The 72,089-nt window shown below is 42.7% G+C and overlaps 2 protein-coding genes across 3 annotated transcripts; both read left to right on the top strand.

Annotated features, from left to right (window-relative positions):
* The first annotated feature begins 19,223 nt into the window (after nt 1-19,223).
* On the top strand, nt 19,224-51,702 carry CADM3 (cell adhesion molecule 3). Of its 2 annotated transcripts, XM_006861628.1 has the most exons (10): nt 19,224-19,478; nt 39,081-39,182; nt 41,362-41,502; nt 41,992-42,144; nt 42,830-42,967; nt 43,284-43,454; nt 46,667-46,757; nt 47,181-47,350; nt 50,129-50,254; nt 51,246-51,519. In XM_006861628.1, the coding sequence occupies exons 1-10, from the start codon at nt 19,397-19,399 to the stop codon at nt 51,362-51,364; spliced, it is 1,293 nt and encodes a 430-aa protein (XP_006861690.1). In that variant the 5' UTR covers nt 19,224-19,396; the 3' UTR covers nt 51,365-51,519. The 2 variants fall into 2 exon arrangements, with proteins under 2 accessions (XP_006861690.1, XP_006861691.1); XM_006861629.1 differs by lacking the exon at nt 39,081-39,182 and having other exon boundaries at nt 19,264-19,478; nt 51,246-51,702.
* A 3,553-nt stretch (nt 51,703-55,255) lies between these two features.
* DARC (Duffy blood group, atypical chemokine receptor) lies at nt 55,256-56,779 on the top strand. Its single transcript, XM_006861752.1, is given in 2 exon segments — nt 55,256-55,276; nt 55,763-56,779. Coding segments are annotated over 2 exon segments (1,038 nt in total).
* Nucleotides 56,780-72,089: the final 15,310 nt, after the last annotated feature.

The raw sequence follows: 72,089 nt of genomic DNA on the forward strand, positions 1-72,089 counted from the left end.
TAAGCAAAGTACAGCCCAAACCTGTTATATCTGTGAAAGAAACTACATGAAATGAGGTGATGCTGAAGTCCAAAGGCTTAGGCAGGGAGTGATAAATGATGTGGCTAGAAAGCAGGGAAAGACTAGATCATGGAGATTCTCATACATCATATGAGAAGACAGGTTTTAATACTGCAGGAGATGTGGAGGCAGTGAAAAGCTTTAAGTAAGGGAAACTATGATTTGATTTGCATTTTAGATAGATCAGTCTGGATACTGTATGGTGGATAATTTCCAAGAGGCTCAGTGGTCAACATAGTTATAATGGAGATCTGAATCACAGTAGAATTGGGTAACAAATATCACTAAATTGAAAGGCGATTCGATAAAAGAAAACAGCATTGGGAGGCAAAATTGATCATCCAGTTATTTAACAGACCTAGAATCTGTCAAGATGACTCCTCCTACCCTTATCCTTCAAATGTAATCAGCTAATTAAATTCACTGAGTCAGTTCTGACTCAACAATCTTATAGGACAGAGTAGAACTGTCCCATAGGGTTTCCGACGCTGTAATTTCTACAGAAGGTGACTGCCACATTTGAATCACCGATCTTTCGGTTAGCAGTCAAGTGCTTAACCACTATGTCATCAAGAATCCTTTCTCTTCATTATGAAGATCTCTTCATTAGGTCTCAAATTATGTTCATCTTTCATCCCCATTGCTTCTCCCTTAGTTCAGAGAATCCATCCTCTTTTAAGAGAAATATTGTAATAATCTCACATATTCACCTGCAATTCACCTTGCTCCCTTGCCACCCACTTGTCACATCATGCATTTAGTAAATAAAGTTGGAAAGATGAATAGGGATCAAATCATAGATGGCCTTGAGATTCATTTTTAAGCAATGGGGAAACACTGCAGGATACGATTGTGAGTTTTTTGAAGGTATAACTCCTCCATGTTCCTCCAGTCCTAGAGAAGACTCTAAAAACCATCTATGATCTGCTATCTGCCTGTCCTTTCAACTTCATTCACAATCACTTCCCTTTTTCCCATCATATGTTCCGCAAGGCCAAAGTACTCACACAATTCCTTAGAAAGTTAAGAGAAAAAGAAAAAAAATCTGCTTCTGTTTCATAGTAACATGATTTGGCATGTGATGTTTCCTCTTTCTGGAATGCCCTTCTCTTCTCCCCACCCTCACATCTGCTTGGAAGATTGCACCTCCTCCTTGAAGATTCCCCTCAATCACCTCATTTTCTATACTCTCTTCCCTGACATCCACCACAACCTCAAACAGATTGGATTACACCCATCTTTGCACCTTTACTACACTCTGTGCATATGGCTATTGAAGCACTGAGCTCACTGTACTGCAATCAATTTTGTGCATGACTTTCTCCCACCAGACGGTGAGGAACTTGAATTCTTTCTCTCCTTGATATTCTGAGTAGTGCCTGGCACATGGGGGCTGCTCAATATATGTTTACTGAAAAACAGTGAATGAAAAAAACCAACAAAATGACAAGAAGAGGTCTCTTTCCTCCTTCTAGTCTGGGTCTACACCGATAATATCATGAAACTTTATTTTTATAGCAGAAATATTAGAAGGAAGCTCTTCAAATGAGATCTGAGAACCTCAGGTTCTTTCTACTACTCTACCTCTAAGTGGTAGAACAATTTTCTCTAAAGTTTTTATATCCAAACCAAGTTAAAACAAACCCATTGCTAGAGAGTCAATTCCAATTCACGGTGACTTCATATGTTGCAGAGAAAAACTGCTCCATAGGATTTTCTTGGAGTCCTGGTATGGCACTGTGGGTTAATGCACCAGACTGCAAAGTCATTCCAACTGCAAGGTTGGCAGTTCAAGTGCATCAGCTGCTCCTCCTAAACCCTATACAGGGTAGCTATGGTTCAGAATCCACTCGATGGCAATTATGGAGTCTGGGGAGTCCTGGTATGGTGCTGTTGGTTAATGTGCTGACTGCAATGTCGGTTTCAAAGGAAAGGTCAGCAGTTTCAGCTTGCCAGTCACTTCTTAGAAACCCTACACAGGGTTCCTATAGGTCAGAACTGATTCATCGGCACTTAACAACAATAATTGAGTCTTGGTGTGGCACTGTGGGCTAATACACTGCACTGCAAAGCTGGTTTGAACCACAAAATCTGTGATCCAAACTCATCAGCCGCTCCTCAGAAACCCTATACAAGGTTGCTATGAGTCAGAACTTAACAACAACAACAATCTTTATGAAGGACTCCTGGTGCGGCACCGTAGGATAAACACTCAACCTCTAGGTCAGTTTGAACTGCAAGGTTGGTGGTTCAATCTCACCAGCTGCTCCTTGGAAACTGTATACAGTCTCTATGAGTTGAGACTGAGCCAACAGCATTTATCAACAACAATCTTTATGAAAGAAGACTGCGAAGGCTTTCTTCCGCACTGACTCTGGGTGGACTCAAACCACCAACCTTTAGTTTAGTTGTTGTTATGTGAACTTATATAGAGTTTCCAAAGAGTGGCTGGTAGGTTTGAATTGCCAACTTTGCGGTTTGTAGTCCAGGGCTTATTATAAGGCACCACATCAGGTTAGTCGTTACATGCAAATGGTTTGCATCACCCAGGGACCCTCATATTCAAACAGTCTACAGTACTAAATATTTCCTATTAGATGATGAGTTCCCATCAGTTTAATGCAACACAGTTCACACAAAACTAATCTTCCTTCATCCCCAAAAAAGACACCTCCCTAAAATGTAGGATTTGCCAGACTGTACATCTTTACAGAAGCAGATAGCCTCATTTTTTTCCCTTGGGAACCATTGGGGACACATACACAAAACTTCTGCTGACCCCACCACTTCTTCCCACATCTCAGCATTTCCATATCGCTTACATCCCCAAACCAGGAATCATCTTTGCGTTCTCCCTGTCATTTGCTTCGCATAACCAACACCAAACATAGTGCATCCTTTCTGTGTTCCTGGATTTCAATAAACATCTTTTACCTAATCTGTCTGGCATACCATTTATTTGTTTTTAAATTTTTCTCTTGCTCACCATATAAGCAGATGATCACTTAAAATTTGAAGAATATAATATAAACAATTATAAAGGAGTCCTGGTGGCACAGTGATTAAGCGCTAAACATCTAACCTAAAAGTTTGCTGTTGGAACCTACCATTTGCTCCGTGGGAGAAAGATGTGGCAGCCAGCTTCAGTAAAAACTGTAGTTGAATCAGTTCTGACTCATAGTGACCCTGCAATAGGCCTTCTGCAGGAGGAGATACTGGTGGGTTTGAACCAGCAACTTTAGGGTTAGCAGTCCAATGCAGACAGCTTTAGAAATCCTATGGGGACATTCTAGTTTCTTCTGTACGGATGTTATGAGTAGTAACCACCACCATATCAATTTATCATACCGTGGAGCCTTGTATGTTGCTGCGATGCTGGAATTATACAAGTAGTATTTCAAGTCTGACTTGAAAGGAGTAAAGCTAAAATGGTCCTTATAAGTAAAGATGGTGCAACTTTGTTGCACACACTTTGGACATGGTATTGGAAGGAATAAATCTCTGGAATACAGCATCACACTTAGTAGAGGGCAGCAAAAAAGAGGAAGACCCTCAAGGAGTCGGACTGACAGCGTGACTGCAACAATGAACTGAAATTTAGCAATGATTGTAAGGATGGTTCGGGATCGGGCAACATTTTGTTCTGTGTTGTCCATGGGATCTGTAACTCGATGGCACCTAACATCAACAGCAACAATAACAACAACAATGAGTTGGAATTGATTCAAGGGCAATGGGTTTTTAACAATTATAGCTTCTCCCACTCCCCAAAGTCTTAAATCTCACTCTGCGTCTAATGTGTATCTTAGTAATATGAGCACTCGCTGGATGCCTATTATGTGCCAAACATTACTCAAAGCATTAAAATATATTAATTTGATAATCATCACATCAACTCATTATGTACTGTTTTTATCTCTAGCTTCTATACAAGGAAAATAAACTACTGGGTTAAGTATCTTGCCCAAAGTCACATAGCCTATAAGTAGCTATTTATTTCCTTAAGCATATATAAATGTGACAAAAACAAACATTTATTGCTTTAGGCTCCCCCCTGCCATTTTACACAAAAGGGATAATAGTACATGTATTTTCTTAACAACTATTTTCACTTAACAATACATCTTGAGTATCTTCCCATGATGGTATATATAAATGCACTTCATTCTTTTAAACTGTTCTGTGTTATTACAAAGTATGGACATAGCTTGATTTATTTAACCAATCCAATATGGATGGATATTTAGGTGTGTTCCATTTTTCTTTACTGGAAACAAGGATGTGATGCACATCCCTGTACATAAATCATAACCCTCAGGTGTAAGTAAATCTATAGCACAGTGCTGCAGAAGTGTGCTGCTGGTATTTCCATTTTTAATTTCAATACATTCTGCCAAAATATCCTCCAAAAAGACTGTGCTGATTTACATTCTCACTAACAATGTTTGAAGGTGCCTACTTCCCCCAAACTTGCCAACACTGAATACTAGCTATCATTTCTATTTTAACAATCTAATGGGTCTCATTGATGCTTTTTAAAATGACCCTGGGGTCCCTTTGGAGTGTTGGTGTGGCAAGTTAAGCACTGGACTGCTAAACCCAAGGTCAATGGTTCAAACACATCAGCGGCTCCTTGGAAGTCCTACACAAGGTCTCTGTGAGTCGGAACCGACTGGGTGGAACTTAGGAGTCCTGGTGGTGTTGTGGGATAAACATCGGATGACTAACTGCAAGGTCAGCAATTCAAGCTCCCCAGTGGTTCCCAAGGAAAACAATGAGGCTGTCTGCTTCTGTAAAGATTTATGGTCTGGCAAATCCTACATAGGATTGATATGAGCCAGAATCACCTCAAAGGCAGTGGGATTTAGGACCCCTTTAGGAGTCCTGGTAGTGCTATGGGATAAACACTGGACTGCTCATCATATAGTCAGTGGTCTGAACCCCCAAGTCCTTTCACAGGAGAGGGATGAAGTGTTCTGCTCCAGGAAAGATTTACAGTCTCAGAGACCCTTCCTAGGGTTGTTAAGTTCGAATCAACTCAATTGCAGTGTATTTTGCTTTGGGGTAGGGTACCTTTGTTGCTTTAATTTGTATTTTTCAAAATCCATATTCAGTTGATCATCTTTTCAGATCATTATTTACATTTTGTGAGGATTCCTTCTCATATCCTTTGCCTATTTTCCTATTGTAATGTGTATCCTTTTTATGTCTCTTTTCTGGATCTATTACATTTTAACAATTTTAACATGTTGGTTGTTGTTGTTAAGTGCCGTTGAATCTATTCCGACCCATAGTGACCCTGTATAGGGTTTCCGAGGAGGAGCTGGTGAGCTTGAACAGCTGACCTTGCAGTTCAAATGGCTTTGCAGTCTGGCACATTAACCCACAGCGCCAACATGTAGATATATTGTAAATAAAAATTTCCCAATCTATAACTTGCTTTTTGAATATGTCTATGGTGTCGAGAGTTAATGTCAATTTAAAAACAAACATGCAGTTAGTTCATTATTACATTAACATTCAATTATAATAATGGTAAGTGATTTCCATGTTTATTAGATTCCATATGTAGTCTGAAAGACCTGTGCATATGAAAATATAGAAATAAATCTTCCTAGCTGTTGGCAAGAGATAAAAACAACAACCAACAACAACAAAACATACAGTAAGATTCGTCAGTCTTTTCTTTTATAAAACATCTTCTTAGTTTTTTTTTTGGTTTTTAAGCATTAGCACTTCAGTCCATCTGAATGAAATTTATTTTTGCATGTGGTATGAGGGAAGGTTTGGCCCACTCCACCCCATCCCACCTGACATATAGATAACCAAACTTTCCAGTCATTCATTGTTTTAAACAGTCTGATCCTTAGTCACTAACTAGAAATGTAGTCAGTGATAGAGAAGGCACTCTTCCTCATACACTAAACTGCTATATCGGTTTACAACTACACTATCTCTCCTGTTCCATGGATCTATTTAGATATCACTGTGTCAATATTTCAATACTTTAATTGCTATAATTTTTAAGTAATTTGGAAAAGCTGGCCAATCCTTTTTCTCCCTCACTCCATGTGCTTTTGTTTGTGGTGGTGGTGGTGGTTTTATCTGTCTGGTCTTTTCAAAAGCACTATGGCTACAGCTCTGGTAGCGTAGTGGTTATGAATCGGGCTGCGAACCTTAAGGTCAGTGGTTTGAAACTACCAGCTGCTTCGCGGGAGAAAGATAAGGCTTTCTACTCCCGTAAAGATTTACACCCTCGGAAACCCTATACAGGGTCGCTATGGGTCGGAACCGACTCGACGGCACACAACAACAACAACATGGCTATTCTTAAACTTTATTTCTCAAGGTGGTATTAGAATTGACTGGTCAATTTCTATAAAATAACCCATTAAGATTTAGCAGGGATTGTACTGAATGTGCAGATTAACAAGGAGAAAGGATGAACATTTCCATCATGTGAATCTAAGGATTAATCTTTACATACCAATTCATATACATACCAACCTGCTACAACACTTTTCCAGCTGACGTTAGGATATAGATAAAACTCTTTAGTGTGTGGTCTTCAGGATTTACTGGTCCCTGTTTTGCTTAAAGCCACATTACCAAATTGGCTTCCCTTTTTTCTCATCTAAATAGTTTTCCAACAAACTAGTGTATTTACTGCATCATAAATAATCCTTCATCTTCCTTTTTAGAACTGGTATGCGATTAGGATAGAGGGTATATTCTTCATCTAAACATTCTCACTTTGAGTCTAACCAAGCTACACTACTACCCTTCAACAAGGCAAGAATGGGTATATTTTTCCTTACTAAGCTAAAGAGATCCAAGTTTGAGGGCAGAAAGATGAACTTTCTGTGATTCACTAATTTATGGCAACAACTTACATGGGACAGAGAAATGGATATTGAAAGGGCAACAGATATTGGGATTTGGAGCGTGTAGAGAACTTTGTTGTTGTTGTTGTTGTGAAGTGCCATCGTGTCAGTGTCGACCCATAGTGACTCTGTATAGGGTTTCCGAGTAGCAGCTGGTGAACTTGAGCTGCCGACCTTGCAGTTCAAATGGCTTTGCAGTCTGGCGCATTAACCCACAGTGCCACACCAGGTTGTTGTTAAGTTCCATCAAATTGGTTCTGACTCATAGCGACCATGTATATAGTGTTTCCAATGAGCAGGTGGTGGGTTTGAACTGCCGATCTTGTGGTTCATGGTCAAGTGTTGATCCTACAGCACCCCACCAGAAGTCTTATTGGTATCCAAACTCTCAACATGTATGATATGTTTTCTATAGTATCTCTGACAGATGGAATACATGAGGAAGGACTAGAAAAACTAAGGTAGTTCTAAAAGGGACGTAAAAACTGAAATCAAACTGGAAAATGTTCTATGTGTTTGAAACCACAGTTGATAGCTAGAAGCTGGAAAAAGGCTGCATTACAGCAAAGCAACCACACTGAGGGAGCAGAGGATCAGGAATGGTAGGGGGTCAGGGCGGCCACACGAGGGTAGCAGAGAGCAAGCTATGCCTGGCCAGAGTTACAGGTGAAGCAAAAGTTGTTTTTTTTTTTGTTTTTTTTTTTTAAGTAATTGGGACTGGAAAGCTAGGTCCACATAGTGCTTATATTCAGGAAATGTACAAAGATTAAGATTCTATGGAATACTGTAGTAGGACAGAGAAATGTATCTCCTCTGTTCCAAGGTTAAAAGCACAGAGAAAGATAACTAATATGTACTGAGTACTATGCTAAGAGTTTCACAGATAGTTCCTCAATTAATTTTCATAACAAGCCTACAAGATAGATACTAGGAATATCTAACTGATGTTTAACAAGTGTAAAGCATGATCTTAAATAAAGTAAGTGCTACAATTCAAGTGCAGTTGAATTCAACTCTAAAATCCATACTTTCCCACTTTCCTGTCCTGCCTCTCCTTATAATTGGACCTACAGGCTGGTTAATTTTCATAGAGCAAGACACACAGTCCATTCAGTGCCTTCACAGTCCACACCATAACTAGCTATCTGTTGTTGTTTTGTGCTGTAGAGTCAGTTCCAACCCCCGAGTGACCCTATAAGGGTTTCTGAGGAGTGGCTGGTGAATTTGAACTGCCAACCTTGTGGTTCAAACCAAACTTGCAGGTGAGTGCTTATTCCACAGTGCCACACCAAAACTCCATAACTAGCTATAACATCCCACATAATTGCAGCAGAAAATACCATAAATGTTACCAATCTCTGTTGCTGAGTTAGCCATAGGAGTAGCAGCAACAGTTGTCAGCTTTGATGGGAATGGATACATGGGCACACCAGTCCACAACACAGCCCTGGGATTAGAAACCCTGGTGACAACTTATTTTTGTTGTCGAGTGCCACCGAGCCAATTCCAACTCATAGTGACCCTGTATAGGGTTTACAAGGAGTGGCTGGTGGGTTTAAACTATAGACCTTGCAGTTAGCAGTCCAGTGCTTATCCTACAGCATCCACACCAGGTCCCTGGTGACAACCCTTACAATGTCCCAATGCATTATTATATATCTGGGGGAGGGAATACTACTATAACAGTAGTGATGTCTAGAACTTTAGAGCACAGAAAGATCTTCAGGTCAAAATGGACCACAGACTAACCATGAGTTATCCAAGGAAGATAGTTAAAACAAACACACACTCATGAATAACAAAAAATATACAAGAGGACCTGGCATAGCATCTCATGTTCAACCCATAACAAACAATCAGTCATGGCCTTTCTCACTTACTTGGACCTATTGTGAACCCAATTATCTGAGAAAAAAGTATCAGAAAGAGGTACTGAAATGGCAAAAGATGTAGCAAAAGGTTAAGAATTAGGATAGTTCACCTGATGTTGAGGAGTTTGAGGAGCAATTTAATAACAGTCTTAAAACCCCTGGAGCGACATTACTTTAAAAGCTAGTAAAGAGAAAGAGATTATTTATTTAACCTTAAATGACAGTTGGTGGTTTGCTTTGGACTTAATACAAATGTTCTTGATAGTGTAACGTCAAAGGACAATCAAAGTGTAACACTCTTCTCTAAATGTAATGAGGAAGAGTATTATTTTTCATTCATTCATTCAGTCAGTCAGTCAGTCATTTAACATTTAATATACGTTTATATGTCAGACATTGTTACTTGCTATATACTTACAGTTTCTAGCAAGATGATTTCGATCAAAATAGCCAGGGTTTCTGTTCTCATGGAGCTTATATTTATTGGGAGAAGAAGACAGATAATACAGAAGCAAAGTTAAACTACTAAGAAAACAGCAGATAATGCTGTGTGATTGAAAGGGAATGGGAAAGCCCCTCCAAGAAGGTGACATTTAAGCTGAGATATGAAAGCAAGAAGGTATCAGCTTTGCACAACACAGAGGAGGTGTATTCCAATTCAGAAGGACCAGCCAGCGCAAACATGAGCTGAGCGTACTGGGAATTCAAAAAGGAGGACACTGTGCTCTGGAACTAAGTGCAAGAGTTAATGAGGTCCAAGAGGTAGGCAAGGGCCAGATAATATCACAGGTGAGAAGGAGTCACAAAAATATTTGTTGAAAGACTGAATGATAATGTTTTGGTTTTAAAAGTGAACCCAACTGTGTTCTAAAGAGCTATTTACATAGAATTTTCCCTTAGGAGTCAATGAACTCTCTGTGAGGAAGTCAGTGGCATGTGTTGTTTCTCAGGATTGTCAGGTCCTAAAAATTAAAAGGAGCTCTGGTAGCATAGTGGTTACGAATCGGGCTGCAAACCACAAGGTCAGCAGTTTGAAACTACCAGCTGTTCCACGGGAGAAAGATGAGGCTTTCTGCTCCCGTAAAGATTTACAGGCTCGGAAACCCTGTACAGAGTCGCTATGAGTCGGAACTGACTACACGGCACACAACAACAACAAGAAATTAACTGGGAGCACTTGTTAACAGGAAGGCAAGCTATCTTTATTATATATCTGAGTCCTGTGGACTCAGGAATCTCTTGAGCATCTGTATTATTTTAACAGGGGCTCCGCTGGTAAAGCACAAGCTCAGGCACTTATGGATATAACAATTTGCTGGGATGATCAGGAACTTTAGCGACACACCTAAATTAAGATCTCAGGCCTACCAGTTAATGTGTGACTTGGAGGAAGCTACCAAGTTTCTGGATCCTCGTGTTCCTCACCTATAAAATGAAAACAAGTCATAAGGCCATTCATAAAGAGTAAATGATATAAGCGTATGTGAATTGCTGGGCACATACATAGTAGGTACTCTATGAATAGATATATGAATGTATGAAATCTATTCATAAATTAAAAGCTATATATATATATATATATTCACTCTTTGCAATTCTTGCTTTTTTAAGTCTTCAACATTCCTTAACACCAGCAGAGAGCCATGGGTATCAGAGAGTAGAGGTCAGATTCTGGACCAGAAACCAATCTCCACCCTGTGTCTCCTACTTAGTCTTCTCCTCTTTCTCCCCTTCCTCTCATTCAACTACAGCTATCTATTCTGCATCATCACCTCCTCCCCCTACCTTTTCCCACTTCAACCTCCCCTAAAACAGAAAATAACTCACTGGGCTCTCCTCCCCCTTCATTCTGCCCTGGAGCTGACCCCCAGCTGGTTGCTAGGGAGATGGTCTGGGTAGCAGGTGCTACTGAGTGCAGGCTGCTCTACCAGGAACTGCCTAGAGTGACCAAATGTCCCTGACTGTGGTGTTCCCAATTTTAGCGTTAAAAGTCCCAGGAAAGTCCTCTGTTTCAAAAGAACAGGAATGGTTGGTCACCATCCCTAAGCTCACTTGTACTCTACACAACTTCATGATCCAATTGTCCACTCGTTCTGGTGAGGCAGCCTAGCTGTACACCACTGTTGTGCCTGAGCTCTACTGCATTGTCTGCATTATGTATCAGTGTCCAGATCCTACAATTATGTTCTGGGTGTTAGCACTACGTTACCTATAGGACCTGAGACAAGACCACGGTACTAGGCTTGTGATCCCCAAATGGGTCGGGATTGTGCGTAGACTGGTGTGTGGCCTCCAACTCATCCATCCACCACTTCTAGAGTTGTATTTCTAAAATGCAAATCTGGCACTGAAATTTCTTTTCTTTAAACCCTTCAATGATTCCTTGTTTGCATAAAAAAGAGTAATCTTTACCATAAATTTCCTTCACAGTCTAGTCACAACTGACTTACATGGCTTCCTGTTTTATTGATTTGGCACATGCTGGTCCCTGTTTTCATCTCTTCTGTAGTACTTTTATGAGGAGCTCTGGTAGGGTAGTAGTTACGAGTTGGGCTGCTGACCTGAAGGTCAACAACTTGAAACTACCAGCCATTATGTGGGCGAAAGATGAGGCTTTCTGCTCCCGTAAAGATTTACAGTCTCAGAAACCCTATGCAGGGTCATTATGAGTCAGAGCCAACTCCACAGCATAAACGCACCATTGTACTTTTATCATAGTACTTTTGTAATACATCTCTTCTACAGTACTTTTCATCTCTTCTATGCCTGGTCAATTTAGACATTCCTTAAGGTTTTTCACAAATTTAATCTCTGCTTCCACTGTATATATAATCTTACTGTAGCTCTTAACACATGATATAGTAGTTACGTGTTTGCATGCCTATCTTTCCTATTGGACTAGTGTTCTTTGGAAGTAGATTTTATAACTTCCTCATCTTTGCATTCTCAAGTGTCTAGCACCAGACAGGGATATTTTATTGTAGAGTTTTAAAATATTCATTCCTATATTATGATTTAAAGACTCAAACCATTAATCTGTACGATTGCATTTAATTATCAACCATTCTGCGTCTTTGAATTAGACCCCATCTCTGACCCTTGCTATAGTCCTCACAGATAAAATGAAGCTCAGATATAGGGTAGGAACTGGGAGAGGATTTAAAATTTTTTAATATTGTAACTTAAAAGGAAAAAGAAAACTTTAGAGTTTATGTAACTTTTTATAGACTATAACAAAACCGTCAGATCAAAACACACAATTTCAATTAGCAAAGAACATGGCACACAGAACTAAATAAGCCATGAATGAATGAATGAAGGACAGATCGGTGAGTTCTGTTTGTACATATATGACTTTTTGTATGTTAAACATGTAAGACTATAACATGATTAAATTCTTATTTTGATTCTGTTTGTTTTAACAATTAGACCACAATGCTACTGTTCAGCGATTTTCTAGATCTCCTCTTTGGGAATTGTCTTAAATTCCAGCATATAATCAACTCAGAAAGCATTTTTTATAACTTTACAGACAAGTTTCATTTCTGTATTATCCAATATGAGCTCCAACTTGTCTACAAGGCTTGGATTCCAAAATCATTTGACTATTTTCAAAACCAAAGCCAAACTCAAAGAATGAAAATATTTCAACCAAAAGCATGCAAAAGGCTATAATAGACTGTAAAATCAATTTCATGAATTATAAAAAAGTTTCTCAAATGGAGTTTCTAGTATGTGTAGGCATATTTCAGTCACCTTATTTTGGAGACATTATATCTTTGCAAACACATACATACCTGTAGGAGGTATGGCAATGAAATGTAGTTATATGCATGTATGTACTGCTGGGGGAAAAATGGTTGCTAAAGCCAATGTGTTTATAAACCTATCAATTCAGCTTAATTCAGTATAATGAACTGTTATTGTTTGTTGCCACCAAGTTGGCTCTGACTCATAACAACCATATGTGTAACAGAACAAAACATTGCCCTGTCTTGCACCATCTGATCATTGGTATGTTTGAGCCCATTATTGTGTTTATTGTATGAATCCATCCCCTAGGAAGTTTCCCTTGTTCTCATGGGCTCTCTGCTTTACCAACATGATACCTTTTTCTAGCAATTTATCTTTCCTGATGACATGTCCCAAGTAAGGGAGCTGAAGTTTCACCATCATCACTTATAAGGAGCTTAACTGAGCATCCACCGTTGGTCAGTTTCTGCACTAAGCACCAGACACACTAAAATTCACAGAATAGCTTTTCTGCTCTCAAGAAGCTCCCAGTTAAAGAGAGAAGGCATATAAACCATTGCAACACAGTGAGAGAAGTGTAATAGTGGAAGTATATAACCAGTCCGATGATAGCACCTAGCAAGGAGTGATTATCTCTGCATAGACGCCTTCCTAGAGGCACCAACACCTAATCAAAATCTGAATGGATAAACACAAGCACAAGTTTCATCAGGCTTAATGAGATGGGCAATACAGGTTTAGAAAACAGTACGTATGTGCAAAGACACTGAGGCATGAAGCAACATGGTGTGTTTGGGAAATTACAAACCACTTGATACTGCTAGAAAATAGAAGACAAGGGGAGGAATGCAGGGATACTATGCCAGTGAGGCTACGGATAGCCACATAACTGAAAATGTGTATTTTTGTTTGTGTCTAGTCTTCCCTAATACTTCAATCAGCCTGTAGCTGAAACAATAGTGGCATGCATATTTAGTACATAGTTTTATTTTTGCCTGAGTTTATCACAAAAATTTCACCCCGTCTCTGTTCATCTTCGTTGTATTCCCCGATGACTCTGTCATCTTTTACTCATTTTCTTCTGTAATCTAGTTATCTTGCTCCTTTGCCCCTTAACTTTTCTCCTCCCTGTATTGATCTGAATCTATCTATAGTCTCATAGGTCATCCTTCTTTCTAAGCTCAAGTGACTTCCATTAGAACCAAGCTCAAAACGCCTTCTTCCTTCAAAAACCTTCCCTGGATGGCTGAAGAATTGTAATGGTTAAAAATTCAGGTTTTGGAGGTAGACATCTCTGTATTTGATACCTGGGTCCATCATTCACCTTCTTTGTGCTCTTGGGCCAATCATTTTGTTCTTCAGACCTCACTGTCCACATCTGTAAAATAGGATTACACAATACTGCACAGAGAGCTCATGAATATGAAGAGGTATAATAAATGTAAAGAATTTAGTATGGAACCTGTGGCACAGAGGGCCTTAATAGTTATTGCTATTAAACAAATTGTAAATTCAAGTCTTCTAGTGGTTCACATGTCTATGTCGTAGATAGATGCATGCATAGGGTGATTTAATTTGGTAGATATTTATCTTGGTTTTATCTGCTTTGCTGATAAACCTTGGGGATGCAGAGTTGGTTTTCTGCACAACTGCAACAAGAACAATGATTCTTGAAATTTTGCAATAGCCCTGGGTAAGGGGTTTTCCTTCTTTTTACTTTCTATAGTTGGAATCTTTTAACTTTAGAGTTTTTCTTTCATTTGTTTGTTTGTTTCTTTAAATGTGAATGGTGTCTCTGGGCCAAGAGATCTGAGCTCTCTCTTTTTGGTTTGGTTTCTATTTTGCCCCACTGATTACTAAAAATAAAACAAACAATAAACCTAAACTAATAATAATAAGCTTTCAAGAAATTCCATATTTTAGGAATCATTCAAGTCAGAATTAGGCTTTTAGGAGAGAGTCACTCAAAAAGTATTTGTTGGCAGAAAGAGAAATGAGCACAGGCTTTAAGACCAAAGCGATCTGGATTTGTATCTACTATTTACATGTCACATAATCTCATTAAACTTTTGTTCCCTCATATTTGTAAGGGAGCTTTAAATGTAATCATTGTAAGGTATGCACTTTCAGGGACTTAAATAAGATGTTAGATGTTAAGTAAGCAGCGCAAGATCTGACATCCAATGAGTTCCCACTAAAAGGTACCCGTGATCCATTTTATTATGTGCTGTTGTTGTTGTTGTTGTTAAATGCTGTTGAGTGACTTATGACTCACAGGAACACTTAATATGGTTTCTGAGGAGCAGTTGATGAGTTTGAATCACCGACCTTTTGGTTAGCAGTCCAGTACCTATCTGACAGCACCTCACCAGGACTAACTTGTCTTATTTGCTGGCTTAAAAGAGGTTAGAATTAAGATGCTGGTTAAAATTGGCAATTAAATTGGGGTTGGTATTAGGATTAGTAGTTAGATTCTGTAATAGATTAGGATTAGGATGATTGAAATTAAGATTCAATTAAGGTTAGAATTAAAATGCAAGCAGAGGTTATTATTAAGGATGGGGTTAATTAAAACTGGATAATAGAAGGAAGAAGTAGTATGAGGAGGACTAGTTTAGTTGGGTGGAAAATTGAAGAGGAAAGCAATGTGAAAGACTATTTAGAATTTACTGATAAAGAAAGGTCATCCAGAGGAGAAGGGTGAGAGTACAAAAGAGAATCTGAATGGGTCCAATAGGTGCTACTGTGCCCTTTCCAAGATGAATATGTAAGAGCCACTCCTACTCAGTCTGAATGTCCCCCTCCTCTCTGGAGCAGGAGCAGCGTGGGGAAAGGAATGCCCAGGGCCCACATGACTGTGTCTAGCCCAGCATCAGTGCCAGCACCACATTCCACACCCCCAGCTACCGAGACTGTTGCTGAGTGGACAGGCACATCCAAAGCCAAGACCCGCCTTCTCTGCTCCCTACAGCTTTCCTGTAGCTACCAGTTCTGTAACCCCACAACCTACTCCAGATGTTGTGTAAGTCTCTGGGAAATAAATACTGTATGTCAACACTTCAGAGTGGCAGGTAACCATAGAGATCACCATGCAACATGGATACTTTTTATTTTATGTATTTTTATGATGGAGATAATCCTTATAGGTCAGTCTGTTTAAATCTGTTCCTCATGAATGTTGTTTTTGTTAAGAGTGTTGTCAAGTCAGTTCTGAATCATAGCAACCCTGTATAGAGTTTCTCAGAAGCAAACTAGAGGGTTTGAACTCCTACAGCACCTAATAAGTAGGATGCCAGGTGCACATATAAACAGGGGATTGCAGTGAGTATCAGCTGGGTGTTATTCTAGATGGGACCATCCACATCAGTGCAGAAGAGATGACTTTTTCATTCTGAGATGTGCAACAGCTCATTGTTTTAGGATTAACCTATCTATCCTGTTGAAGAGCAAACATGTCAGTTTGAGAACTAAAGTGTACCTGACCCAAGCCAAGATATTTTCAGTAACCTCATATGCATGTAAAAGTTGGACAGCGAATAAGGAAGACAGTAGAAGAATAGATGCATTTGAGTTATGGTGTTGGAGGAGAATATTTAAAGTACCATGGACTGCCAAAAGAACAAACAGATCTGTGTTGGAAGAAGTACAGCCAGAATGTGCCTTGGAAGCCAGGATGGCCAAACTTCATCTCTCATACTTCGGATATATTGTCAGGAGGGACCAGTCACTGGAGAAGCATATCATGTTTGGTAAAGTGAACGGTCAGAGTAAAAGAGACTCTCCATCCCCCCCCCCCCCCCCCCCCCCCGGTGGCAGTGATAGACTCAGCCATAGCAAAGATTGTGAGGTTGGCCCAGGACTGGACAGTGTTTCATTCTGTTGTTCTCATAGGGTCGCTATGAGTCAGTACCAACTCGATGGCATCTAACAACAACAACAAGAAGAAATAGGAAAAGGCTATCTATCGGCCTTCACCATCCAATATTGGTATCTCCTTTGCTAGCTAGCCTTATGGCATGAAAAGTCACTTAGCCTCTCTGATTTCATTCCCCTCATCTGTTCAACAAGGAATAGTAATTAGATAATCTTGGAAGTTCCTTACAACTCTAATACTCTTTTATTCTTTAATTCTAAAAGCCAATTACTATGTCCTATTCCCAGGGTCTAAGTTGCTGCCAAACCGATGCTGATGATGCAGAAAAGGGAAAAGGAGCCAGTGGGACAAAAACATTCCCATCTCATTTGCTAGCTCTTAATACTCTCTCCAACACAGCTTTTCTCCTTCCCTCCCATCTTTGGTTCTCACCCCATGCAGTTACAGTAGAGGGTGGAGCCTGACCAGCAGTTATTAGAGAATTAATAAGGGGATAAGCAGAAGGGGATCACTTCAGAGCAACAGATGGAAAAGATGATTAATTATAGGAAACTGAGACCTAATCCCACATTTTGTCCCTCAACTCCCTTGGCCCCATCCCACCCAGGGCCAACTCAGTCCCCTTACACTAACCTGTCCTCTAGTAAGCCCCGCTTAGATGATCTCTAAGGTTTCTTCTACCTCCAAAGGTAATATTCTTGATCCATCAAGATCATATAAGTGGGATAGATCGATCCTTCCCCTCTGACACCTGATTCTCTTTTTTAAAACACACCCAATTCTTCCTGTTCTCTCTCTTTTAAAAACACACCTAATTCTTCCTCCTCTCCAAATGGCAAAACCTTCCGAACCTCTCTCTTCTATCAGACAGCCTAGAACTCCAGTCCCTACTCTCTTTTACATCCAGATCACTACATATCAGTCAGGGACCTCCACATCCTTCAACTGAACTACTTTCTCCATCTTCACCTCTCAGAGGTTTCAAGATGTCAGAACCACTGAGAAGAACTCCAGGGAGATAGAATGATGTAGAGTCACTGAGAATATGTCAAAGCAGGCAAGTCAGACAATCACAGGTGCTCAAAAATTGTCCTGCAAAAAAATCTTAATAACTACCAAGATACTAAAAGAGTTTTCAAGAGGCAAGCAAAGCTATTGTCCCCCAAATCACAGACTAACTCTAGAAACAATAAGAGAAAAACAAGACAGCATCTTGACCATCACGAAAGAGCTCCAGAGAGAATACTTCTTGGCATCTCAACAATGACTAACATTTGTATAGAGCTTTACTGATTATAAAGCACTTTTCACATCCTTGTCCTTGAGTTACTACGTGACAGAGACATTAACAACATCTCAGTAAGCTGAAAAACTCTATCTTTGAGGTAGAAAGAGTATGCAAATATTAAGCATTAGCACAATGAAGCATAAGCTTCAGCATAGAAGGTGAATTAGTTCAGGAGTTAGAAGACATGGACCCAGATTACTTATCTAGAGCCAAAATATTAGCCTCCCAGGACTAGGAGGCACTTTAAAAGTCGATTTGTTTCATGTATTAGCCAGCACTTGTGTTTTCTACAATTACTGTCAGTGTAACCTTGGATAAGTTAGTTGACCCCCTTGGACTTCAGTTGTACCTTGTATAAGGGATTGGACCAGATGTTTTCTAAGGATCCTTATATGCCTAAATTTCTTTGAGTCTAGGATTTTAAATTTTAGAAATGTATTCCCAGAAGCTAAGCTTCAGCCAAATCGATTAAGATGTATCCCTTTCTGAGATCCACAAAAACTCTTTCAGAGATACTCAATCATAAAGAACATCCAACTCCAGGGAGTTCGGGCTCACGAGCCAACAGTAAGTGCAAACACCCTGCCTCTCCAGTTCATCTTGGATCTGACCTCAGGGACAAGAACTGCATTAGTCTCATTAGTTGTTTAGAAGACAGCTTCTCAAGGGACTGCAGATCAGACCATTCACCCAAGAATCTTACTGACTACAAACTTGAGAAGGAAGGGCAAGATCCTTTGAAAAATTAAGAAAGAAGAAAAAAATTGATAGTGGGTAGAGTTAAGGGTAAAGGGGTGAAATGACTAGGATTAAAGGGGGACACTAATGAGGACCAGTGAGTTGTTAGGTTGGGCAAGAGTCTGAGGTAACCCCACTGTTTTCAGAGGGTGAGTAATTCCTCTGACAAGGCATTGAGAGAAAAATTGACTGCCTTGGCCTTTGGGTTGGCTGAAAGATACCTTTCAATGGAGATTGCCTGGGGCCACACATTGTTTTGTACAGTCTAGGGTAAGACGAACTGGGGATGTTCTGTTCAGGAGAAAGGTCAGGGTAACTAGGGTAACTAGGAGAGATGTTCCTGGGAACACTGTTGATAGGGGGACCCCGGGGTTAAGGGGATCCCCAGTTACTAAAGGATGGAGTGCGTGGCTGGAGGATCTCGGGCTAGTGGGCACGCCCTTGCCCAGGCCTGCAGTGGCCGCTCTCGCCAGCTGGCCCACTTCCCTGCCAGACTCCCCTCCCTCCACCCCAAGTCTAAGAGGGGTGCGCCCAGGGTCCCACTGCTGAGCCAGCTCCCTCCCACTGCTCCACACCCGTGCCCGGCTGGCGGAGCTCCCGGGGGAGAGGATGGAAGGCACCACATTGGCGCGGAGGGGGTGTGGGAAGCGGGGGGAATAGGGAATGCGGCAGCTAGGCCCCCCTCAACCAGCCCAGCCCCCCGTCACCTCCCCTCCACCTCCAACCGAATGGTTTGCTCCGAGCGCCCTATTTAATCCCGGCGACTGCAGCAGCGCCGGCTCCCTCCCGGTCCCCGCCTCGGCCCCGGGCTCCAAAGCGGCTCCGGGGCGCCCTTTCAGTCAGCATCTTCGTCTGCCCCTTCCCTAGCCCCAGCCCCTGGGGACCCAGGCTCTCCGCTGCCCAGCCAGGGAGCCGGCCGGGAAGCGCGATGGGGGGCCCTTCCACTCTGCCCCTGCTCCTGCTCTTCGCCTGCTGCTGGGCGCCTGGCGGGGCCAACCTCTCCCAGGACGGTGAGTTAGGGAGGGGGCGGCGCCAGGGGATCTGGGGAGTGACCTGAGGCGGGGGCTCGGATCCGAATGGGGGCGGAGGGCGCCTGTTGGCTTTGTTTGGAACCCGGGTTAAAGTCGCTAAGCGCTAATACCCCGTGTCTGTCTCTGAGCATCAGTGTCTCTGTGGATGGTGGGGTGTGCCGGCGTGTGCACCTTCCTGTGTACATCGTCGAATGTGTGTCTGCGTGTGCACCCAGGCGCTTGCCTCACCGGGTTTATGTCTATTCTGAGCAGCCCGAGGTCTGGATGTGTTGATGTCCGTGTGTGTATGTGTCTGGGTGTGCGCGTCTGTGTTGGTGTCTGGTTCTGCGTTTCTGTGTCAGTATGTGTGTGTATGTCTGTGTCAGTGTGTGTTGGAGGCGGAGTGTGGTTTGTCGCTGTTTCAGTCAGGGCGTGTGTCGGGTGTTTGTGTATGTATGTCTATAGGGGTTGGGTAGCCAGTACAATCCCTTAAACTGCTGTATGCAAACAGTTCTGCTCCCCCTGTACCCCCCACCGCGGTGAGTTCTGAGTGGACCGCGAGGGGGGCTTGGGTGAGGCTGGTGAGGGGGGCGTGGGCAAGGAAGAGGGGGGGCTTTTCCTTGGAGCAAAACAACAACACAGGGCGGAGGGGGCCCTGGGATGGCAATATCCCTAGCGGTGGCAAAAGCTAAGAAACCCAGTCTGGAGCGGAGGAGGTTGGTGTGGGGGGTGGGGTGGAAGGTTGGGCAAAAGGAAAGATCAAAATATTTGGGGAGGAGGATGCTCGGAACATGCAAAGCTTTCCTGGGCTAAACATTGATTCTCCCACATTTGGGGTGGGATAGCATACCTAGCTTGCCCCAGCCTAGAATTCAAACCTTTGGATGGTAAAGATCGAAGGATGAAGGAGAGTCGGGGGAGAAAGGAGGCGGGGCCATGGGTGAGGGGACTTGGGGAAGAGCCCCTCCCGCCTTGGGCTGGGCTATGTAGGTCAGCGCGGTGGGGGCACCTCAGCCTTCTTAGAGACTGCTGACGGTTAATGGGGTGTCAGGGGGCAGTTTGTAGGAAGACCAGGAAGGGATTCATAGCTTAGAGCCTCAGGTCCCTAGAGAACGGAGGGCAGGCTGTGAAGGGACTGAAGGAATGCATCTTCCTCTCTCCTCCGCCCCTGTCAGTGGAGGGCCGGGGTGGGGGAGGGGCGAGAGAGAACAGGACCTCTGCGGAGCAAAGGGAAGTGGGGAGCGTGAGGGGGAGGGTGGTGGCTATGCCCGGCCACTTGCCAACGAAAAACAGGAAGAACCGCAGGGGAGGAGAAAGGGAAGGCGGATCCTGGGTGAAGAACCCAGTGGCCATCAGGGATGGGCACAGGGTGGGGCGGGGGTGGAGAGGAGAGTGGTTGAAACTGGGGAGCTTGATGTAGAGAAATCATCTGAGGAAGACAGGCCAAAAGCCAGGGTGCTGGATGAATAATCCTCCACCTTCTCTGACCTCCTCCCCAGTGCTGTCTCTTCATGATTAAGGAGCTTCCCCTGGTATAGGGACCCTGGGGATCCTTTCCTTACAGCTGGCTGGCTGACTCCTTCTACCATCTACCCATCAAAACAACCCAAAGGGAGTTTCTTCCCAAGTCACCACAGAGACCGCAGCCCTTCCGCTGCTCCCCTACAGGAATCCCCCTTCCCTAGAGGACTACAGTAATGGCCCTACTCAATGAAGAGGTGGGGAGGTGGGGAGGGGGAGCAGAACAAGTGCAAGGCTAGGAGAGGTTGGTGGCTGGGTATGTATGTCTCCCAGACCTTAACTTTCAAGTGCAGCCCCTGTCCCCCACCCCCATCCTACTGGCTGTATTAGAAGCAAATGGGATCCCAATGCACCTGCTTGGCAATAGGAACTGATGGTGCCAGTTTAGGTCCGTAACAGAAAGATGTGAACTCTTCTACTCTAGGATGTAAATAAGGAAGAATGGAGTAACTCTATAAACATTAGTCAACTCTTTCTTCATCAGCTGAACTATTCTTTCTTGGTCCTCAACTTGGGGTTTAAGGCTGAGAAGGAGAGAAACACTCTATTCCCATATTTAGAAATACGACACAGAGCAGTGGCTTGAGGGAAAGAGTAGAAGGTAGTAACTTTTGAATTGGGGACTTTTGAAGGTGAATGGGAAACTGTGAGATGGGGAGGGAGATCTGTTCCTCAAGAAGGAGTCAAAGCCAGCATCATTATCCTGGTACAACATTATATGTCCAGATAGTGGATCTGGTCCATGCTGTTTAAGGGTGCACTGGTGCATAGAGATACAATCATATAGTTCTTCTTAAACTAACCCTTTAAAGATCTAAGAAGCTCAGCTCTGATGGTAGGAGGTAGATGCATAGGCTTAATGCTCATAGAGAGTGGGCCTAAAGGTCAATTGGAGTGGGATCATGAAGAGGGTATGCCTAGTAACCCTGAGTTACTCCAGCCTGGGTCCCATGGGCACAGGGTCTATGCAGTACTTACCTTAACTGGTAATGTTTGATCAAAACTAGGAAAAAATTGCTGTGAAGGTTGAAGGCTTAAATATAACTTGGGACATTCTTAAGTCTGAGTTAAAATTTTTAATAGTATTCTGCATCTCATCCCTTTCCTCTTTACAAGATACCCTAATATGTTAATACTTGAGTGGGCAAGGGTACTGTGGAAGGGTAGCTGCTTCCATTTAGAATAAAGAAAACAAACTTTATGTGCTGCTGGAGTATATAGCTCCCTGGAGTACAGCATACATTTTTAAGCTCTGTAAGACTGAATAGGGTTTGAGAGGCTGGAGAAGAGCCACCAAGTTATATCTGAACCTGGCCATTAGTGCTGTAGCTAGAAGCTGTGGAACATTTATGACTCAGAGTTTGTCATTTCCCCCTTCATTTTCACATTTTCCCACTAGTATGGGCAAAAGTTGACAATTCTGGTTTTGGGGGATACAAAACCTATAGACTTTATGTGCCCTGTGATTATCTCTCAGGTAAGCAGCTAAATATTCAACATTGTGACCAGCCTTCCTTGAGCTTTTCCCTCTCACATTATTTCCAGCACTCTATGAATTGCTCTATGGTAGACATGGATTAGTGGTGAGCCTCACATTGCTTTAAACCAGGAACATAGAAATTTAACCTTGTGCTGCACTGCCCCACGCATGAATCTCTTTCCCTTCCCAGTGACCTTCTGTCCACTTCCATCTATTCTGCAGCCCCCTGGCCAGGTGCCCAGTATGAAGAACATGCCCAATGTGCTAGAAACATCCAGCAAGCATTCATTTTAGCTCTGCCCATGGATCTGCTTGGCAAAGCTACTCTACTCATTTTCTGTTTCTTGATGTGGCTGTAACCCTTGAGCAGGATCTATGCCTTCCCCTCAGACATAGGAATAGAAGAATCACCTGGCAAAGAGAAGTAAGACTAACAGAAAGACACTCGATATCGTAGGGTTTAGTTTGTACCACGTAGAACTGGTCTTTCTGATGTGGGATCCAAACTTAGGATAGTCAACTGCTTAGCCAGGAGTTAAGCCAAAGATTCTATCTTAAACTCTCTCTGGGGCAGGGTAGCACTGTTGGTTTTAGTAGTTTCCTCAAAGCCTGTGGTTTTCTTGTTTCTCATTTTCTTTTTGTTAAAGATTTGAAACATTTTTATATATTAAAAAAAACTGGAGATCAAGGGTATTTTATCTTGTAGAAACAAGAAGTAAGATCTGGAGTTCTTTACCCTTCTACTTGGTGTCTCCACACTCTCTATAATTCTTTCAACCTGGGGTTCATTTTTAAATCCTCTGCCCTAAACTGACAGTAAAATGAGCCATATCACTACTCTTAGGCAGTGTCTGTGTGTCTGTCTCTTCTTTTTCTCTCTCCCCTTCCTCTTCCAACTGTGGAAGAAAGGAAATCCAAATCTAATTTCAAGAGTGCCTTTTTGGAGACATTCACTATTCACTTGGAGAGTGACTCATAGTTCTGCAACCCTAAAATTCCACAGATGGCATCTTTTTGGTGTCCTGGTCACTTTGAAACAGCAGACTGCCACTGCTCTGTAAATTTTGCAATTTTATTTTGGAACTCCTTGCTGCTACTATTTTCTTATAGCCCTAATAATATGTAGAGTGGGATCAAAGATGTTTTTCCTTAAGTCACATGATAGGAAAAAAAGTCTTGTTATCACCAGAGACATAAAGCCTTGGGACTATGACTGGTCAAAATCTGTTATTTCCTACTTCAGTGGATCTGTATATGGCTCAGGAAAACCTTTTTGCCATCCAGTTCTCAATATTGGAATTTTATCTAAGCATGACAACATAGGTTCCTGATTCTTCTTGCAAGTCAACTATGGACTGGGCTGGGTCCTTACTGACTACTGAATAAAAAGTCCAGGGTATTAGAAAGTTCCTGTAATTATATATTTTCCTTTAATCTTTTTTAATTTAATATTTCCTGTTTTACCATTGGCAAGAGACTCAAATACTAGAACACTCTGTTCCCTGGATGGGGGTCATGTCATGGAGACCATACGTAAGACCTGAGATCAGAAAAGCCCATGGGAATGTGTATAAGAAAGAGAGGGAGAGAAACAAGCCAGGAGAAAAAGATTCAGGTCTCCAGGAACAAGGCTAAATTAAAGATAAACACTCCATGTCATTGTAAAATAGAGAAAAGTAAGTCTTCAGGGGCAAAAGACCTGTCTCTATCTTTAAGACTAGCAGTGATGACAGTTCTGAACAAAGTTAGAACCAACTGATGCTCAGGGGCCCAATAACTACCCTAGTAAAAAACCCAATCCAATGCAGTCATAGCAAGATGATCCATCCTATCTAGTACTGAGAAGCCAAACTCTCAGGGGTCTTGAATACCTGAAACTGTTGAATTTTGTGCTAAATAGAATATCAGAAAAATTACGTATTCTTTATTGAAGCATGAAGTACTGATAGAAAACTATGTCTTAGTTTCTCAAAATTTCCCTAATCTTAAAGTCAAATTTCCCAGCTACCACAAAGGCCTCTTAGTGCTCAGGACAATTTCCTTCTTAAAACAGGTGATTCCATACCTTGTTTCCATGTATGATCAGTGATTTGGGATGCATTCTGCAACTAGGACCCTGATGCATCTTCTGGTTTTCGTAATGGTAATATATATCTTAGTTTCCTCATACCCTAGTGTCTCTGAGGTGCAACAGAGGCTTCGTTAGACTGTTTCCCTCATTAGATGAGAATCTTAGTGTAATTTATAATCAGTTTTAGCAAGTTAAAATCCTCTCCACCACCACTAATATCTAGATATTTGTCATAGTTATGAAGGCTTATGCTGACAAACTCAATCTGGGGTGGTCCTCATATTTGAGCAAAATCTCTAACAGGTTAAAAGTAGTTCAGAAGAACTTCTAGAACAAATGATGGTATATTATGATCTTAAATGAAGTCCTAATGTCTGTTCTTTTGGCTTTACTGTGAAAGCTGGCTGCCTTAACCCAGGATCCAAGTTCCTGTGTTCTTTGTAAAACAAGCTACCTGTGCTTTGAGCTCTCCATGGTGCTAGTGCCTGATGGTGACACTCCAGGCTCTTCTGTTGCTCTCCGTGGTCCTACTCTCTTGCCAAGCTTTACAATCACTTTTAACAGGATAGGAATCTCCCTCCCACCACTATGAACATACACATAGTTTTGGTTATGATCCATAATCTGCTCTGCCATGGAGACGGGAACAGAACCCTGAGATACTGATCTGTAGAGTCCTCACGGTCATCTAGTCAACTGTAGGAAAGGGGCAAAAGACTGTCTCAGGTTAAAAAGGACAGTTAGATATGTTCAAGAGACTGAGTCCTAAAGTGACCTCGAATGGTCTCAAAATAACTGGGTGTTTCGCCATATCTGGCTTCACAGATTTAAAACGGAACTACAAACAGTCATGTTTGAAGTCAAGATTGTATTGTTCCTATATGACAACCATATAGAAACAATAAATGTGGAATACAAAACGAATGCTACTCAGTTCATAAGCATGCACCTGTGCACACAACTCTGAGCCTAACAATCTACTCTGTCTTGTTGTGGTGCTTATTTTCTTTTTTCCCTTAACTTTAGGAATAAATGTAAATACAATACATAATAATGGGTTATCAGAATACAGTGGAGGAATCCAATATACGAGAGTCACAGGCAGCAAATAGCAAAACCCTGACTCATGTCCCTCACCTTTACAACCATCTTGTGTAGAACCAAATAGCCTTAAATATAACCATCACATCCCATACTCATCACATACTGAGATTTGGTACTTGGCCAAATCTCAGTAGATGCATCTTTAAACTGGACTCTGCTACCCTTTTGGGGCATCTGCCAATAAACTGTGACGTCAAGTGCGGCAAGGAGCCGAGAATGCTCAGCTCCTGCCAGTCTGAGACTAGACAGCCTGTTCTTCACAGCACATCGGAACTGCACAAGTTTCTCTTCCCCTAAATGCCAATTTCACCCATGTCAATTTCTGCATAATAGTTTATATCATAGTTAAACTTATGAATGGCCTATAGAAGAGTCTAGATGGGGGGCAGGCTTACAAAATAATTTTCTAGGGCATGTCTTTAGTTTCCTCATTGGAAACAAGGATAAATTTCTTTCTTCAAGGACAGGTAATAGAAGTGATTTATCTCTATGAGTGAGCCTTCAAGAAGACAGGATTAGGGTTACAGTAACAGCTGGAGTATTTCCATCCACTCATCTCCCTGAGCCCCCTGTTCTCACCAAGAGCAAACATGTTTTAGAAAAGAGTCTCATCCAGAGAGCCATACTTTTTTTTCAATATGTGTATTATCCCTCAATGTAAACTCTTATTTCTGGGACTCGTTAACTCTCTCATATCGCTCCACCTTTCTCCCAGAGGTCTCCAAGAGAATAAGAAAGCTAAATAAGATAAAGAACAAACTAAAACATTGTCTTTTCAAAGGATTTATTTTCCCTTTCCCCAACTAGATTTACACTAATTGTCTTGATTGCTAAATGTAAGCACCTTTGCCTCATTTATTTCCAACTTAGGTCAGGTGCATCACTTTTTCCTGGTGGGCGATGGGTGGGAGAAGCAATGATGTTGATGTCTCAGTTATTTATCTCTAACTCAGCCATTCCTGGTCACTCCCTTCCTTTCTATAGTACTTGGCATTGGCAAGGTAGAATGGGTACTATTACTAGTACTTCTAAATTCCAGATTTCTTTAGAAATTTTCAGATCCTTGTTTCATATGTTTATTTTTCTTCTATGCTATGGATCTTTGCTTCTACTTCTGATTCTAGAATTCTGCTCAGAGTCTCAGACAGGATAAGAAATTCCTGAAGATGAACTGTTTTTAAGTCTCTGACTTAAATATCTCTGATCTTCTTGGAAAACCAGAAAGACTAGTAAGTGATGACAAGTAACTTGAAGCTTAGTATAATGGTCAACCTTTGAAGAGTCTGGGACCAAGTTATTTCCTTGTTATAAAATAAGGGGACAGTTTTAGTAGTTTGCATTTACTAGAAAATGTAAAAATGATAGTAAGAAAGTTGTATTCATTGGATGGAATCTACTTTGTAAGGTTGAAAACTTCCCAAACACATATTATATGCTTCCTCCTCATAATCTCTATCCTATAATCTCAAACAAATATAAAAACTGCTATCACTAAGCCCCAGTGTCTCATATATTCTCATTTATCTTCAACTGCTGCTTAATGCCAACTCTTTCTCTGGTTTCCAAGCTCTGGAGTCCAATGTCAGTGACAGATGGAGTGAGCCTCAGCCCTGGGGAGGAGAGGATGCTGGCCCTCTCCTGGCGAGTTTAAGTAGAAGAGAGAGCCTGCATTTCTCTTTGGGGAGAATCTCTGAATTTCAACCATATGGTTTTCTGGAAGTAAGGGGTTCTGATTAATGTTGGCATGTGAAAAGGACTCTGTATCTGGGTCACAATAAAATCTGTGTGTTTATGTCAGAAAAATAGGAAAAACATAGATATTAATAGTGAAAATTGTAGTATTGAGGTACATACACTGAAGGAGAGAAAAGGATCTGGATATACATGCATCTTAAGGAACAAGAATGAGATGCTCATTGAAGGCTTAAGAAGAAAGGTTCTTTGGGTCAGAATAGTATTATTTTGGGGACTTGAGATCTACAGACTTTGGAGAATATATTTGTTTTATGGAAGAGTTAAATTCCCAGGGAGGTACAAAATAGAGTTAATGTGAGCAATGTACTACTCTTTTAAAACATAGTTGTAATTTTTTTTTAAGTGAGAAGAATGAAAGGAAGAGACAAAATCCAGTTAGGATTGGTGGGGAGAGGGAAAACTAGAGTAGTATGTGTGTATAGAGCAGAACACGTTTTTCTTTGTGTAATGCTCCTAACCATTGCCCTGAACTTGTCATCCACGCCCTGCCTCTGATCATTCAGTGAAGGGAAGAAGTGAAAATGAGTCTTTAACATCAGAACCAGCAGAGACGAATGCTTTCTTGCCTGACTTCTAACAAATTAAACTTTTTCACAGCTTTGTTGTCCCACCACACCAAGCCTTCAGCCTGAAATATCTAAAATACAGCATAAAGAGCAAAAGAGAATAAGATAGAACCCGCGGAGAAAGGGAATTCATCGATGTATTCATGTAGTCATTGAGGCATTGGAATATACACTGAAGAGTGTGAGCAAGGCTTTGGAACCTGACCTAAGACTCACGTTATCAGGGATTCAAGCCTTTGCTTCTCTCTGACTTTCTTGGCCTTCTTTATCTTATCCATCTCCATTCTTTATTTCCCCATCCCCTTCCAATGAGCTAAAAAATGAACTGTATTTTCATTTAACCCCACAATGACTATGTTATATTTCACTTCCCAAGTAGTTTCCTAAGATAGGGGATTTCCCCTAGTTCTATTATATATGCATTAAAGTGGTAAGAAAAGTTCAAGGGAAGGGGGTAAAATCTATCCACTTCATTCTGGGACTATCTAACAGTGCAGACAAGTCAGGACTACTGATTCAGGTGCATTAGACTACAGATCCCAAGTCATACCTAGCCCTGATGCCTAAAGTACATAAAGAAGGTAGGCAGAGGATAAAGTGATGGAGAGAATGGGCATACATGGTTAAATGCTCAACTACTAACTGAAAAGTTGACAGTTCAAACCCACTCACAGGGATCCCAGAAGAAAATTCTGGCAATCTTCTTCCAAAAGCTCACAGCCATTAAAAACTTGATGGAGCCCAGTTCCACTCCACAACACATGGGGTTGCCATGAGTTGCAATCAACTTGATGGCAACTGGTTTGAGTTTTTTGTTTTGTTTTGTTTTGTTTCTTAATGGCCCAAGGCTATCATCAACTGGAGTGATGTCATCCCTGGCCTTAGGGTTCTACCTGAGAAACAGCCAAAGAGAGTCAAACCCATGCATAGAACATATTCTCCCAGAAATTCTTACTGAGCCTCATCTCACTTTCTAATACACTAGACACTTGTCTAGAGCACAAAGTCCATCATAAAAAGCAGGAACTAAGGCTAGGGAGGGGTGATTAAGGGGTTGGCTTTCCTTTCTTTTTGTCTCACAATCATAGTTCTCCGTATTACAACTCAATATTGGCTACAGAGGGGCTTGTTTTTGTTGGGGGCCAGCCCAGGGCTCCCTCCCAGTGTTAATGCACTGAGAACACTGACTCAATAGCAAATCAAAGCAACAGCTGTCCCCACCTCCTTCTCTGCCACCCACTTACCAGTCTCTGCTCCTCAGAATCTTAACTAAGTCTTTGAGTCCCTCCCTCCCTGCCTGCCTGCCGCCAGCCTACCACAAACCCACTTTTACCTCAAGAATTTGCTTCTCTAGCTCAAGAATAGGACCTGATTCTCTGCTTTTTTATATTCTCTCGTCCCTGTCTCCCACTTCACAATCTACTTAGCATCTCTACATCTCTACTGTGCAGGTCAGCATGAACACACACACACACATACACATGAATGACCTTTTAATCACATTTTTTTACTTCTAAGAGCACAGCAGTGCCTTCTATCCTTTGATCTCTTTTATGGGAACTAGAACCTACTAGTAAAGCCATGAGGCTTGTGAAGATGCCATTTTTCAAATTTTGGTTTCTGGTGGACTCCTGGTGTGGCTCTGTAGGATAAGCACTGGAGTGTTAACCACAGGTTGATGGTTCAAATCCACCAGTTGCTCCTTGGAAACCCTATGGAGGTGAGTCAGAATCGATTCAACTGCACTTAACAACAACATGGTCCCATGGCCTCGTTTGTACCTTCAAGGATTTCCTCCTTATCTCACCTACCTTCTCCAACCTGCTGGCATTGAGCAGAGCTATTTTTCTAGAAGTCTGTGATCCCAGGCTTCCCCACTACTTACAATAAACAGAGAGATGAAAAGTGGGAAAGGTAGCTGTCACTGTAAGTGAAATCACACTAAATACCAACTAAATCTCTGAATTAGGGCTACAAGAGCTGCTATAAATTGACACTGAGTAGAGGAGACTGGGGTTATAAACACAGCTCTACCACTAGCAACTGGTTTGACTCTGTTCAAATTCCTAAATCTCTCTGAATCTTGGTTCCTCACTTTCATAAAGGAATTGAATGTTATTTAGGATCCTTAGCAAATCTAAAAACCTATATGTCTAATAATCATAAACCAAAACCCCAAGCCCACTACCATTCATTCTGACTAATAGTGACCTGATTAGACCGCATAGAACTGCTTTTTAGGGTTTCTTATGCTGTAAATTTTTATGAGAGCAGAAAGCCTCGACTTTCTCCCTTGGACCAGCCATTGAGTTTGAACCACTAACGTTGAGGTTAGCATCCAAATTCTTAACCCATTTGTGCCACCAGAGCTCCTTAGCAATCATAGAAGTGAAGAAATATTTTGGGAAGAAGGATGTACAATTTAGAAAGTGATGGGGAGGAATTATGGAACTTTGATAGTAGAGGCTTAGAAAAGCCATTGGTTCCATCCTGCCTGGTGAAGTGCAAAAGATTTTAAGAGTAACCTTCTCTGGCCATTAAGAGTTAGTAGAAAATGATCCATAGAAAATTGATTGCAGGGCTTTATTGTTGTTGTTAGGTGCCATCAAGTCGGTACCAACTCATAGTGACCCTATGGGCAACGGAACAAAACACTGCCCGGTCCTGGGCCAACCTCACAATTGTTGCTACGCTTGAGCCTACTGATACTGCCATTTTGCCAATCCATCTTGCTGGGGGTCTTCCTCCTTTTCTTTGACCCTCCACCTTACCAAACTTGATATCCTTTTCCATTGACTGATCCCTCCTGACAATATATATGTCCAAAGTATGAGAGACGAAGTTTTACCATCCAGGCCTCCAAGGAGCACTCTGGCTGCACTTCTTCCAAAACACATTCATTCATGATATCTTTCAGCTTAATACTTCTCTTTGAATGCTTAGTTATGGACAAACATTTGGAATAACTGGGTTTGTTGTTTTGGATGTTGTTTTTCGTTTTGTTTTGTTTTTGCAGTGAAAAGATGGTTAACCCCAAGATAAGCTTGTCGCTGTAATTCCTCATTCTCACCTCCACCATAGGCAGGCTAGGCAATGACACCAAAAATGTTCTCCTCCTTACTCAGCCTGGAAAGAGCCTAGCAACATGCCATTTCAAGTCCAGGGAATGGACGCCTCCCATTTTCAATAACCGGTTTATGCTGGGACACAAAGGTGCCAGCCAATGCACAAAAATAAATGTGTTTGAAATCCATGTGGGGGTATAGTTCTTTTCTGAACCTAAATCTCTTGGATCAATCATCTAATAGTGTAGAATCCCTGGCTCTCTAAATCCTGGGTGTCCTGGTCAAGCTTTACCAAAAAGAAAGTGGCTGCTCAGCATGTTAGGAATATTGTATAGTGAAGATTGTTCCCTTCCCTTACTTACCACCTATTTTCATTTATATCCTGTATACCTCCTAGGAGAGTAAAGCAAAGCTGAGAGAGACTCGTGACTTGGGGCCCAGGAGGCTGCTGGGAGCCAGAGGGAAGTAGATCAACAAGACTCCAGGAGGAAAAACCAGACAACAAGAGAAAATAAAGGAGGGAGGAACAAGGAGGAGCAAGGTCTCAGTAGCCCAGTCAGAAAGAAGGTTAGGGTGAGTGTGGGGAGCAAGAGGATGGTGAGAAAGCCTAGATCAGAGCAGCAAGCAGCTGAAGCATGACTGAGACCTGAAGTTCTGAAGTGAATGTGAGCTGGAGCGGATCTGAGCTAAAGCAGGGAGATCCTTTAGGAGATCTTGCTGTCGGTGTAGGGACAAAGACCTATCCCTGAGGAGCAACAGACAGAGAAGGAAATAAACCTGAAAAGACAGAAGGTCCCAAATGACTGAATAAACCCTATCTCTTATGGGCCTAGCTTTCATCTGACTGCACTGTCATGTCTCAAACGTTAGGGAATTGGAAACTTAAGGCAGAGTACACTAAGTTAGAAAGGGATGGAGAACAAGAAAACTAAGAATATTTTGACATGTAGGCCCTCGAACTAGGAAACGACCCAGCAAATACAGTAGAGGAGACATGATTCCTAGTTGGCTAAGAAACTTGTAGGGAGTTTAGGATCAGTAGAGGCCTTTTTGATTCGTGTATTGTGCTTTAAAGCTTCTCAGGTCAAAGAGACTCACCCAAATCTTGGCGTGATCTCCTAAAGTATATGACTGAGATGGGAATTGATTTATTTCCCTTTAACTGCCAAATAAAACATGTAGCTGTGAGCATAAAGAAAAGTTCCAGGTTCTGAGTTCCAATCCCGATTTTGCCACTGACATTTCTTTCTGTTGTCCAGGTATGCATAAAAATTTACGAAATAGTTGGGGTCAGGGGAGAATTAGGGTGCAATCATTTGATTAAGGAACCTAGCTTTTGGTAAGAGTAAACCACTCTAAAAGTGGGTCCTTTCAGTATTCTGGGCCACAGCCCCCAGTGTGTTTTTCCCTTGGAGATAACACTCCTCCACCCACCTGTCATGGTAGTCGTGAGGAATAACAAGTAGGCTGAGATGAAGAGTATTTTTAACTCTGGAGTTAGAGAAATGCTGAATCATCATCATCATCATCACCATCACCATCATCATCAACTCCTACTCAGGGAGCAAGTTATCTCTACAGTCATAGAAATGGAGTTGTGGGCCCAAACAATGGCAAGGCCAGCAATGGTTATGTGGGAGAGCTCTGTCCCCTCGTCCCATCTTTCCACATGTGCACCTGTGACCCTGTTATTCATACATATGTAAGTCTCCAGAACAGCCAAGGGGGAACAGACATATAAACCAAGAAATCAGGGGTTATACTGATAACATTTCCCTAGCAGAGTCACCTAAATTGGAGACATAATATGTTTTTATTCATTTGAGTCATTCATTTATTTATTCAAGAAATATTTATTGAACACTTACTATGTACAAGGTCCTGTTTTAGGCATAAAAAAACTGAATCATAGGTGTCACTGCATGCTTTAAAGAGGCACATTACTACCAGTTCCAACGTCTGCTACTCTTAATATGAACCATCAGTCAGAGGGAAATCAATGAGGGAAAGGGCTACTTTGTTCTTGAAAATATTGAGGATCCAAAGAATACAAGAACCTGCAGGTAAATAAACCAAGAATTAAGAAACCCCCAAAGCAACTGAGGGCAAACAAGAAAATAATCTTTTTCTTTTCCGCCTAGGTCCTGACTTTATGGAAATGTGAAGGGATTTTGTTTGTTTTAACTACATGCTTTTGTTGCTTGGTTAACTGAAGAGTTCCTCATTGTAAGGCTCTTCTTCTTGTTGTTGATTAGTTCTGTTGAGTCATTTTTGATGCCTTACGACCCTGTATAGGCTTTCCAAAGAGCAGCTGGTAGATTTGAACCACCAACTTTGCAGTTCAAACGGACCTTGTGGTCCATTGCTTATCCTACAATGTCACACCAAAGCTCTTAGGGGTGCATGAAATAACCCTGGTGGTATGGATGAAGACACATTAAAAATCCAATTAAAGAGGCAATTCAGTGGCTACAAATCATAGATCCATCACCACCACTATCATGATCACCTATTTTCAACTTGGAGTTTTTAAAAATCATGTTGCTTGTTGATGTTGTGAATGCTGTTTAGAAAAGCCACCCTTGGTCAGCAAGTAACTCAAAATAGACAACAATGCAAAAATAAACATTTCCCCTTACACTCCCAGTCCCACTGCACACACATAAAATACAGTTCCTGCAGAGGAAAGCAGTGTAGTGAAGATGTAGAGAAAGCCTGGGCTTTGTGGTCTAAGAGACCATTCCAACTCTTACTAGATCTATGGATGAGCTACTTAACTTTTCTGAGCCTGAGTTAACCCAACTTTACCATGTGCATGGTAATACCTTTGGATGGGTTGTTTTGGAAATAATGAATATTGATCACCTAACAATGGACTCATACATACCAATGATCATGAAGATGGCACAGGACCAGCTAATATTTCGTTCTATTATAAATCAGGTCACTGATATATATATATTCTATTATATATCAGGCCAACTCAACAGCAACTAAGAACAACAAAAATAACTTGGACCTTGACTCATAGAAGGTGCTCAATAAATATTGATCCCTTCTCTCTTGTAGGTTTCTAGAGCTTCAGCCTCTGTATCCTCTGCCCAATTCCTTGGACTATTTCTTCTTCTCCTTTTTGGCTATTTGCTCTGTACTAGCAGATTTTGAGATTAGTTCTCACATTAGAAGATGCCCATCAGCTTTGACTTATTTATTAAATATATTTTCTATTTATTAATGATTAAGAACATTCTAAGGAGTCTTAAGGAGCTCTGGTAGTGTAGTGGGTTGAATTGGGTTGCTAACCACAAGGTCAGCAGTTAAAATTTACCATGTACTTTTGCTCCACAGAAGAAAGAGAAGGCTTTCTGTTCCTGTAAAGATTTACAGCCTCAGAAACCCTATACAGGGTCACTATGAGTCAGAATGGACTCTACATTACATCACCACCACCACCAAGGAGACCTGGTGACAGTGCTTAAAAGTGTTCAAATACTAACCGAAAGGTTGACAGTTCAAACTCACCAGCCACTCTTCAGGAGAAAGATGTAGCATTCTGCTGTTTCCATAAAGATTTATAACCTTTGAAACCCTATGTGGCAGTTTTACTTTGTCCTATAGGATTGCTATGCATTGGACTTGACTAGACAGCAGTGAGTTTGGAAGCACTTTAATTGTGCAATATACTGGATTAGGGCTAGTATTGCATAAAAATATTCATCAGATATAAACCCTACCTACAGGTTGATAAATGTTGTAATTCAGCAAAATAAGAAATAACTTCCATCTGACACAATTAAGGAAGAAACCTTAGAGGAGCTGCTGCATAAAGTAGCCTTCCAGGATGGATAAGATTGAAATGTGTAAAGATGGGTGAAAGGTATTATAAATAAGTAAAGTGTAGGAAAGGGGATGGATGCAGGAAACCAAAGTGTTTATAGAGAAAACTGAATAACTGCATATGTTTGGGGTATAGGGTGCATGAACTAGCGTTTTCAAATTGTTTGAATTGATTCAGTTAAGGTTAGACAGAAAAATCGGAACAGATCTATAATTTTTTAAAATTTGGGTGAATTGGAATGGGAAATGGAACGGTAGAAAACTACTGGTCAAAGCCTTGAAACGGAAGACTAAGAAGAGACATAGCAAACCCTTCCAGAAGCCTGATGCAGGAGAATGAGTTATGGTGAGGACTGTGGAGAGCACATGCATTCCAAAGCTTAGCAGTGGTGGCTCGGTTAGCTGCCATTTTTGAGTGGAGCATACTATTTCTGACTAAGTCAGCCAGTCAAGAGATTCAGTTGTTGTGCAGCTCACTCTCTGCCCTTGTTTTCTAAGAGGGAGATTACGTTTCTAGCAGAGCATCAACCTGAAATTGTTCTGGTATACCCACATATCACAAATTTGGTTCCATTCTGGTTTTGCTTTGTTGGCCGTGGCTGAACCATGAAAAACCAGTTTGAAGCTCTGGCATTAAGTAAAGAAAAGACAAAGCAGAAAGGCAGATTGACATCAGACTGCAGAAAACCCTGAAGAGCAGGCAAATAAATCCGGATACTATCTGCAGACAGTGCAGTCTCTAAACAGGAAAGTGATATAAACAGTGTAGGTCCCTTCACTAATGGTTGAGTAGGATCTCAGTGTCAGACCTATGTGACAGAAGGTCCTTTGAATGACTCGGAGCCAAATTGTACTATTTCTATGAAAATCTGCGCTACCCTTCCAGAGAACTCCTAAGTATCCCTTCCCAGTCTGAATCCACGTAAGGAATTTATGCTGAGGTCATAAATGAATGGTACAACCTAAATCCAAAGACGGCATTAGCCTTTCGCAACACAGGTTATAATTTCTGCTACTTGTCTATGTTTCTGTTAATAACAGTATAATCACTCATCTGCTCCCAAGGGAGTGACCATTCAAAATTTATCATTACTGGTTTACAATTTTATAAAAACAGCCAGAAAACATTTCAGGCATATTAACAGACAGTTTACATGAGGAGACATGAGATCATGAGTACTTTTTAGAATTAGAGAGAGAAATGTCACTACCCTGGGGAAAAAATAAACAGCCATTTCTTAATCAGTTTCTTAAAACACAGCGATTTCCTTGTAAACGTACAGAGGCCATATACCAAGCATATTACAAATATGCCATTTCTTTTGAATTATTTGTTTGGTTTTCAATCTCCTCTTCTAGACAGTTCAGTTTGGTTTGAATGACCTATATCACCACTCACTTAATTCAACATATGCAGAAAAAAGAAAAATGCCAGTAATATACAGGAGATGGGAAAGATGAGAGGAATATGAGTAAAGATAAAAGCAACTGAAGAGAAGGCAGAAAAAGACTCAGATGAAAGAAGGAACAGGAGAGTGAAGACTAAACCCATGCTGTTGGTGATGAATACATGCTCTGCCTGATTATGAATATACAAAACACAGTGCCAATTGTGGTTGAATTAATTATCAGAACATTGAATTCTCAATTAAATGTGTTGAGAGTCCACTATGGCAAAGTACTGAGAATACAAACGGGAATAAGGTGAGGCACCTACTCTTAACAGGCTCAAACTTTAGATGAGGAGAGTGACAACTGAAAAATAATTACAATAAAATGTGTTGAAATGTTGTAAGGAAACAAGAGCTGTTGAAAAAGCTTCAAGAGCACCACCTATGAGAGGAAGAGGTTTCTTGAGAATCATGCCTTTAGGTAAGTCATTGAACCTTTCTGAGCTTCATCTCTAAAAAGCGATTATATTTGACTTCCTCTCCAGGTTGTTTGTAGATTAAATAAAATCATGGTTGGAAATCCATTTTGTAAACTCAAAGTCCTATATCAAGGTACAATGTGGATATTTCTTCTGTTCATTGGATACCAATACTGTAGGGTTGAGCATTGATTGACCATCTCTGGCTTTTTTATGCCCCTTCAGTTACTCCAAATATGAGTACAATCCAGTTTGACTTAATACTGCTTGTTGAAGCTGCACACGCCCAAACCTACACAAAACCAAAGCAGGTCATATTTCTGGTGGACTTTGAATCAAGGTGACCCATGTGTGTAGGGGTTAGAACTGCACTCTATAGGATCTTCAGTAGCTGTCATCTTATAGCTAGTAGTCAAGCTGACCAATTGAATGCGTTCAAACCTCCAACCTTTAGGTTACTTTGTTGTTGTTGTTAAGTGCCATCAAGTCGATTCTGACTCATAGCAACCCTGTACAGGGCTTCCAAGGTGCAGTGGTGGGTTTGAACCGCTGATCTGTGGTTTGCATTCCAGTGTTTATTGTAGCTAAACACAAATCATTTGTGCTACCAGTGAACTTTCAGAAACACACAAACCTACATAATTAGATGAAACACTCACCCACCTCAGGTCCACTCCATCCTTGGTGTCTCCAGGATTCTGCTGGATTTGGGAGTCCTCTCTCTGGCTCCTTTGCCATTACGCCTCTTTTATCTTCTCTCTCCAGCAGTACTTTCCTTGGTCCTTTTCCTTATCTACTTGGCTCTGCCTGTTACAGGTTTTGATTTCTTGTTTTTCTCTCCCTCCTCATTTGGGCACCAGCACCTGCCTCTCCTGTTTGAGAACAGAGGAATTTCATAAATCTCCTGGATGAATGGCTGTGAGGGACTTTGTGGAGAAGAGGGGAAGCCAGTGAACATCTGAAGCTCTCTCTTGGAGTTTTAGGACCCTCACTCCTCTTTTCCTTTTCTACAGTCCTCTGTCTGCCTGCGTCCCCCCCCCCCACACACACACACATAACACAGGCGCAGACACTTATCTCTAGCGTTTCTTCTGATTCCTCAGTTCTCTCTCGCGTCCCTTTCTACACATCATCCTAAACCCATGACCCACTAGTCTTCCCTGACCTCCTTATCCCAACCATCGCGACCACCGTCCTCCGCTGGCTCCTCAACTCGCGTTGAAAAGCCGAGCCAAGTTCCTGGGGACTCTGGACCCAAGATTTCTAGCCCTTGGTCTCTGTTCAGCCGTCGGTGACCTCACTAAAATTTGCGCTCATGATTGGCTGGCTACTTCTGGGTGTTCCGGCGGGACATCCTGTAAAGATTCGCGTGGCTGATTTCTTTGTCCCTCAGCCTGTTCAGGATAAGTTAGGGATAGTAGACTCATAACTCTACAGTGCTGTATAGAAGGGTTTAGGGATAAAATAGTAGGAAGAGAGGGGTGATTTCAGTCTGGGGAGTGATGACAAAAGAGGTTTTGCACTGTTGTGCTAGAAAAGGGAGCAGAGTTGGTAATATAGAGTGCAATGGGACTGACTGGAGCAGGAAAACTTAAAAAGGGGTTTTGAGTAACCAGCCTAAGGTAACAATCTGGGAAGGCCTGTTGCAACTTGCAACTCTCACAATAGTCTACTTCTTTAGTAGTGGTGGTCTCCTCTTGAAGCAAACAGAGCTATGGCTTTGGATTCAGGCATTTTGATTTCCAGTCCTTGTTCTTCTACTCCTATGACTTTGGTCAAGTCACTTCATTCCATTTCCACTCTGCAAAACAGAAATGATAATGCCAGCCTACTTATTTTACAGGTTTATTAAAAGGTTCAATGAAATGTGAAAGTATTCTATAATTATAAAACCTGTCATTATTCTAGTGAATAATATGGTGCAACAGAAAGAGTTCTGAATAATGAGTGAAAAATCTTTGATTCTCATTTTTCTGTAGTGACCTTCATCAGTCACTTGTAACCTTCACAGACTTAATTTTCTTCATCTGTGAAGTGGGAGAACTGGACTGCATGATCTCGACGACATCTTTTGGTTTCACATGATATGATTCACTGACAAAACTCTGCATCCTCCTTTAGTTCACCCCTTCAGAGGAGGAATCCATTTTCTGCTGTCAGGAAGTAGTTAATCTCTCCCCTTTGTAAGTAGCCCACTTACTCTTAGGTATCCTGGTGAATCTATTTTTCATAAGGGCCTAGCCTCTTTCCCTGCACCTGCAATGAATGTGCAGAACCCCAAGCTTTAATAGTATATATGTAGGGTTCATCCTTGATGGAGATTCTCTCCCCAGGCTACTGGCAGGAGCAGGATTTGGAGCTGGGGACTCTGGCTCCACTCGACGAAGCCATCAGCTCCTCAATCTGGAGCAGCTCTGACATGCTGGCCAGTCAAGGTGAGAATCCAGGTCCCTTATCACAATATCCCTCATTATCACATCATCTCCCACTCACATAGCCTCCACCCTATGTTCTCACTCCTCTCATCACCACACAATTCTTTCTCCTCTCCATTTGACATTCGATCTCTTAGTTCTACGCCACCAACTTCTCTTGCACCTACTCCTCCTTCCCTTACTCTAGTATAAAGACCTCTTCATCCTCCCCCCACACCTCCTTCCAAAAGTAAAATTATTCTTCCAGGGGAGTGTATTATTCAGAATAAAGAGGTTCTAGAAAGACACAATCAAGGTAGAATTCTTCAAAAGGAACCAGGGACAAAGGAATTATGAGTCAAAAATTGGAGTATAGCTAGCAGGAAATGAAAGGTTTCCTAAGTCTTTCGATGATATAATTGAGGAATATACCATTTCCAAATTTACTAGCCAGCTCACTCATTGGCACACCAATCTCAAAATATTAGTTTTTTATTCTCACAGTATATATCTGCTTGAGAAGCATTCCAGTGAGAAGGCGTTGTATTGAGAGTCAGAAAAATTTAGTTCTAATTCTGATTAGTAGAATGATCTTAGGTAATCGCTTCACTGCCATTGCCTCATTACCAGCATCTGTAAAATGAGGAAATTGGATTATATGAGTCCTAAGATCCACCTTGGAGTCCTGGTGTGGCACTGTAGGATAAGCACTGGACTGCTAACCGCAAGGTCGGCCTTTCAGACATACCAGCTGTTCCTCAGAAACCCTATACAGGGTTGCTATGAGCTGGAACTGACTCGACGGTACTTACCAACAACACAAAAGATCTCCCTCAGTTCTAATTGCTATGAATCTAAACACTAAAACTAGTGACCAGTTTTGTGTTCTCATTTGGAGACAACCATCCTGACTGAGCCAGTGATGCTTGGTATAAACTCAAGCACATGTTACGTTCACTCTTCAGGACCTCTTTTCTGCTAGGAGCTCTCATTGTCTAGTTCTTGGAAATGGAGTTCCAGTGAACAAGAAGGAACAGAATAAACAGACAGGGCAGAGGTAAGGTCAGTGCCGTAGGATTATGGGGATTGTTTTGAAGTGTTCAATCTGGGGAACGTAGAAAGTAAGTTTCTTGGTTTCCTATTCAGAGATAAACGAAATTAGCTCTGCAAAAAACAAAATTTGTGGATTTTTCAAAATCAGAGCTGGAAGGTGGTGTTTATTTTCGATTTATTTTCCTGTGAAGGTCAGTGCTGTTGGGTCGCATCAAGTCTGTTCAGAAGTCTAGGGAATCAATAATAGGAAACAGGAGTTCATGTAGTGAAGAACACTAAACTAAACTGGAGGAAACCAGTGCTAGGGAGCCTGAGGAGCTCCAAGGAGGCCTGACTAGAAGCATGTTTGGGATTCATCAAATACCTTATTAGACCTTTGTTGGTTTTGTTGGTTTGTTTTACTTGACTAAAGAAAGAGAGATTGGGAAATATATTTTCTTCACACTGAAGGGAAAAATCTTGATCCTTTTACCCTTTAAAGTAATACCAGCATTCTGATTTGGGTTTGTGTGTTGGGATATGGGTAGTGCTAATACTAAAAGGAATATGTGAAGGGAGTTGGTGATTGAAAGGAAGTTTATTATTAGAGAAAATGGAAATTCTGTGTCAAAATGTTTTGGTTTTATTTATTTGTTTCTTTGTTTTACAGTTTTATCAGCTACCTATTGTCTAAATGAATGTACAATGCAAGGACTTGGTCTTTTCCCCATTTTGATGTTCAGAATTATTAGTCACACTATTTCTCCTGTTCTTGTTCTTATATGCAGGTGGTGACAGGAAGGAAAAATGTAAAATGACAAACGTGTATGTGTGCTTCCAAGGTTTAATGGTAGAACTGTATCAGAAAAAAAAAAAAATCACATATAGAGGATTATACGCATATTGGGTTGGGAGATCTTTATTACTCTAACTGTTTATGACCTTGTCAGTTCATTCAGAAAACATTCAACAAATCATCTGTTTTCCTGTGTATTCAAAGCAAAAGGAAATAGGGTCTATTTCCCCTGCCACTTCCCACCACTTGTAGTCCTTCCCCTGTGAAGCCTGGGCCTTGGATGTTATGCATTAGATGAGGTGGATATTGGCTCAGAAATGGGTGGAGGGGCAAGCGGTTCCTCAGAAAACTGACCCTACTCTACTCCTGCAGACAGTCAGCCCTGGACATCTGATGAAACAGTGGTGGCTGGTGGCACTGTGAAGCTCCAGTGCCAAGTGAAAGATCATGAGGACTCGTCTCTACAGTGGTCCAACCCTGCCCAGCAGACTCTCTACTTCGGGGAGAAGAGAGGTAGTGTCTCTTGAGTTATCTGTCTCCTTAGGAACCATGGGCTGGAGAAGGGAACTTTGGATCCTGAGGGTACTGTCCCCATAGCCCATAGGCTTGGAAACAGTGATGTACCAGCCATGGGCTCCTCATCTGGTTCTAGAGAAACCAATTACAGATTTGACCTTGGCTTTGTATGGTCATATAGGGTCTTGAAGAGACTTCATTCCAAAGGAGTCCTAACATGCCAGGCTGAGGTCCGTGTTCACCCAGGTATCTCACAAGGAAGACTGCATTCAGAAATCCAACCAAGTTTTCTCAATGCCTGTTAGGCTACTGGTCCACTGGTCAAGGGAAGCTACTGAATAACCTAAAGATTGCTTCACCTCAGGAGCAGTTTGTTTGCCTACCACACTTACCATTTTTTTCCCAAAGAAGCAGGGCTAGCAATGGATGACAAACATGAAAAGTGTCCGTGAAGGAACAGCTTTTAATTCTTCCACTTTCCCCCAGCCCTCCGAGATAACCGGATTCAGTTGGTTCGCTCTACTCCCCATGAGCTCACCATCAGCATCAGCAATGTGGCTTTGGCAGATGAGGGCGAGTACACCTGCTCAATCTTCACCATGCCCGTGCGAACTGCCAAGTCTCTCGTCACTGTGCTCGGTGAGGCTCCCAAACCCCAGTGTCTCCACAGCATGCTTCTTTGCAAACAAGCCTCTCTAGGCTGGCCCCTGAAGCAGCCTGGAGCCAGGCAAGCCTCTAAGCATGTTACCTAAGTTCAGTCTGTATTTCTCTTGCAATGGGATAAAATGCAAAGGACACTGGGTTCTAACTCTACCTCCTCCACTTGCTATTTGATCTGGGTCAAATTTCTTATTGTCGTTGGGCCTAAATTTTCTAACTTATAAAACAGGGATGGTTATGTCTATTCTGCCTACCTCCCAAGATTATCATGAAGGAAAAATTAGATGCACACACACTATGAACTTCTAATTTCTACTTGCTTAGATGTGCTCATCTCCACCTTATATTTCAATTTCATTTTTTGCTCTCCTGAGTCTCCCACTATTTCTGTGACTGCCCAGTTATGCTGTGTGGTTTTAGGAAATGTCACATGTCTTAGGTATGGCCTATCTCCCTACTACCATACCTTCTCCAGGTCTTTGCTCCTGGCCCTCAGGGAGGAGATGCAAAGAGAGAAATGATTTCTCTAGTTTTCTCCTATCTATCAGAACTAAAATAGGACTCAGGTATCTTGGCCACCAGAGAGACCAACTCGGCAGGGAGAGCTGAGGTGTGACATCAGATGCCTCTTCTTCCTATTCTGGCCATTCCCTATCCATGACAGGAATCCCACAGAAGCCCATAATCTCTGGCTATAAATCACCATTACGGGAAAAAGATCAAACTGTTCTAACCTGTCAGTCTTCTGGAAGTAAACCTGCAGCGAAGCTCAGCTGGAAGAAGGGTGACAAAGAGCTGAATGGTGAGTATCTCCTATCATTGGATGACAGAAAGAGTTGGGGTGTGCGTGGGAGGGAGAGTCTGTGTCTATGTAGGTGCATAAAAAGCATGGTCTACAAGGAAAAAGGGGGGATGGAAGATATTTTGTGAACACTTATATGTGTGTGTTAGGGCTTACATTTTTTCTGTGTGTACATATCTATTTCACAACTTTCTAAGTTAGTCTAAGTTGAGACTCACCATCTGTATGTCTACTGTGTGGCCCACACTATATTTGTGTGTTAGAACTCACTTCGTGTCTATATTTGTAAATCGATGTGTCTGTTTCTGCACTCTAGGAGAACCGACTCGAGCCCAGGAAGATCCCAATGGTAAAACCTTCACTGTGAGCAGCTCAGTGGCCTTCCAGGTTACCCGGGAGGATGATGGGGCAAACATTGTGTGCTCTGTGAACCATGAATCTCTACAGGGAGTCGACAGATCCACTTCTCAACGCATCGAAGTTTTATGTATGTTATGGGCTGGGCCTAGAACAGGGATCAGAAATGAGATGGGAAGTGGGACTAGGGAAAGTGCAAGCAGGAAGCAATGTGCAAGAGTCAAGAGACGAGATGGTAGGACTAGTCACCACTTGCCACTTGTTGTTAAAGTGTTATCAAGTCAGTTCCAACTCATAGTGACCCTGTATGGAACAGCTAGTGGGTTTTTAACTACTGACCTAGTGATTAGCAGTCTAGTGCTTATCCTACAACACCACACCAAGACTCCACTCACTCATTTTGTTGTTGCTAAGTGCTAGTGAGTCAGTTCCAACCCACAGTGATCCTGTATAAGGTTTCCGAGGAGTGGCTGGTGAGCTTGAACCGCCAACTTTGTAGTTCAAACAGACCTTGCAGTCCAGTGCATTAACCTGCAGTACCACACCAGGACTCACTCATTAGCTGCTGTCAAATAGCAACTAACATGACAACCTTGTGTATGACAGAGTAGAACTGCTCCTCAGGGTTTTCTTCCCTATTTTCTTTATGGAAGCAGATCACCAGGTCTTTTCTTCTGCAAAGCCTCTGGGTCAATTATGAACTGCCAACATTTTAGTTATAAACCGATTACAAACTACTTGAGCCACCCAGGTTACCAGTAGGGGTTGGTAAACTTTTTTTTAATAAAGGGCCAAATAGTAATTATTTTAGGTGTTGAGGGACATATATGTGGTCTCTGTCTCAACTAATTTACTCTTCTGTTGTTATGCAGAAGTAGCTATACATAATATGTAAACAAATGAGGATGTCTGTGTTCAAAAAACTTTATTTACAAAAACACGCAGTCGTTAGGATTTGGCCTGTGTGAGTTAGCCCATGGGCCAAGATTACCAACCCCTTTACTAGGCCATAAATTGGAATGGACTCAAAGGCAATGGGGTTGGATTAGACCAGTGTTATGCAACTAGATTGCAAATCACATTGCTGTTAAGTGCCAGAGAGTCAATTTGGACTCATAGCAACCCTGTACAGGGTTTCCAAGGAGCAGTTGGTGGGTTTGAACTTCTGACCTTTTGATTCATAGTCCGGTGCTGATTCTACAGCACCACCCAGGAGTCTATAACAAATCAGCAGTCAGAAGATAGAGCTTCTAGTCTGTGTTCCACTTATTACTAGCTGTGTGATACTAAGAATATTAATTTACCCCACTGAGTTTGATTTCTTATTTGCTAAATGAGAAAGATAAATATGTTAAGGTTCTTTCCTGGTCTGGCATTCTGTGATTCAGGAAAATATGACAGGAAAACACAGTCTCTCTGGCATCATTATTTCCTAATTAAGTATTCCCCTATCTTCCCCAGCCCTCCTTCCAGCTCCATGCCTGTTCTGGATTCTGACCTGAATTGGCCGTATCACCAGCATTACTGCTAACCTTCCAAGACAGTCCTTTCTCTATGCAGACTGTCTTGAGATTGGACAGGAAACATTCCTCCTCGTCTGAGGAAATAATGGAATTTTTCAAAAGAGCTTATTTAGGAAGAAGAATGCAAGGAACAAAGAACACAAAGGCTGGGCATTTTATAGGAGACCCAGGCCTGCTTACATTCTAACTTTGTTGTTGTTGTTGTTAACTACCACAGAGTTGGTTCCACCTCATAGTAAACCTATGTAGGGTTTCTGAGGAGCAGCTGATAGGTTTGAACCACTGACCTTGCAATTAGAAGTCCAGTGTTTATTCTATAGAGCCACACCAGGATCCTATTTGAAATCTTTACTGAATCAACCACCCAGACTGTAACATGAGGTAGGTTTGGTTGGGATGGCATCATTTTCCATTTAGTAGGCTCCAAGTCTGGAGGCAGGAAATGTGGATTCTAGCCACCCCACTGAGTTGCCACTTACTAGCTGTGTTACTTTGACCAAAATATTTCATCTCTTTGTGGCTCTGGCTGAAACAGTTTATAGGAAAGAACTTTTTAAAACTGCAAAGCTCTATATTGTTATAAGGTATTTCTCTAACTACTGGTTCTGAGTGTGAAGCCCCTGGCCTTGAGGGCTCCTTCTATGGCCCTTGTCCCTAACTAGAGATAAGGAAAGCCTTCTTTTGTCTGAACCCCAAAGACTTTACTGTTAGATATGGATCATTGCAGTTACTCTCCAGAGACCCCTTTGGGCTCAACTGTGATCAGAAGTCAGTCAGCAAATGCTACACTCAGGCATTGTGCTAGATGTTCTATGGTTATAGGGCTGCAGAATACCCATTCTCTCACCTGGCCTGTTTCTCTTTGTCCTGTTTGATTTGACTGAAACACGTTCATTAAACTGGTTGTTAAGGTTGGCTCTATCCTTAGGGGAAGCTCAGCCTCTTTATCTGTTGTTCTAAACCAGCATCTGGTTGTATTGTTCTAAGCAGCCATCTGGACCTAGCCTCCTAGGCAGCCCTTTGGCATCGGTGGCAGATGCCATTATTCCTTCACAGAGCCCATCTATATTGTGTCAGTGCCTTTTTGCAGCCAAAATATGACCCCTATCTCTTGCTCTTTCAACACTCTCACTTCATTTTTGGGCTGACCATTAAAAATGATATTTTGTGTTCAAGGGTTGCTTCCAATGTTGAGCTCCCTTACAGAGCAGAAAGGACTGAGCAGGTCTGAGTTTGACAAGTGATCAAGTTCAGGTTTATTGGTTTTGTCAAAAAATGAGTATTATTTTTCATCTATGTATCCTTGGGTAGTGCAAGTAGTTAAAGTGCATGGCTGCAAGACAAAACATTGGGTGGTGGAATCCACCCAGAGGTGCTTTAGAAGAAAGGTCAGCAAATCCACTCTGAAAAGCCAGCTATTGAAAACCATATGGTGTACAATTCTACACTGATACACATGGTTGCCATGACAAATAATTGACTCTTTAGCAACTGGTTATGTGCTAGGTACAAATGAGCCATTTCTACCCCTTCTCAGATCTCTGTTAAAACATCCTGGAGGTACTCACCCAGGGAAGATCTTCTAGAATCCAATCACTGCCAAGTTGCAATACAAGAAGTTCCTCACATATTTTGTAGCAATAACTGTCTTTGCTCACAGGTGGTCAAGAGAGGGGGTCTTTTGGCACAGTCTCTTGGGCTACTGACACACTTGAGAAGGAAGAGTGCATAACTGGGTGATTTCAAAATATACATCAGGGCAGGTGACCTTTGAAACTGTGTGGGGAGTTTTGCATTGATACCATTTCCTTCTCCACAGACACACCAACTGTGATGATTAGGCCAGACCCTCCACATCCTCGTGAGGGCCAGAAGCTGTTGCTACACTGTGAGGGTCATGGCAACCCTGTGTAAGAAGATGTTTCCTGGCTTTAATATACCTCATACCTTCAGATTGCTCACTCAAGTTCTCCGATCGTCTTTGTACTGTCTGAGCCTCCCATTTTCCCTAACTCTGCCTAACAATGCTCATTCTCTGCTTGTTTCTTTTGTAAAGGCCATAGAGATGTGAGGGGACCTTTCCTGGCTTACCCTTAAAATTCCATAAGAGCCAAATTACAACAAGATAAAAATTAAGAATTTTAAAAATTGTACCCTTCTACAAAATTAACCCCAAGAGATCATCCTCTCCTGCCTCTGAGTAATTCAGTGTTTCCATGCCCCATAACTTTTTAAGCCCTCCGTAAGAAATCCTTAACTTCCCTTGCCCCTCCTTTTTTCCCCTCTTCCAACTCACTTTTTCCTGAACATGTCAAATTTCTCTGCCTTAACAGCCCCAAGGAGTATGTATGGGAAAAGGAAGGCATCGTTCTCCCCTTGAAGATGATGCAGGAGAGAGCCTTGATCTTCCCCTTCCTCAATAAGAGCGACAGCGGCACCTATGGGTGCACAGCCATTAGCAACATGGGCAGAGAGAAGGCCTTCTACACTCTCAATGTTAATGGTGAGCCCTCCCCAGTTCTCCTCCTCAGCATCTGCCCTTCTCACCTTCTCTGTCCATATTATACTCTCTTCTGTCTACCTCCTGATAACATCCCTACTGTGATTGTGAGCAGAGGAAAGGAAAATAAGAAACAGCTTACCAGTGAGCAATTAGGCTCTAGGTCCACTCTGGAATGTGTAATAAGGAAAAATCAATAGAAGGGTGGATGCCCATCTGCCTTTGTTCAGTAGTGGTGGCCCAAGTGGCACCATCTGCTAACACCGGCACTCACATGACAGCAAGAATAATAAAGCTGTTTTTAGAGGACCCAGAACCTCTGAAGTGCAGGTGAAGACACATTTTCCTATTCAGCTAGCTGTTGTCAGAGTTGCTTCTCCTGTGAGGAGGTTTGGGATGCATGCTACTGCTGTCCTCTTCTATTCTGCAGACTTTGTGCATACTGTAGTGGGTCCCTGCAGAAAATAGAGACAAGCTTGTATTATGATGAGAAGTAGAATATTTTTTCAGATGCCTTATATTTTAGAGGGACCTGATGATTCTCCTTGTCTGAAATTCTTTTCAAACTGTGTCCACAAAATCCAGCTTCAAGGCAAGCAATAAGTTAGCACAGAACCTCTGTAATGCAGAATCGGAAGAGGGATTTTGTTTTGTTTTGTTTTGTTTTCTCTGAAGATTCCATTAGCAGTGGGATCCTGCTGGAAAGTCTTAGATGTCTTTTCTCAAAGTAAGGGAACTACATTATTAGAGGTGCATTAAAGATTCCCTTACCTAACACAACTATTTAAAATAGGAGGGGAGATAAAAAGCATCCAGGCCTTCCAAGGTTAAAAGACCTGATGTTCTTGGGAACAGAGTATCTGGATGGGTAATTCCAACTCCAGGGATCAACCTTACCTAGTGGGTCTAGCTCATCATGAGAAACAAGGTTATACTAGGGATCCAGAAGCCAGGACAATGCATCCAAGGTGATCTCTGTCTCCGAGTCTCTGCAGACCAATTCAAACAGTGATCATCAGTGTAAAACATGTCCACAGCTTCTCAAAGTTCTTTTTTGAGAAGAATTTTCCATGTGGTTGTTACCTTGCTACGGTCCCCTTCACCGAATGGTTTAACAAAACAAAACAAAACAAAAAACAGTTGAGTCCTAGTTGACTTCACTTGCTTCCTATGCTGACACCTGGTGGTAGAATAAGTTGCTGCAGCTTCTTCCAGGAATATCTTTAGTATTTACCCTCATCTGCCTGCAAAGTGGCAAAGTGGCAACGATAGTGAGGTTGGCCCAGGATCGGGCAGTGTTTCGTTCTGTTGTGCATAGGGTCGCTATGAGTTGGTACCGACTTGATGGCACGTAACAACAACAACAGCCTGGAATGAAATTAACTGCAGTTCTACCTAGAGACAAGGACTTAGAATAGATAATTCCAGAGGTCTTTCTGGTCAAGGAAAACCATGCCTTCCAAAGGAATTTCTATTTTCATAGTCTTTTGAATAACCATCCAGAATATATATATGTATTTTTCAATATGGACTTCATCTCATACTCCCTGGGTGAGAGAACATAAGTAAACTCACTCTGCTTTCTAGGTGATAACGCCACACCCACCCCATCATGTCATGAAGCGCCGTGCCCCATCATTTCCTCCCTCCCAAGTAAAGCATAAAGAGCCAGAGCATAAATGTCTTGCTTTCAAATAAGGCATAGTAGACAGGCAAAAAACTAAAGTTAGTCCAGTGAAGCCTGAGGAGACATAAGGTAGGACACACAAAATATATAAGGATTCAATAAGGCATCAAGACTCAATCTGTGTCTCCAGAAAAACAGTAGCTCTCCTGTGGACTGAAGCACTGTAGTTAGTATCAATTTGGACACATCAGAACTATGTCCTGGATCCAGATACAGTATCTAAAGATATTTGGGACTCTGACTTTAGCTGGTAGTACTATTTTTGACATATCTGGACCAGTCTGTGCCATAGGACCATCCTCTGTATATGTTTCTATAGAGGACTGATTCTCTTTATTTCATGGCTGAGACACCCATGAGACAACAGCCATCATGAGAGGAAGCGATTTTGCCCTTGTCCTTCCTATGAACCTTTAGATGATATGGAGCCTCAACCCTTTCTTTAATTAGAACAGGCTAATGGATTGATTTTTTTGATTTTTTTTCCCCTGCAACTCTAAACTTCCCAATCTAGCAGAGTACTGTTCTCTATATAAGAGGTCACAGTGTAACTTCTTTTGAAGGATTTGTTACAGTGCTTCATTCTTGTCTACACTGTTGCTTCCCTGCCTGATCCCAGGGCAGTAGGTGAATAGGCTGAGAAGCCCCTTAGAAAAGCCAGCTCAGAATAGCGAGCAGATGGGTAAGTAATAGGGCATGTAGAGTAGAAAAGGAATGATCTGGTAATTGAGAAATATAAAAAAGAAAGAAAAGACAGAAAGAAGGAAAGGAAAGAAGAGAATGAAAAAGACATAATACACATTAAAGTGATGGTCTTTAACCCAAGTCAAATTTCAGTAGTAAGAACTCAGTTTAGAGCGTTGTTATGAACAGATTTATGTATTTATCCATGAATATGTCACATGTTTAAACATTCATTATGTTCCAGGCACTAGGCAAGCAATCAGTATGTAAGATAAGGCATATCCGTTTACTGACTGGTGTCGCTCCATCTCCCTAATGGTACTCTACATTCTCTGCTGTGTATGACTCTATCATCAGTGCTATAAGAATTCTCCTTAACCTCCTGACTGTGTGAATCCTCCTCACTGCAGACCCCAGTCCGGTGCCCTCATCCACCAGCACCTACCACGCCATCATCGGTGGGATTGTGGCTTTCATTGTCTTCCTGCTGCTCATCTTGCTCATCTTCCTCGGCCACTACTTGATCCGGCACAAAGGTCAGAGGCTAAGAGAATTAGTAGAGCTTGGGAGTTGGTAGGGAGGTCAATCAGGGTCAGGCAGGAAGGAGGAGGGTACAGTAAGGGACTTTTGAAGAGTTGGCCAACTCTTGAGAACATTTGAGAAAGAGAAACGAATGCAGTCAACCCCATTCCCGCTAACCTTGGAACAACTGAACACCAACAGCCCCACTGTAAAGCCTGATCACTTGGTGATCATCCAAGTGAAATCAACCTTCCCACTCAGTCAGCTGCTGCTCCAGACTGCTCTGCCTCTAGGGTCTCCCAGAAAGCTCCCTGCAACTCTGCATCTCCATCCCCCCCACCTTCCTTCCTTTTATCCATTTAGCCTCCTTTTCCTTCTCCTTTGATCTCAACCCTGTCTCCATAGCCATCTTTTCTTTCCTTTCTTTTTATCTGCCCCTCTGTATGTAGCCTATACACCCTCTCCTTACTCTCTTTCCTCTCGAACTTTCTAGTTATTACTTCTGGCTGGTAGCCGGAGTACATGGGCTCTGCCAATGCTAGCCAGATCTCAGCTGCATTGCTTATGAAGCTGACATAGCAGTTTCCCCTTCACCAACATAGACACATTCACATACACTCATGAACACACACATATACATATTTACACACAAATGCATTCACACACGTCCATCCACACATTTACACTCGCACGTGCTCTCACACTCACATACTTTCTCATACACACATGCAGCACAACCCACACTCACACATCACTTCTTTGTTGCCAGTATTCTAGATGAGATTCTAATGAAGGGCAAGATTCATTAATTCATGCGGGTGTAGTTGGATGAAGGATGAGAAGCAAAATGCAAATTAGACAAGGTGGGGAGAAAGAAAGCTCTAGACAAGAGATAAGATGCATGGGCACTGTGTGGGCTGTAGGAGGGCAGGAGAGTGGTGGACAGGATGGACTTTGAAGGTCTGGAAGCTATTTCTGAAAAGAGGAGCCTCTATCTCTATCCAGGAACCTACTTGACACATGAGGCGAAAGGCTCCGATGACGCCCCGGACGCCGACACGGCCATCATCAACGCAGAAGGCGGGCAATCGGGCGGGGATGACAAGAAGGAATATTTCATCTAGGGGCACCCGCCTGTTTCCTGTGCCCCCCAGGAGCCCCGAGGGGACTGCTGGGGCCATCACCAACCCGGACTTGTACAGAGTGACCCCAGGGCCGCCCCTCCCGCTTGCTCCCCGGCCCACCCACCCCCCTGTACAGAATGTCTGCTTTGGGTGCGGTTTTGTACTAGGTTTGGAATGGGGAGGGAGGAGGGGGGGAAGGGGAGGGCTGCTCTCAGCCCTTTCCGTGGCTTCTCTGCGTTTGGGTTATTATTATTTTTATAACAATCCCAAATCAAATCCGTCTCCAGGCTGGAGGAGCAGGGGGTCCTAGGGCGAGGAAAGCAAAAGCTGGAACGAACGCTAGGGGGAGAATGAAGGTGGAGGGGTAAAGCAAGGCAAAGGAGCAAGGCTGGTTTGGTGTGTATGGGGGGTGGTTTTCACCATCCCTCCATCGTCTATCATGAAACAGCTTCCCCAGACTTCCCCAGGAGCTGGAGGGTTGTGAGCAGGAGCCAGAGGTGGGTTTTCTTTTGAGTTTTGGACAGAGAGGCAGGGACCACCCTGCACTCCTCTTCCACCACCAAGGGGAAAGCGAATGGAGATGTGGTATGTAGCTAGCCATGCAGGGACTCAGAGCTTGGGCATGGAGAAGATGCAGGTCCCTTCAAGGAGGGGGAGTGGAAGGATGGCAGAGAGTGATGCATCCACTCCTTGCCCCACAGTGAATGGGTGACAGGCCCTTTTCCCAGGAACTGTCCTTGGGAGAGAGCAGAGCACAGCTGTCACTCCTGCAGCAGCTATGGGAGAGGAGCTGTTCTGGGGCTTGGGCCGTATCTGCTTCCCTGCCCAGGGCCCCTCAGTCTTCCCCAGCCCTGGACTGTTGCACGGCAACCACTCCTTTCATGGCATTGCTCATAAACTCCTCCTCCTCCTCCTCTGTGCACCCTATGCCCCTTCCTGTCCCCTAAGCCAGTTCTTAGCTCTTCCTCCTTGAGCAGCCAGGCAGACATAACAACAACAAAAAATACTAAAAGGAGCTTTACTGCACTGAGCTGTTTTCTGCCCAAACGAAGAAATGTGAACTCTGAGTGTGTAAGGCTGTGAATGTGTGTGTGTATGTGTGTGACAGTGATTAAGAAGGAGGGACAAGGGCCTGGGTCCTAGGTAGGTGGGTGGGGTTGTGGGGACAAGTGAAAGAGGGCTGGGGAGTGGAGGATTCCTAGTCAGGTACCTCACCTGGGATGTTGCTCTGTTCTGGTGTACTCCATGACATTCCCAATGTTCGTCTGTCTTGGAGACAGGCATCCCAGGATGCATTGCTGCTCGGTTGTCCATTCCATCTCTCCCACAAGCACAGATCACTCAACCCCTTTGTCACTTTCCTGTATCCGAGCCAAGGAGTCAGTGCCGCAGCCTTTGCTATGCACCCCCAGGCCTCTCCCTGGCACTGACCCTGGAATTTCCCAGACTCCCTACCCAGTGAGTTGAGGGCTAGAAGAGATCCTGTCTCCTTCTCATCTCCACCCCTGCTTTTGATAGTCTGTCTTCCTTCCCTGGCCCAGAGCAGGTTACCTTGGAGAAGAGGTTGCTCCCCCTCCCTGTCCTAGCCAGCCTGCCCCCATCAGACCCAGGATGCCCCTTGGCTCTCACCCCTCCAGCATGTCCTCCCTGCTCTGACAATGGGAGTGCAAAATGGGGGCAGCTGTAATCCAGCAAGTCTGCCCACCCCCTCAGTTCAGGTAATACTGCTGTGGATCTTCCAGCCACAGGTTAGGGCCCTGGACACCACAGGTCACCCCGCTACTCAAGCCAGGGCCCCTTCTCTAATAGCAGCAAGAGAGTCTGAGACCCAGGCCTGTGTGGCTCCCTGGCTCCCAGCACCCGCTTTTGGGAAATTGACTTTTCCTCTTTGAGCTGAACCACTCTGTCCATATTACACAGAAGCCATATTTGTATGGGGGGCGGGGGAGTGAGGGGCCGTTGTGCTGTGTGTGTCTGTCTGTGGGTGGGTGGGTGGGAAAGGGAGCAGGGAGGGGATCGTGTATCTTTATAATCTTTCTAACTCTCCTGTGCTAATCTCAGAGGGGCCACCCTCAATATATCTGGATTATCCGTGTCCTTTTGCTGCCTCCTTTTTGTGGATCTCACTACTGATGGGATGCGTGTATAAAGAGCTGCTTCTCTGGTGTCCTTCTGCACCTGGTACCTCAAGGGGTGAGGTGTCCCTCACCATGCCACCCTCCCAAGGATATCTCTGTGTGAGAAACAATACAACTCTTGAGGGAGATAAGTGTATTCAGCTACCTTTTATCTAACCCCATTTTGCTGGTCTCTTACTTCTTAGAGAGAAGTTGGGGCTGGGGCAACTGAATGCCCAGACCCCATCCTCTGCCATGCAAGGTTGAAAAAGGTTGTGTGGGAAATGACAACCATACCTGGAAAGCTTCGCCAGATTCCCCCCAACCTCATTTTTTAACCCTCCACATGTTGAACCTGGAACTTGAGCTAATGCTCCAGGAGAAAAGGGAAATATATTTTAAGATAACATTTTGCACCCTGGTCTGAGTACTTTGCTCCCAAGCTCAATTGTTATTCACTACCCCACCTCTAGGCAGAGGACTGAAGCTTTTGGGCAGAATCAGGATTAAAACATCCCACGGGAAAAAAAAAAAAAAACAAACATCCCACGAACTTCTTTCTTAGATAAATGATTGCTCACCTTTCTAAATTTTCAAGGCTAAGATTTCCCCAGCTGAGAAAATAAAATGCAGAGAGGGGCAGTGAAACAGCATCAATCCCGGGGAAGCAGTAGGGAGAGGAAGGGGCTTCCTAAGAGTAGGTGCCCTTTCTCTCTGTCAGCCAGTGAGAAATCGAAGCTCTGGCTCCCATAAGAAACTGCACATCTCACTAAGATGCCTCCCAAAACACCCAGTTTCCACAGCTTTTATGTCCCCCAACAGAAATATTACTAGATACAACCCTGCGAACAATGGTCCCATTTTAAAATATGCTGTCCCATGGTCCTGAGTTTACGTTAACTTGTCACACCATGTGTTCCAGTTGGTAGTGAAGATGTGTTCTCTGCACCCATAGGTGGCTAGACAAATGCTCGATTGCTTCATGAAGTAGCTTCATTACATAGCCCTCCCTCCTCTCACACCCATTCCCAGACACAGAGATAACCATACACACATCCAGACACCTGTCCAACACAGATATGCACATTGATACACAAGGACACAAACACACAGCTGCAAACATGCACACACAGATGTACCTTCTTACACCCAAATAGATAGACAGAGCTCACACCCCTTCACAGATCCCTCAGGTTGTCAGCCTCAAGTGGATCCAACCACAAGTGTCTCCTGAGACTTCCTCAAAGCACATAGCTTTTGAACTCTCTGCCTTTCCTTGGATCAAGTTCAAGGGGATGGAGAAGTGAGAGTCATCAACTACCCTTTCACTCTGACTTCCTAGCACATCTCTTATCTCTGTCTCACATTTTACCCTTGGCCTCCTCTTCCTTCCTTATGCTTGAAGAATCCCTTCTTGTTGGAAAGCCCCCTGATTTTTCAGCCTCCCCTTCCAGCAATCTCTCCTCTCTTCACCTCTGAGAAAATACCCACTTTCTGGTCCCCACCTTTTTCCTTTCCTGACTGCAGGTCCCAACCAACAGAATCCAACCTCAAAACAGGAAGCCTGGGGCCAGTGCCCCATTTAGGAATGAGGATTAGGCAGGCTGTGGGTGTGGGGTTAAAGCTTCCTGAATGCCCCTGTGCCCCACCCCATCCTTTAGCCCTCCCCAGAACTTGATGGTCCTCATTAGTCCTTCGCTGCTTATCTTAGAGCCACAGCCACTGACAGTACATCCTAGCCCTTTTCTCTGCCTGCCCTGAATCCAGAAGTGCCATGGGGAACTGTCTACACCCGGTGAGTGTAGGAGACAACCCAACAAACTCTTACCTCTTTTTCCCCATTCCCTTTCTACTACCTCTCTTATTTTCTCTCATCTCTTGGCCCTTCTTACCCTAGTCTCTCACATTTAAGAATTATTTCCCTTCCTTTCTTGCCCCAGTCTCTTGGTCCCCCACTATTAACCTTATTTTAGTTATTATCCTTTTATTTAGTTTAGTTTTATTATCCTTTAGCTCCCTCATCCTCCCTCTCTGGCCTTTCCTTGTTGTTCCAGCCTATTCATTATCCCTTCCTTGGCTTTTCTATGGCTCCTTGTTCTTTTGATCCTGAGTCTCTCTACTTTGCTCTCTTTCACCCTCATAACTGTAGCACACTTTCTCAGCTCACTGGTCTCCCATCCCTAGCTTTCCCACATTCTTGCCTAACTTCCCCCCAGATACCAGGAGACTCTCCAGTGGGGTGAGTGGATGTTCTGATTGCCCCTCTGGCTGTGTCCTCCAGGTGGATCCTTTTATCTCCGCTGACAAGAACTCAAGTAAGATTATCTTCGGAGAAGACATTTGGAAAGATTGGGATGAGTCTTATGAAGACTCACTTGACTACAATGACAGCAACCTGGAAGCAGCCGCCCCCTGCCACTCCTGCAACTTGCTCAATGACTCCTCACTGCCTTTCTTCCTTGTGGCCAGCATCCTGGGGATCCTAGCTAGTGGGGCTGTCCTTTTTGCTCTTCTTAGACCCCTCTTCCACTGGAATCTCTGCCCTGGCCGGCCTATCTTGATACAGTTGGCTGTAGGCAGTGCTCTTTTCAGTGTGGCGGTGCCCATCCTGGCACCAGGGCTCAGCAGCTCCCACAATAGCACCCTGTGCTACCTGGGCCACTGGGTCTGGTATGGCTCAGCCTTTGCCCAGGCTCTGCTGATTGGGTGCCGGGCCTGCCTGGGCCCCAAACTGGATGCATGCCAGGTCCCAGGCCTCACCTTCTGGGTCACTGTGGGACTTTGGGTAGTGGCTTCCCTGTTGGTACTGCCAATCACTTTGGCCAGTGACACTTCTCAAGGACTTTGCACTCTGAAATACAGCAGGGGCCTGGGGACTTTGCAGTACATACATGCTGCAGTCTGTTTTGCCATCTTCTTTTTGTTGCCCCTGGGTTTGGTGGGAGCTAAAGGGCTGAGAAAGGCTTTGGGCAGGGGATCAGGGCCCTGGGTTGATGTTCTGTGTGTGTGGTTCATTTTTTGGTGGCCTCATGGGGTGGTTCTGGGATTTGACTCCTTGGTGAGGTCCAGAGTATTACTCTTGTCAACATGTACAGCCCAGCAGGTCCTGGACCTGCTGCTGCATCTAGCAGAAGCCCTGGCTATTTTGCACTGTGTGGCTATGCCTCTGCTCCTGGCTTTGTTATGCTACCAGACCACCCAGACTTCCTTGCCCTCCCTGCCCCTCACTGCAAGGTGGTCTTCTCATCTGGACACCCTTGGAGGCAAATCCTAGCTCTTGTTCCACCTGTCAACCTGAATTAAAGTGTACATTGCTTTTATGAAGTGGATGGTTTCTTGCTGTGTCTGGGGATGAGGAGGAAAGGAAGGAGAATGGGGACAGAGAAATATTTCACACCAGACTTGCTGTCAGAATCTGTTTCTCTAGCTGGCTCAGGGAGAAAATGAGTAAGATACAAACACCCTCCTCAGGGCACACAGATGTTCTCTTGAGGTGTGAGGTTATAGCCACTTCAAGGGAATATGGAAGGGAACCAGAATATCAAGGTAATGACTAACCCTTAAAAACTAGAAGAAGTTCCTTAGCAGGTAAAGAAAGAAAAGAAGCTACGTAGAACAAGTAGAATCAGGATAGAGACTGGGGAGAGAAGAGCATAAAAAGAGATGAAGATGAAGCTCAGAGCATTACTGCCCCTCCCCTGCCTGGCTTGTCCCATCTTCCTGTCTGCCTTCTATCTCCCTGATATCTGTTGGCTTGTATAGAGACCTGAGTGGTGATAGAGACACATCCTGGAGACTTACTTAGCTCAGGGACTGTACCAAGACAATGCTAAAACCACTTCCTAGGATTCATCTTCTCTTGGAAGGCTTATTCTTCACCATTGCCCTAATTCCCATGTGTGTATTTGTGTGTGTGTTCAATGCACACATCTGTCTGTCTTGATCTGTCAGAACCTATATTCATGTTAGATGCATACATATAATAATGTATATCTTCATGTGTGTTTGTATCTCTGTCAGTGCTTGAAATGCATGTACCTATGTCTGTATCCTGACTTCTCTCAGCTCCCACCCTCTGTTTAATGCTGCCCCCACCCCTGCTCTCAGGATAAAGAATCAGGCTTAATGACTCACTTCTTACTCAAATGATTCCTTTGCCTCATCTTTTCTGTGTAGGATGTGTAGAGGGAAGAAATGATCAAAAAGTCGAGAAAAGTGGAAAAACTTAAGGGAAGTGGGGTTTTATCTGATTTTCTGCTTGGTGGTGGTGGTGGCTGTGTGCCACAGAGTCGGTTCCAACTCATAGTGACCCTTGTATAGGATTTCCGAGGTTGTAAATCATTTTGGAGCCCTGGTGTGGCGCTGTGGGTTAATGCACCAGACTGCAAAGCCACACTAGCTTCTCCTCAGAAACTCTACACAGGGTCACTATGGGTCAGAACCAACTCGACAGCACTTAAAACAACAACAACAAATCATTTTGGAAGCAGAAAGCTTCATCTTTCTCCCACAGAGCAAGTGGAAGATTCAAACATGCCCAGCTTGGAATCCACAATGCTACCAAGGCTCATTCTTTTCTGTTTGGAATCACCCAAATTCCTTTTTCAATCTAACTCTTTATATAAACAAATTAGACTGGAAAGGCACAAACTTTTCCTTCTACACTGCATGCTCACCCCTATATTTTGTGCGTCCCTTTTGCCAATAGTCTCCTGATTACCTGGCTACTTGATCATCACCCTTGAGGTTTTTCCTGAACCTCAATGCAACCGAGGTTAAGTGATGATCGTAAGGGCAACAAGGAAGTCCCGCTTCATACAGGGAATGACTTCTATTGCCACTAAAAAAACCACAACCTCTCCCAAGACTGCTGTCTCTGTCTCTCTCACACACAAACAGATGCATTTCTTTTTCAAAGGCTGGGGAAACTTGAGAGGTCGCCTCGCATCATGTCTGATTCCTGATGCAATCTTGCCGGTTTTTTTCAAAGATGTGCTATACCTGGCTTTGCCCCTAAGGTGTCCTGTTCAACTCTTTGGGCTTGAGGATAAATAGTAGAGTCCCGTAAAAGAACAAAGATGAGTTAGACTATCCTAGGCAGGAGGGTGAGAAAGATGAAGAGAATTTTTCTGGGTGGGTGCTCTGACAAAACCTTTACATTCCCCACCTCCTGTTTCTTAGCAACCAACAAAAGAAGCTGCTGATTGGTGCATCATAAATCGAAAGGTGGGACTAGAGACCGATTGAGACGCGGGAGACACTCCGAAAAGGAAAGAAGGAAAAATGGGGGGGGGGGGGGGGAAGGGAAATAATTTACAGTCCTAAATTATGTTACGATCTCCAACCACATTTCATGAATGGGTCCTAGCACTTTCTCCTTTCTCCTATTACCTCTTCAGCCTCGTCTCAAAATTCCCCTTCCACTGCTGGCCACTCTCATTCTTAACAGATGTTGCCCTCCCTTACAAAGTACAGTACTCTAGTTGACGGGGAGGAGAGGATGTTTTCACCTTCCTGAATTTTCAGCATCAACCTGATGCAAGCGAGGCTTAATTTAAGATCACTGGGGTGATTTTTATTTGTTCCTGCCGGGCACTTCCAGATAGAAATCCCACCACACTCAGTCCTGTTAGGGAGAATCCAGATTCACATCCCTCACAAAAGACATGCAGGGACAGAAACCCAACGCTGATAGGGGTCAGACAGCCTCCCCTACTTATCTCCTTCTCCTTTCAACCCCAGTAAACTTTGCCCCGTTCCTTCAAGGGTCTACCTTTCCCTGTCATGATTGGTGCTGCACCGTGGATAGAGCTTCCTTTCTTCTAACCCTGACTTCAGTCATTTCTGTAAGGCTTCCTCAGGTCTGGTCTCTTTTGTTCATTGAACCCACTGCATGCCAAGCACTCCAAAATTGGTCTGAATCTGGAGTCTTTTCTGCAACCCCTCAGGAATACAAATCCTGTTTCCTTAGAACCCTTAAGAATTTAATCTTAGGGTTGGCAGAGACTTTAGCAGTGTGTGAGTTATTGGGCCTCCTAGCTAAAGAAAAAACCTTCTCAGAGAGATGAGAGCCAGAAAGGCAAGTTCTTGGGAACACAGGAAGCCCTAGGGAAGGTCAATTTGCATTGCATCTTTAAGAAAAAGAGATTTCTTTTTGGTGGAAACTTTGACTATTGAAGCCCAGAGTCCATTCATTTATTCAGTCTAGGACGCGGGAGAAAGATGAGGCTTTCTACTCCCGTAAGGATTTACACCCTCGGAAACCCTGTACAGGGTCGCTATGGGTCGGAACCGACTCGACGGCACGTAACAACAACAACAACAGGACCCCTCCCTGACAATTTAAAAAACAAATACCTGGTCTCTGTACCCTTTTATCTACCCATCATCTCCCTTTTCCCCAACCCCATCATCACTTTGCTTCTGCAGCCATCCTCGGGAGAATTTTGATTGAGAACTTCACTGGGATTTCAAGCCCAATTCATCGTCCAACTCTAATTGCCAGGGATTTGCATGAAAACCATCGTATGCTATCTAATTATTCTGACAACAGCAGCCCGCCGTCTGGGCACAAGGAGAATCGCAGTTTTAATTAACAGTAATGCACCTTTCAGACAAATGTGACTGTTTAGGTTAATTAACAAGTTCAAGTCCCTCCAAATCATCTCTAGACATCTTCTAGGTGATTTAGGCAGGAAGGATACAGGGATGAGAAAACGAGTCAGGAAAAATGCATGCTAATGCTCACCTTTTCTGTAACTATCTGGTGAAGGGAAGAGGGAATCTCTAGGAGACAGGCCTCTGGAAAGTTGGTGTGGAGGAATTTGCAGACATTGCTTTAGGTGTCTTCATGTCACAGTTGAATTTATAAAACTTTTAACCCACAGTTGTATAAATAATAGGACAAAGTCAAGTCGTAATTTTCAAGTGCCTCCAATTCATTGTCTAGTGGTTTGCAAGCTTAGTTTCTTGAATAAGCAACTTCTCATTTCTCCCCACCTTCTTTTTTTAGGCTCCTACTAATGTGGCATTGTAGGATAAATACTGGATGGCAAAGTCAATTTGAACCTCAAGGTCGGTGTTTCAAACTTACCAGCCGCTTCTCGGAAAGACTATACAAAGTCACTATGAGTAGAAACCGAATCAATGACACTTAACACCAACCACATTTTGTAGCACCTCAGTCTGTTTAAAGTTAGCTGAAACCAAAACCAAAGCCATTGCCATGAAGTGGGTTCCAACTCATGGCGACCCTATGTGTTACAGACAGAACTGTTCTGTAGGGTTTTCTTGGCTGGAATCTTTATAGAAGTAGATTATCGGGTTTTCTTCAGGAGGGATGCTGGGTGGATCAAATAATTTGCACTACCCATGGGCTTCTAAAGTTGCCTGATGTACTGGTGTGACACTGTGGGCTAATGCATCAAACTGTAAAGTTGTTTGAACTACAAGGTCGGTGGTTCAAGCTCTTCCTTGGAAATCCTGTACAGGGTCGCTATGGGTTGGGATCAACTTGATGACATTTAACAACAACAACCTCACAAGAGTTCCCAGAGAGAGAGTTACAAGTCCCACCCTTCTGCCTCCAAGAATTATTTGCACATTTTTCTTTGATGGTTCTCCATGTCCTAGAAAAATACACTGTATATGGCTCCAAACTCTTTTCTAAAGGATATAGATTTGTCTTCTTCCTCTGTTGAGGTTAAGTGTTACTCAGTCACTGTTATTTTAAGTGCCACTGAGTTGGTTCTGACTCATCGCTACTCTTTATAGGGCTTCTGAGGAGCAGCTGGTGAGCTTGAACTACCGATCTTGTGGTGAGCTTGAACTACCGACCTTGCAGTCCAGTGCACTAACTCACAGTGCCACACCAGGATGGTTATTATTAACTTTTGGGTAGTCCATAGACCTATTGGAAAAATCTGATGAAAGTTACAGATGGTTTGTTTAAGACAATATAATATTTACACCCCAAATTTGACATTTAACTCCTGTGCATTGACCTTAAAGCTAAATCAAAATGCATTCACACTGACTAATTTGACTTACTTTGTCAGGCTGGGCTAGGTCTCTCTCCCTTGTTTGTTAAAGTTGTAGCCTCAGTGGCAACTTTGCTGTTCTTTGAATAAACAAGTCCTTTTTCCTTTCCAAGACCTCTGCACTTGCCATTCCCTCTGCCTTGAATGCTCTTGCTATTTTCTGTGTTCTTTATTTGACTGTTGCCATTTCATTTTTCTGGTCTCAGTACAAATAGTATCTCCCCAAAGAATAACCATTCAATGGGATGCAGCTCCATAGCCACCCTATGTGCCGACTCACCCTCGGCCAATTCACCTGGGATGCCTCCATTGTAGCATTTATCACACCCAGAAATTGCCTTGTTTGTTCATTAATTTGTTTACCAGCTTACTGCTTGTCCACTCCATCTTCCATCATGAGAAAATAAACTCTATGGATAAAAAGAAATGTTTCTCTTTTGCAAATGACCCATAGTCAGAGCTCAGTGAACATCTGCTAAATGCACAAGCTAACAAATTAATTTCTTATGAATAAAGTGTGGCTCCCCACCCTACAGGGCTCACTGGGGAAGAGGAATAAGTAAGCAAATACTTTCTGCAGAGAAATTGCCAGAACTCTGACCTCTGGGTGTTGTCCTGTTCCTAATCCCTACCTTGGTATCCTTCCATACTACTCAATCCTTTAAGGGCTACAGAGAATGAAGAATGATTAGTACAAGACTTTGGCCTGTGAACCCTCTTTTCTGTGTCAGTTTACAGCTACCTGGAGCCGGGGGACTTGCCACAATTCCTGAATCGGAGGGAGATGTTTTGTGTTGTTTTCCCCTGTGAGATAAGCTGGGGTTTGGACAGTAGGGGCAAGCTAACAAGAGCTGTCATTTTCTCAGCTTACTTGAGGAAAAGTGAGTCACAGGGGACCGTCCCTACCCTGCTGACTTCTAGAAAACAAAGTCTTCCATTGGCCCAGAATCAAATTTGGAGTCCAGCTACCTCCTCAGATTTCATTACACTCAGACATCGAAAAGTCATCTCTGTGTCCCTGTTATTTATTTATTTTCAATTTCCCTTTCTCTTCCTTGTTGTTGCTGTTAAGTGCCATGGAGTCAGTTCCGACCCATAACGACCCTGTATAGGGTTTCCCAGGAGCAGCTGGTGAGCTTGAACTGCTGACCTTGCAGTTCAAAAGGCTTTGCAGTCTGGCGCATTAACCCACCCTGCCACACCAAGACAATTAAAGTTCTCTCCCTCTTTCCCCTCTTGCCCCTTACTGATTTTAGGTTTCTTCTCTTTCACCTTCTGGCTTCTGCCGCCCTCCTGTGGCAAGTGTTCTCTTTGCAGTTCTGGGTATTTGGACCAATTAACCATTTAAGGACTTAAGCCCATTGCTGTTTGTTTTGTACATGCTGTTGAGTCAATTCCAACTCACAGCAACCCTGTATAAAGTTTCCAAGGAAAGCCTGGTGGGTTTGAACTGACCATCTTGCAGTTAGCCATCCATTGCTGACCCTACAATGCCACACCAGGACTTCAGTCGCAATTCATGGTGATCCTGACTCATGGCAACCTCTTGTGTTTTAGAGTAGAACCGTACTCTATGAGGCTGTCAGTCAATCGTTCATGAAAGGATTCCAGGTCTTTTTTCCAAAGTGTCTCTGGGTGGACTAGATCCTTCAGCCTTTTGGTTAGCAGCTGAATGCTTTACTCACTTGCACCATTTGGGAACTTCTTTAAGGCACTTACCCACTGCCATTAAAGTTAACTCAATTCCTACAAGATAGAGTGCGACTGTCTCATAGAGGGTTCAAGGCTGTAACCTTTATAGAAGTACAACCAGAGTGCTCCTTGAAAGCCAAGATAGCCAAACTTCATCTCTCATGCTTCAGACATATTATCAAGAGGGGCCAGTTCTTGAAGAAGGACACCATGCTTGGTAAAGTGGAAGGTAAGAGAAAAAGAGGAAGACCACCAACAAGATGGATTGGCACAGTGGCGGCTGTGATGGGCTCAGGTGTAGCAATGATTGTGAGGTTGGCCTAGGACCTGGCAGTGTTTCATTCTGTTGTGCGTAAGGTCACTATGTAAGGTCACTTAGTGTAGGTAATGACCTTACTTAGTGTAGGTCACTATGTAAGGTCACTATGAGTAGGGAATGACTCAATGGTAACAACAACAATCTTTATAGAAGCAAACACCCGGCTTTTTGATAGGGACCAGCTGGTGGGTTTAAACCCCCAAACCTTTGGTTGAACAACTGAGAGTGGTTAAGAACTGCCAACAGCAGGACTCCTTTCTTAAAAGGAATGTAGGAATATACAAATCATTTTATTTAAAGCATGTACTGATCACCTACTAAGTTCAAGACACTATGAAAAGTACCGGCAGACAGGGAAATCAGACACAATTCCAGTTGTCAGTGTCTTCCAGTACCCACTTTGTCTCCTCCCCACCATCCCTTTTCTTTACTTGCTCTTCAGACCTCTTCTAATCAACTAAATGCCATTGCATCCCAGGAAACAAAAAGATCACTCTGGTTCATAGTCAAAGATCCTGAACAAATGGCCCCTAGTTCGGTGCACATCAGGAATGTTAGGGAAGATATAAGATTGAAGACATTTATCCTTCTATACTCTTCCAAGGTGGGTGTGGTAGATCTGGGAAGTCAGCACGCTAAAGGCCAATTCCATCCAGAGGAGAGGGAATGGGTGTGGAGAAGAATTAGGGAAGAGAGATTTTTTTACAAATTAGTTGGCCCAATTCTGTCTGTGACCTGAGAAAGAGGTGAGGAATAAGTGGACAGTTTCTCCTATCAGCCTGGAAACTGCCAAAAGTATGACCAAGCATCTTCCTCTTCTCTCCTTCATACCCCCAGATAGGGGTGCCTATTTTACCTTTGTACATGATTAACAGAGAAGACCCATGGAAATCTGGGGGGAGTGTGAAAAAAAAAAAAAAACAAGGGAAGAAGGTCACTGGAATTGCAAAAATTAAATAAAATTTACTAGAAATGAACGTGAAACCTGTACTTATAAAAATCAATTTCATAAAACAGGATGGAAGAGACCTGGCTTAACAGAAGTTCTTGTAAAAAAAAATAAAAAAAACGTAGAGGTTTCACTTGGCCACAGGCTAAAGATGATTCAATAGTGTGTGTGGCAGCCAAAAAGCTAATGCAGACTCACGCTGAATTAAAGGATGCAGTGTACAGGATAAGGGAGGTAGCACAACCATCCTCCCCTGCCCTGGAGAGACCGTATTCAGAAAATGAGGCTCAGCTCGGTCTACCACATGTTGAAAGGGCCACTAACCAATTAGTGCTCTGGTCAAAACGATGGCAATACTTCTATGAAGAGTGGCTGAGGAAGCTGTGGGGTGGATGGGAGGCTAAACCACGAAAGTGTTGAAAACGCATTGCTGTTAGGTGATGCTGAGTCCATTTTCCACTCATTGTGACCCCATGTGACAGAACAGAACTGCTCTATAGGTTTCCTGGGCTACAGTCTTTACTGATGGGACTGGTGGTCTAGTGAGTTATGCACTGGACTGCTAATCACAAGGTTGGCAGTTTAAATCTACCTGCTGCTCCAAGGAAGAAAGCTGAGGCTTTCCACTCCCCTAAAGATTTACAACCTCGGAAATCCTATGGCTCAGAACTGACTTGACAGCATACAAAAGAACAAGAATCTTTACTCAAGCAGCTTGCCAGCTCTTTTTCCTGCCTTCTCACTGAATGGGTTCTAACTGCCAACCCTTTGTTAGCAGCTGAGCCCTTGACCATTTTTACCACGAGGGCTTCTTAGAAAATGTATGTTGTTGTGTGCCATGGAATCGATTCAGACTCCTGGCAATCATCTATGACAGAATGGAACTGCTCCAGAGGGTTTCCTAGGCTATAATATTTACAGGCTCAGATTACTAGCTCCTTACTGTGGAGTCTAGTAGATTGGAACCACTGCCCCTTTCGTTAGTAGCTGAGCATGTATTTAACAATTGTGCCACTAGAGATCCAGAGAAACATATAAATCAAACGCAACCCACTGCTACCAAGTTGATTCTGACTTATCACAGCTTTATATAGGTTTCTGAGACTGTAAACCTTAACAGAGTAGACAGTCTCATATTTTCTCCCTCGGAGCAACTGGTGGGTTTGAATCACCAACCTTGCAGTTAGTAGACCAATGTTTGACTCGCAGTGTCAGCAGGGCCCCTTAGAGCTGACTTTAAATAACTGAAAAGCTGTCCTGTGAAAGACACATTTGACTTTTGTGTATCTTCAGATCTAGGGCCATGGAAGAGGAGAAATAACAAGAAGACGGAATTAGGCTGAATGTTCAAGATTGAAGTTGTGAAACACAGATGGACTGTCTTTTAAATTAAGATTTACTTATATAAATATAGGCGTCCCAGTGTGGTTCTGTACGATAAACACTGGAGGGCTAACTGCAAGGTTGGTGGTTCAAATCCACTACCTGCTCCTTGGAAACCTTATACAGGGCCACCATGAGTCAGGCTTGAGGAAACTCAGTAACAACAACCACACATATACACATACATATAGTTATAGAAAGGGTCCTAGTTGTGGTATAGGATAAGCACTGGACTGCTAACCACAAGGTCAGCAGTTCAAACCCACCAGTTACTCTGTGGGAGAAAGATAAGGTTTTCTGCTCCTGTAAATATTTAAAGCTTCAGAAACCCTATACATGAGTTGGAATCTATTTGATGACAGTGGGGTTTGGGCTTTATATACAATTAAATACAGATACACATACAAACACCAAGAGATGTATACTCATATATGTATCTCTAGGTGGTATCAATATTTAAAAGGTTCAGTTACTAACCCAAAGCTTGGAAATTTGCATTTGCCCACAGGTACCACGGAAGAAAGATCTGGTGATCTTCTTCTGAAAAATGAGCCATTACAAACCTTAGGGAGTGCAGTTCTCCATACATGCATTTGCCGTAAGTCCAAGTCAACTGGACAACCATTTATTTTGATTGTTGATAAGTTATCTTATTTTAGTTATTGTTGAGACTATATATAACAAAGCTTACACCAATTCAGTAATTTCCACATGTACAATTCAGAGTCATGCTTATATTCTTTAAGTTGTGCAACAATGATCCCCCTTCTTTTCTGAGTTGCTTTCCCCCCACTAATTATAAATACATTGCCCCTGAAGTTTTCTGTCTAATCTTTTGAGTTACTGCTGTCAAATTGATCCCAGATAGATAGATCTTAAAAAAACACAATGATGAAGCAGACATTCTTTACTCGTCAAGCTAAGCTGTTGTTTGGTTTTAAAAATACTTTAGGGGGATATTTTTGATTTAGGGTTTAAAGACAAATAGTTTCCGGAGTTTATCTAGTTTCCATGGATCCAGAAAATTTGGATTTCATGAGAAGTTGAAATTCTGTTCTGCATTTTCCTTTTTTCCATCTAAAAGGGTTTCATCTCAAAGGATTCTTCCACAGAATCTTTCATCAAAATGTTCAGTAATGGTAGCAAGGTGCCATTCAGCTCTTCTGGTCTCGTGGTGAAAGGGGCAGTTCAATGAGACAATTTGAAATGATTTTCCTTTCCTCCTCCTCTTTCTGACTCTCTTTCATTCTCTGTTGCTCCAGGAGAATACAGATCATCTGTGCCATAAATGACACAACAGACCAAGAGATAGAACAGAAACACTAAACATACGGTTAGGTCAACTAGCTGGAAGGCCCCATGAAACCAGGACCTTACACTATCGTACCAAGAAGCCAAATCCTATGAGGGGTTGGTACATAAGCAGCTTGAAAATTGGTTTTTATATCTTCTCTGTGTTCTTTGGCAGCTAGAAACAAAGAGGACCTAATATACTTACTGATGAAGAGTAATGACTACAGCCTTCAATATAGACTACACCTTAATGTGAAGAAAACAAAAAATCCTCACAACTGAACTAATAAATAGCATCATGATAAATGGAGAAAAGATAGAAGTTGTCAAAGAATTCATTTTGCTTGGATCCACTATCAACATTCATGGAAGCAGCAGTCAAGAAATCAAATGATGTATTGCATTAGGCAAATCTGCTGTAAAATACCTCTTTAATGTGTTGAAGATCAAAGATATTAGTTTGAGGACTAAGTTGTGCCTGACCTTAACTTCATATGTTTGTCAAAGTTGCACAACAAATAAGTAAAAGCATAGAAGAATTAATGTATTTGAGTTATGATGTTGTAGAAGAATATTAAAATTACCGTGGACTGCCAAAAGAACAAACAAATCTGTGTTGGAAGAAGTACAGCCAGAATGTTCCTTAGAAATTAGGATGCTGAGACTTCATCTCTTATACTTCAGACATATTATCAGGAGGGACCAGTTCCTGAAGAAGGACATCTTTGGTAAAGTGTAGGATTGGAGAAAAAGAGGAAGACCCCCAGTGAGACAGATTGACACAGTGGCAGCAGCAGTGAACTCCAGCTTAACAATTGTGAGGCTGGTGCAAAACTGGGCAGTATTTCACTCTGTTGTGTATCGGATCACTATGAGTTGGAGCCAACTCAAAAGCACTTAACAACAACTTAACAGCTCTGGAAAGAGCCCTGATGGTACAGTGGTTAAGCACCCAGCTGCTAACTGAAAGGTCAGAAGTTCAAACTCACCAATCTGCTTCTGTGAAGATGTGTAGGCCTGGAAAGTCTGTGGGGAGAGTTTTACTCCGTCCTAAGGGATATCCATGAGTCAGACTCAAGTTGATGGGCATGGGTTTTGACAAGTTAGACTACTCTGCATTCTTGTTAAATTGGAGACCATATAAAATGTAGGTGGGCCTTGCCTTCCAGGAGTTTAGGACGAATGTGAAAAGCACACATTAAATACCTAGAACATACAAAGTATATAATTAGAAATACTGGTGTGAGCGAGAAGAACATGTGCCACAAAAGAGATTAAGAGAGGATGATACATATGTCCACAGTTCTAGAAAAGATTCAAGCTGAGGCTAGACTGTAAAAAATGATTTTTTTTTCTCAAAATGTGCTAGAAGGATTCCTGTATTGGAAAAGAGTCCAATGACTTTCTTCAAATGGGTCGTGCATCAGAATTCCTGAAGAAGAGATATTTAGAGAGTCTTTTAACCAATCCATGATATTCGGAGTCATAATATTTGCTACTAGACGACTCTGAAAACCCAATGACAATATTTCAAATGCCAGTCCTAGGCTAAAATGTGTGCTCTTGGATTGGGTCTGTGTGTCTGGGTTCTACTTGTAATAATTTCAGTCTCTTTGCTTGGATTCCAGAATTAGCTTCCTCTGGAGCAGATCTGGGAAGCTTTAGTCTCCTTAGGAGCTGGCTTGTAGAACAATAAAGGAATCCCTAGCCAGGTGTGCACCTGACCTGAATTTTTCCAACAGATGGATACCTTTCCAGCCACCAACTGCTGCAGAAAAATTGTAACTGGTGCCTGGGGTCCCTCTAGTGGTCAGAAACTGTCACGCCAGAACTCCATTTTCTGCAAGACCCACGTTTGAACAGAGACTTACTTGTTGGTAACAACTCTCAAGAGGATGGAAGGGGAAGGGAAAAAAACACAAGCAAAAAAAACCCCAAATAGGTTAAATGTTTAATATAGAAAGACTTTCTCTAGAATTAGCATTACCAAATAGCGGTGACAGAATTCAATAACTGCTTACCAAATCTCCCCTGCCCTTTATCACCATGGTTGGAATGATCTAAATTTAGAGGAAGAAAGAGAATTTGAGAGATTCAACTTTTACAGACCAGAGCAGACAACTTCCCAAGATACCAGGCCACCAATTACTCCAAGAGAATGGAAATGGAAATCCCATGGGCCATTTCCATTCTCTGGGAAAATACAATATATATCAGAGTTGAGCAATAAAGTCAGGCATTCAGGTGAGTTGGGAGACAGGGTTCTTGGCATTCTTGACACTTGCCAGCTTTCTGAGCTTTCACTTTCTTGCTTGAGCAAAAGCAGCTAATGACACCTGTCCTGCCTAACTTACAGACCTGATGCAAAGATTAAATGAGTTGACAGATGTGGATGCTAGTTACAGCTGTGAGGAAATATTCTGCAATGAATACTAATGAAGAATTTGCTCCACAGGCAACTGGGAAAATGTTCACTTCCCTCTGGGGCCATTCCACCTAAAAGTAAGTTCTTACAAAAGGCTGGACTGCCGAGAGTTAATTCTTCCACATCTGTTCCCGTGTCTCCATTTAGCCCCTGTGACCACCAGGCTAACAGAATCTGCCAAGAGACAGTGTTTAATAGGAAGTTCTCATCAAGTATTACCTTTCAAGGTGTCACTGAGTTTCTGGTAAAGGTGATGAAAAAAGTTGAAATGGATGATGGTGATGGTTATATAATGATTGTATAAAGTGAGTGCCACTAAATTATATATATCAAGAATGTTCAAATAGCTAATGCTTTGTTGCATATATACTTATCAGAATAACACACACAAATTGAGGCTAACATGGTGGAATGAAAGGCAATGATAGTGATAAGGTTGTCAGTGGGCATCAGATTCACATTTGTTGTATTACAGCATTATTTAGAGTAAAACATGCAGTACTCTTAGATTGCCAAAAAGCAGCGGTACCTCCACAATGTCGTTCAGCATATCAACCTTGCTCCATCAATTTGAAAATGACCAGATTCCAGCTCTTTTCTCACATCTTCTCCTATGATTTCTGCTCTTTGGAATAAGGAGTCTGTTGGAGACTCCTTATTGTGGGATGGTGGCGTGGTGGGGAGAACTTGTCTGCATAGCTGCCATGGAACTTTCCCCAACTGTTCATAAACAGACTAATACCACATAGTCTTTATCCTTGCCACTCCAAATGTGGGCTATGGAACACTACTGACAGCACTGGAGAGCATGGTACAAGTGCAGATGGATTTGGTTCTGCATTTTATAAAGCTCCTGAGGTGATTCGCTTGCACACTGAAGTTGAGAAACACTGCATATTTTGTTGGACATTCAAACCTAGGCTCTGTTTTTATCCATATTTCACTTCTATTGTCGTATCCACCAGAAAGCAGAAAATTTTGGGACCCCAAACCTCTCTTTCCTTTAGTATCCCTGCCCTCCAGACTCCACCTCAAAATTTAAGAATCACTATATACTGGAGGCAGACCCGTGTTTTAAACAAAATGAGAAAAAGCCCTGTCTCCATTCCTCCTCAGGTTCCCTCTGCCCTAGAAATGTAGACCTTGCTCAGATCTTCTCCCAGTGAGATGGTTCTGAAGGCTGCAATGCAATGGGGAATACAAGCTTCTTACCTTTCACACTTTCTCAAGCTCTGGGTGGAAGAGATCTCTTGAAAAGGAGATCAGATGTGAGGTGAGAGCAGGAACAGATCTGATTGATATTGAGGAGGTGTTGAAGAGCTGGCCACATGCCACAGGCAGGAAGAATGGAGGTAGTAGAGAACAACACAGATTTATACTGTCTGGGAACATGCATGTTCACATGTGCATATATACACATATGTGCACAAACACACACCTCTTGCTTCCAGACCCTGTCTCTTGGCACCATGTTCTTTAGGCAATGGTCATGCCATCCCAGTCCCAGAGGTCAAGTCACACAAATGTCTGTGTTCATGAGAACCTTCACTATGTAATATGGGGGTGGGGGAGGAGAAGGAGTGGTAACCACATAGACCTGCTACACACACACACTACTCTACTGATCCTTGAAACACTGCTTTAAGATAGTTATCTCATTGATACACATTGTTCTCACCCTGTCTTTCTCTCTTAACGTAGAAATTCCTCTAGGAGGGATGATTAATTAAACAACCAACAAGCTAGACCAGTAAGGGAACAAGGTGAGGGAGACCCTAGGTGAGATGGATTGGCACGAGAGCTGTAATGATGAACTTGAAGATAGATGTCTGCGATCTTAAAGATGTCATGGGTACAGGCAACATTAGATCCTGTTAGACATAAAATCACTGAGTCAGAGTCAATTCAAAGGCAGTTATGTATGTACGTTGATTGCTGTTTGTGGTTAGCTGCCATTGAGCTGGTACCAACTCATAGCGACCTTATGAACAGCAGAATGGAATACTGCTCAATCCTGGGTCAACCTCACTAATGTTGCCACGCTTGAGTCCATCGATGCTGCCACTTGGCCAATCCATCTCGTTGGGGGTCTTCCTCTTTTTCTCTGACCCTCCACCTTACCAAACATGATATCCTTCTCCAGTGACTGGTCCCTCCTGACAATATGTCTGAAGTATGAGAGACAAAGTTTGGCCATCTTGGTCTCCAGGGAGCACTCTGGCTGCACTTCTTCCAAAATGGATCTATTGGTTCTTTTGGCACCCCATGGCACTTTCAATATTCTCCTCCAACACCATAACTCAAAAGCATCAATTCTTCTACAGTCTTCCTTATTCACTGTCCAGCTTTCGCATGCATATGAGGTTACTGAAAATACCATGGCTTGGGTCAGGCGAACCTTAGTCCTCAAGCTGACATCTTTGCTCTTCAACACTTTAAAAACGGTCTTGTGCAGCAGATTTGCCTAATGCAATACGTCGTTTGATTGCTTGACTGCTGCTTCCATGA

The sequence above is a fragment of the Chrysochloris asiatica genome, unplaced genomic scaffold (genome assembly GCF_000296735.1).
Source record: "Chrysochloris asiatica unplaced genomic scaffold, ChrAsi1.0 scaffold00042, whole genome shotgun sequence".
In the NCBI taxonomy this organism is placed as follows: domain Eukaryota; kingdom Metazoa; phylum Chordata; class Mammalia; order Afrosoricida; family Chrysochloridae; genus Chrysochloris; species Chrysochloris asiatica.

Bases quoted from the DNA above. Each gene is read 5' to 3' on its own strand.
- CADM3 (XM_006861628.1), top strand. From the start codon at position 19,397: ATGGGGGGCCCTTCCACTCTGCCCCTGCTCCTGCTCTTCGCCTGCTGC. The intron at 47,351-50,128 runs GTGAGCCCTCCC...TCCTCACTGCAG, and splicing joins CTACACTCTCAATGTTAATG to ACCCCAGTCCGGTGCCCTCA. The intron at 50,255-51,245 runs GTCAGAGGCTAA...ATCTCTATCCAG, and splicing joins CTACTTGATCCGGCACAAAG to GAACCTACTTGACACATGAG.